Source organism: Mercenaria mercenaria, chromosome 9 (assembly GCF_021730395.1).
Source record: "Mercenaria mercenaria strain notata chromosome 9, MADL_Memer_1, whole genome shotgun sequence".
NCBI lineage: Eukaryota > Metazoa > Mollusca > Bivalvia > Venerida > Veneridae > Mercenaria > Mercenaria mercenaria.
In genome coordinates this window covers 53164012-53236100 of record NC_069369.1, presented here as the reverse complement: position 1 = coordinate 53236100, position 72089 = coordinate 53164012, and the positions used below count along the sequence as shown (strand labels likewise).

Here is a 72089-nt window from a genome sequence, read left to right as displayed (position 1 = left end):
CTGTGTAATTATATACAGCATCATTAGCATCGACTTCATTTCAGACTGCAAATCCCTTAACTTTTAGCCTGCTAAATTTCAAATATGGACTGGTCCGTTATTCAATTTGGGCATGCAGGCTGCACTGGTCGCAAAGGCAAAATCACTTGCCACCAGCAGGTTAAAGGTTAAATGAGATTTCTAGCATTTAGAAAAAAAAAATAGAAAGAAATGTGGGACATGGAGCTTAGTCCCAGTACATTTGAGGTATTGTCAATTTCTAAAAACCGTTCCCTGTAACATTTTAAGGACACTATAGCTATAGTACTGTCAGGTTGCTTTGCTTTAACATATTTTCTCTATATTTATGAAAGATAGCCATATTATATTGCATATCCAAATTGTATAAAATATCAGGTACTAACTTTGATCCTGGAGCAGACTTAATTTGTACAGAACATCGAGAACTGGAGAAAAGTCTTGCTTATTTGGCGTCTGCCTCAAAAGAGAGGATTTTATACAGAATCTTTGGGCAAATCCTGTGATTTTCATCAGTTACCAGCATGGCTTTTGAATAGAAGTCTTGATAAACTCTTGTTACTGAACACAAATATAGATACATCAATGGAATTATACCAAAAAGTTTAAGAAAGCGAGGGTAAGACAGTCCTGGAGTCATAAACTGTTAAACCAAGTATTCCTAACAACTACCGGCCCGTGTCAAATCTGCAGTTTATTCAAACAATTTTGGACAATTTGTAGATGAAAACAAACTTTCGAGGGTCTGTAGTGCACATACAGAAAGTTTCACTTTCATGCGTCGGCTTTGATAAAGGTACAAGATGATATCTTCCAGTTTCTCGAATAAAATTATATAACTGTCGAAGAGTTACTTGATCTGTCTGCAACTTTCGACACTGTTGACCATCAAACACTGTTATATGGTCTCCTCGAGCGCCATTTTGAAGATACAAACAAAACATATACTGGATGCTGTCATATTTAAGTGACCACTATCAAATGATGTACGTTGGTGATGAGTTATCAACGCCTGTGTTGACGAAATATACAGCATGCCTCAAAGATCAGCGCTAGGTCCACAGAGCTACACAATGTACACTTAACCTGGTTCCGTATGTTGAAGTCACTGGCTGATTCATTATTTCGACACTGGCGAGTCCTATAAGAACTAGAAGATGCTTAAAATTGTAGTAAAGCGCATGCCTCCCCCAATGCATTGTTACTGTAGTAATAGGCAAAGTCAATAGGGGACAGAAGCAAAAGTCCAAGAGACACCGATGGTTGGCTGCAATAGGGATCATCCACTTGGCATGTCCAATAATCCCAAGAAGTTTCAACAGTCTGGGCCTAGTGGTTCTCAAGTTATGAATTAGAAATGGTTATACATGTTCTGGCCCCTGTGAACTTAACCTTTGATCGAGTGACCCGAAATCAGTAGGGGTCATCTACTCTGCATGTCCAATCATCCTATGAAGTTTCAACATTCTGGGCCCGCCAAGTGGTTCTCAAGTTATTGATCGAAAAGTGTTTTCCATGTTCAGGCCCCTGTGACCTTGACCTTTGCTCAAGTGACCCCAAAATCAATAGGGATCATTCTCTCTATAAGTTCTATCATCCTATGAAGGTTGAAGGTTCTGGGTCAAATGGTTCTCAAGTTATTGATCAGAAACGGTTGTACAATTTCTGGCCCCTGTGACCTTGAACTTTGATCAAGTGACTAAAAAAATCAAAAGAAGCCATCTACTCTACATGTCCAATCATCCTGTGAAGTTTCAACATTCTGGGTCAAGTGGTTCTCAAGTTATTGATCAGAATCAGGCCCCTGTGACCTTGACATTTGATCGAGTAACCTGTGTCATCTACTTTGCAAGCCCTATCATCCAATGAACTTTGAATGTTCTAGGTCAAATGGTTCTCCAGTTATTGATCGATAATGAAGTGTGACAGGCAGACGGTCCCTGTGACCTTGACCTTTGATGGAGTTACCCCAAAATCAATAGGGGTCGTCTACTCTGCATGTCCAATCCTCCTATGAAGTTACATTCTGGGCCAAGTGGTTCTCAAGTTATTGTTCGGAAAAAGAGTTTTCCATGTTCAGGCCCCTGTGACCTTGACCTTTGCTCAAGTGACCCCAAAATCAATAGGGGTCATCCACTCTGTATCCTATGAAGCTTGAAGGTTCTGGGTCAAATGGTTCTCAAGTTATTGATCAGAAACGGTTTTACAATTTCTGGCCCCTGAGACCTTGAACTTTGATTAAATGACCCAAAAATCAATAGGTCATCTACTCTGCATGTCCAGTCATCCTATGAAGTTTCAACATTCTGGGTAAAGTGGTTCTCAAGTTATTGATCGGAAATGGATTTCCATATTCTGGCCCCTGTGACCTTGATATTCAACAGAGTAACCCCAACATCAATAGGGGTCATCTACTCTGCATGTCCAATCCTCCTATAAAGCTAGCAAACATAGAGCCACATATTGTAAAATAGCCACCTACAAATAGAGTCTGTCTTGCTATGTGACTTTATTGATTGATGAAAACAGACACTCCAACTATGTGAAATTTTTTTGGATGTTTGGTTGTTTTGTAGAAACATTTATGGTTACAACCATATGAATATACCTTATCAGAGAAGTTGAAGAAGAAGTTCATTAATGAATGTAAAGTTGATGGTCGATTATTAGTTTAAATTTACGCCATTTCAAGGTATACTGATGCAAGAGTTATGGACCTTGTGTCATTTGATGTTAGTGAAAATAAGGAACAACTATTTCAAGTTTAAATCATACTAGTAAGAGAGATAGTGAAGGTGCACCGAGACTCATCTAAATTTCTTATTAAAATGGGACATAATTCAAGCAACGTTGTTGCCAGAGTTAGCGATCCTTTGTCATATGATGTGAATATTGAATAAAGAGAAAATATTCCTCTAAGTATGAATCAAATCTATTTAGTAATAAGTGATAAAGTAAAAGTACATCAAAACTGTAACCAGGAATCTGGACGCAGACATGGACGCAAAGGCGAGTACGAGAGGTATCCATAAATATAGTATAGATTGATTAAATAAGATAAAAAATGGAAACAATTTGAAAACCATTAAAGTGACATTTTAGCTACTAGCATGTACTTTCTCTCATTGTCATCTTTCAACATATTAGGTTTCATTAAAGGGACTTAAAACCGTACATTTTAGACGAAAAATAATTTCTCTCAAAAATCCATAGAAAGTGAGTACACTCACTAGTGGTAAAAACTTACAGACATAAGATTTTTGCAAGACATTCTTATAAATAACCAAAAAGATTGTGCAGAAAGTAGTAAACCATTGCAACGCTTTTGAAATAACGCAGGAAATTTACATTCTTCTTGCATTTTTACTACAATTTAACTTTTATTTTCACCCACTGTATGATTTTTCCAGCATCTTACAGATATTTTATGCCAAACTTGGTGGAAATGAACATGTTCACCCAATCTATGGGCAAGTAGCTTTAAATTCCAAATCATCATTATCAAAGTGACAGACGAGCAGTACTAGCAATCGGAGACCAAAAATATATTGTGTTTGAATATAAAAAAAATCTGCTTAGCTTTGTAAAACTCAAAGAGCACATGGAAGAAAAACACTTGTAAAGCTTTACATTTTATTTTCATTATAATCAAATAACATGATACAGGGCCAGATAGAATGTAGAATACGGTTGCAAATAATTTATAGGTTTTGCAGGTACATATAATTATTTTTATTATTATTACATTTGTTGTTTTTGTAATATCTTAAGATATACTTAAAACTCACAGTTCAACTTTTTTCTTTCTTCTCTTTCCAGACAAAAAAAAACAAACCACTGACATCGAAACAACTTCCTAAGAAGAAAAATAATTCATAAAAACTTCAAAAAGCTGTATGACTATTTTGGAATTGTTAAGTATGATTATTTCACAGTGTAATCCCAAAATGTTTGTAAGTCAGATAATGTGTGAACATCAGTTCTGGGCAGCATATCAGTATGCAAGGGTGATAGGACAACCTATTTACCCAGTCTGCCTTTGTTTTCATACTGGTATTGACAAGTTCTCCACAAGCAACTGACAACTCAGGGTTTTTTTCCCCTTCATAACAGGGGCCGTTAATAGGCCCCTTCCCCTCAGAAAATTTCTTTTAAATCATGCAGTTTTTGGCTTTACATCAGGTTTTTTATTCCCCATTGCCCAAATACTGAGCTATTTTCCCCCCCAAATCACAGGCCTGGGCCCCTTCCCTTCCTGGTAAAACAAGAGCTGTCGGAGGACAGCAACGCTCGACTATTCAACAGCCTTGTCAATTGAATGAATACAAAAGTTGAAAAAGGGGCATAATTTTGTAAAATGCAAAGTAGAGGTATTGAACCTCTGTACTGCATGTCATATCACGACAGTGAACAAGTGTGTGAAGTTTCAATCCTTTCCAATTTGTGGATACTGAGATACCAGCTTACATACAAAAACTGAACAAAAAACTGCTAAGTCAAAGGGGCATAATTTTGTAAAAATGCCAAGTAGAGTTATGGGACCTTCACAGTGCATGTTAGATCATGACAGTGAACAAGTGTGTGAAGTTTCAATCCATTCCAATTAGTGGATACTGAGATATCAGATTACATACAAAAATTTAACCAAAAACTGCTAAGTCGAAAAAGGGGCATAATTTTGAAAAAAAAAGAGAGTAGAGTTATGGGACTTGCTTAGTGCATGTCAGATCATGATAGTGAACAAGTATGTGAAGTTTCAATCCATTCCCATCAGTAAGTACTGAGATACCAGCTTACATACAAAACCTTAACCAAAAATTTCTAAGTCGATAAGGGGCATAATTTTGTAAAAAAGCAAAATAGAGTTATGGAACCTGTGCAATGTAGATCAGTTCATCACAGTGAATAAGTGTGTGAAGTTTCAATCCATTCCCACAAGTGGTTACTGAGTTACCAGCTTACATACAAAACCTTAACCAAAAATTTCTAAGTCGAAAAAGGGGCATAATTTTGTAAAAAAGCAAAATAGAGTTATGGAACCTGTGCAATGTAAGTCAGTTTGTCACAGTGAATAAGTGTGTGAAGTTTCAATCCATTCCCACGAGTGGTTACTGAGATACCAGCTTACATACAAAACCTTAACCAAAATCGGGACGCGGACGCGGACGCCAACGCATGGGCGAGTGCAATAGCTCACTATTCTATAAATAGTCGAGCTAAAAAACCCTGCAACTTCCCCACATAAATAATAAATGTATCCTCTCAAACTGCCAGGCAACAATGGTCAGTATACATTTAAACTTCTCATGAAGAAAATGTATTTCAAAATACAGATGTTGCATTTTTTCACATGAAATTAACTTATGCTTATTACAGTATCTATGAAAGAAAAACTCCTCCCCCTATTATAATAAATAATGTATTTATAAATTAATAACTAGAATGTCAATAAGAATATAGAATAACCGTGTGTGAGTAACAAATTATAATAATTATGATAAACACAAGCTGCCGGACGGACAGCCTGCTCGACTATTCGAAATAGTTTACCGATATATTAATATAACAAGATGTATGTTTGTTTGTTTGCCGGGTTTAACATTGCACCCACAAAATTATAGGTCATATGTCGGCTTTCCTGCTTTCATGGTGGAGGAAGACCCCAGATGCACCTCTGTGCATTATTTCATCACGGGCGGGCATCTGGGTAGAACCACTGATCTTCCGTAAGACAGCTGGATGGCTTCCTCACATGAAGAATTCAACACTCCGAGTTGGGCTCGAATCCACATCGGTGAGGGGCAAGTGATTTGATATCAAGATGTATAAGTAAGTGTGAGAAATGCAAAAACAGATAGGAGTGCAGAAGTGAAGGGGTATAAGGGATACCAAGAAAACATAAGGCGTAAGAAAAAAATTATTTGTTTCCTGTATCCCGACCTACCCTAAATTTTTGGCCCAACCCTAAATGTTTTTATGGCCTTGGAGAATATTTTTTTCAACTTTTTAACAAAAAGTTGAAAAACTGCACTTTTTATGCTTTAAACATGGCCAGTGATGTTAGAAATCAACTTAGTGATGCTCTAAAGGCATAACCCCCTTATTTGTATTAATTTTTTGACACAAAAATAATTTTCGAAAAGTCTCCCTTAATAAAAAAAAAAACATTTTCCAACCTACCTACCCTATTTTTTTTTTTGAGCATGTTACCAGAAACAAAGAATTTTTTTTAGGCCTAATGAGATATAATCAGTATGCATAAGAAAAGTTTAGTTTTATTTCGGAGTGGGAGTGGGGGGCAGGTGATTTATTTATTTATTTATTTGGGTTTTACGGCACACCAACACAGTATAGGTTATATGGCGCCAAACAGGACTACAAATTTTGGTTCCACATCTCATTTACATCAAATAAGGGGGGGCAGGTGAAGGGCTGTAACAGTGAGACTGACTAGTAGTAGGGGTTTGAGCTAGGAGTATGGGTACGAGGGATGCTGGTACTTAGAAACGTTAAAAGATATAAATCAAATAGAGAAGCATGCCACACAACATTTACCAACACTGTTAAAAAATCTGACCCCAGTGACCTTGACCTTCAAGGTACCTGGCCCTTTATAAAAAGAAGTCTACTCCTCACTAAGATCAATCCTTAGATGCATGTTGGCGATGACAGGTGCAATAGTTAAGTGAAATTGAAAAAGCTTGCCATAAAATTTTAACCAGCACTACTATTAAACTTGACCTTCACCTTTAGAATATCTGACCCTAAACTACCAGACATCTGCCTTTATGAGAAGCTTGATGATAAAAGGGGCAGTAGTTAAGAAGGTATAGAGAAATTGAGTAGCTTGCCATACAAGTTTAACCTGAATGCACTGGTGACACCAGCACCAAGGTGAGTACAAAAGCCCCCCTCATTCTTCAAATAGTCAAGATAAAATAATGAAATCAATAATAATAAAATAATTAATAATAACTTTCATAAATTATACAACAAATTGACAATAATAATGAATGTTATAAAGCTATTTTTATATATACTTAACAATTTTTCTAACTCCACACATGGGTATTTTGTTTTTATCTGTAAGAATTTCAGTTTAAAAACAGGACTGCGATAGCAATTGGATATAAATTTATCAAGCAATAATACTTATAATGTTAGGTAGCACTAAAATCCAAATCACAGAATCTGTAAATCCCTAATCACCGAGATAAAATAGGAGAATGTGGAATTGATATGATGAAATGATTAGGTACTCAATTTTTCCACTCTGTTAATTTGAAGTGACACATCCATCAATATTTTAAATACCAACATGTAAGTTTTATACCCATATCACTAATGAAAACAAATTTTTGGATGTCATGGTGTTAAAAAATTACAAATGTAAATGCATAAACGTCAGTAGTTTTCAATTTTTTGCAGCCTAACAAATAAAATGGTATCATTTTATCAAAGTTAAAACATATATGCAACAAAAATATTTTTTAGCTTTGCATGGTGAAATATGCACTCACTCCTTTGTTGAGTAACAATGCTCCGAAAATTGCTTTATATCTTCCCTGCAGAACTCTCGCTTAATTCTTGGTACAAATTTACACTCGCAGAATAGTATAATGGAGTTTTCTACCTGTTTGCAAGTGCAAGATTGACTGCAAACTTGTTTAATTCTTCAGATGGATTGTTTGCCACATAGCTATCAGCACTCATTTTGTGACTTTTTTATTTTTGGTTTACCTGACTGTAAATGTCACTTATCAACGAAATTATAGCCAATCAGTACTGTTGCTATGTTTTATTTTCATAAAACAATCAATAAAAAGTGTTTCAAATTTTTCTTTGAAATATGTTAATACTACAAGAAATAAGGACAAAAAAAACAAGAATAGTGTTAGAACAGTTGTTAAAATATATAAATTTAGTACATAAAATGATATCAACATGAAGTTCATAGATATCACAATTTTGACGCATACTTGGAATATTAACCTTTAGCCTGCTGGCGGCAGGTGATTCTGCCTTTCCGACCTATGCAGACCAAGATCAGCATGCACACTGTTGCAGACTAATCATGGTATTCACTCAGTAAGTTTTCAGTGAATACCCCTCCAAATATAAAATGGTACTGCCCAAATTGAACGATAGACCTGTCCATTTTAGAAATTTTGCAGGCTAAAGGTAAAAAAAAAAAAATGAAAATTAACGTAAGGTAAATTATCTAATAATTTTGTAGTTGAACAAGTCCTGGATGTAATTTTACAAGTTCATCTAGATATAAATAAAAAGTAGATCTGTATTCCAGAAGAGGACATCATTTTTTTGTCACCTCAGCAAATAAAGTAGTGAAATGTTTTTTATGTCAATGCACTTCAATACCTTTTGCACTAAACTGATGACTAATTAGTCATTGTTTGTTCTGAAAACAACACAAAATATTCTAAATACAGAAATATCTTTTATTTCCGATCATTGAAATTGAATTTTATTCAAATGTAAATTAAAACGGGTGTTCTAGACAGTGAATAATGTTTTATGCCGATTATTTAGTTTTTAAAGTGTAGACATCTAGGAAACATTAAGTTCAAGCTACTTTCTGTCCTAGTCACAAGGCAAATACTTCATGTAAAATAAATCAATTAGAACTCCCTCATCAATTCAAGGGACTCACAAAATTTAATGCAAAATCTAAAAATGTCAAATCTAGAGGTAAAATCAAACACATTCCCAAGCTACTAAATCAATAAATTAAACTGATGCTTGTTTATCATTATTCTTGCAGTTTAATTAAACTGCATGAAATGCTAAATATTGCAAATAAAATATATATCACAAACAATTGATCCGTTACTAATGACTGAATAACTACCACATTTACAACAATAAACTTTGGTTCAAATGTCTGATAAAAAATCAACACGTTTTAAGGTAGTGGACCGGTAATGAGTTCTGCAATTTAAGTATTCTCCAGACGTGTTTTTTTTATTTCTCCAGTCTTTACAGAGAATTGTGGGCGTGTTCATCTACAATAGCCCTTACAATGCTAAATTTCTACAATGAACTTGTCCATCTTTCAATTTGGACAGTACCATTAACTGTTGAAAGGGATGCTTTCCAAAAAGATATCGACTGAACAGCGAACAGTGCAGATCTTGATCAGACTGCATGGATGTGCAGGCTGATCATGATCTGCACTGGTCGCAAAGGCAGAATCAATCGTGTCCAGCATGATAAGGGTTAACATACGACGAATACCAAACCTTCTTTTTGGGATAACGAAATTATACAAAAATTGCCAAGTGCCATGGTTTCAGGCTCACTACATTAAACAAAAATTATGTTACAAGATTGTTTTATAAGTTTACTGCAAGCATAAACATTTAATAGCAAACTCTTGTCAATTAGCACAAAATTGGTCGTGAATTTTTTCTAAATAAAAGTGAACACAATTAAGCAATTGTTTTCTTAAAAATAAAGACCTGTTCACAAAATAAATGTTACAAAATATGCATTAATTTTGTCAGAAGTATATAGTATATACCATACAGTAACTGACATAATCTTTAAGCAAAAAAGTTAGTTAGATCTTATAAATTATGCAGATACAATAAAGCTGCAAAATGAGCAGTTTTATTCACAAAACAACACAGAAAAGCTACACATCATTAAATACCCCTTAAAAGTAAAATGGTTTTGGATTGAAAAAAAATATCAAAATTTAATAATCACCCCTGGATATTTTATATACTACTAAAACATTCCTTCTTCAACTAGCACATAAAAGTATAAAGAGCAATGGCACAGATTTTTTAAAATTCAAGAGAAACTATGTTATCAAATTCATTTATACACAAAATCATATCACACTGCTGCATACTATCATCAGAAATAAAGTACAATTTGCTACAGTGAGCTGGCTGTACTCACTACGCAACAACAAATTCACTGGAAGCAAGTATACACTGGACTAAACCAAAATGCTATAATCATTCTTCAAAATGATTCACTTAACCCTTACCCTGCTGAATTTCTATAATGATCTTGCCCATCTTTCAATTTGGACAGAACCATTAGCTGTTAAAAGGGGTGCTTACCAGAAAGATACTGACTGAACGGCGCACAGTGCAGATCATGATCAGACTGCATGGATGTTCAGGCTGATCATGATCTACACTGGTTGAAAAGGCAGAATCAATCGTGTCCAGCATGATTGTGACAATCAAAATTTTGTTGATTTTGTGGTTTCACCAATTTATGAAATTAAACCCCAACAAACAGCTACAATTCCAATTCAATTTATCTGCAAAAGATGAAAACAATAAACAAACATCCCTATCAAAAAGATGGTTTGGCCAAAACCACAGCATTAACGGCCTAAGACATCAAAATGATTTCAACAAGAGAACTCCTGCAGGTGACAATGCTCATCTTCAAGTGCTTGGCATAAGGTGATATGCAAGAAAACAATAAGGGATCTTGGCTTTCTTACTCACCTGATGATGATGAAAAATTGTGTAAAGTTAAAAAGCTACAGTTATCAAGAAAAGTGGACCTAAACAAAACTTTTAACCACATAATTTCAATTTCTAAGTACATGTACAGGAAGGGCCATTACTGTTACAAAACACAACACAGAGTTATGGTTCTTAATTTACTTACTAAGCAAATGATAACAAGAGCTGTCACTATTGGTGACAATTGCCTCCAAGTAGGCCCAAGAATGCCACAGTTGTATGCACAAAAAAATCACATATCATTTTGTGACCTTGACCTAAGAGGCCTGGGTCATAAGCGTGAAACATCTTCTCAATATGGTTAACATTTGTGTCAAATTATTTTCAAATCCCTTGATAAATGGCAGAGTTATGGACCAGACAAGAAACACCTTTGACTTCCAAGTGTGACATTGACCTTGGAGCTAGGGGTCTGGGTCTCATCTTATTATACGGAACATTTATGCCAAGTAATTTCATAATCCCTTCTTTAAGGGTAGAGTTATGGACCAGACAAGAAACAGACCATGTTAATCTTTGACCTCTAAGTGTGACCTTGACCTTGGAGCTAGGGGTCTGAGTCTTGCTCATGACACGTCGTCTGATCATAAGAAATATTTATGCCAGGCAATTTAAAAATCCCTTAATGAATGGCAGAGTTATGGACCGGACACAAAACATACCCACTTAACCTTTAACTTCTGTGACCTTGACCTTGGAGCTAGGGGTCTGAGTGTTGTGCATGACACGTTAAAGTTGTTTCAAATTCCCTTCATGGATGGCAGAGTTATGGACCGAACACGAAACAGACTATGTTAACCTTTGACCTGTAAGTGTGACCTTGACCTTGGAGCCAGGGGTCTGGGTCTTGCGCACGCCACGTCGTCTCATTATGGGGAACATTTATGCCAAGTCATTTCAAAATCCCTTTATAAATGGAACAGTTACAGCCCAGACAAGAATTTACCAGAGGCACACACACACACACACACACGCACGCACAAGTGTACAATGTTTATAAGTTATTGATCCTTCAACATTCAAGAAATGTGGACCTTACCCAGAAATTCCAATTTTCTAGGTACATAAAGGCTCATAATTCTGACAAAACGCAAGTTAGAGTTATGGTCTTTGGCCTACACACTCAACTTATGATAAACAAATATTCTGTTTCAAATCTGTAACGCTTACAATGTTAAAGTAAAGTAGGCATATTAAAGGAAAAACTTTAATCTTCTAAGTACAACAAGGGACATAACTCTTAAAATGCAGGTGACAGTTATGATCTTTTGCCAATATACTCAACTAATGATGATAACAAAATCTGCAAAGTTTCAAAGTATTACTCTCATAATATTAAAGAAATGTGGATTTAACAAATGCTTAAACAAAAATTTAAATTTTCTAAGTAAAAAGGGCAGTAATTCTGATAAAAACAAGTGAAAACCATGGTTCTTGGCCTACTTACTGATCTAATAACAACAAACAAATGTTTCAAAACTATAGCCTTTACATACCTAATGAAAAAAGAGGACCTAAACAACAAGAGCTGTCCATAAGACAGCCAAGCTCGACTATTCAAAATATTGTCCCAGAAGCAGGAAAATATTACCCAAAAAGGTTAAATATCAAAAGATTTTTAAGTTCAAAAGGGGGAATAATTTGACCAAAATGCATATCAGTTATGGGACTTGCTGCTATCAACTAGTTTTATAACCCCGAAGGCACATGTGAAGTTTCAATTCAATATCTGCATTAGTTTTGGAGATAGAAACTTGCATGTAAAACTTTAACCAGAATTTTCAAAGTTAAAAAGGGGGCATAATTTGCCCAAAATACATGCCAGAGTTAAGGGACTTGATCCAGTGAGGTTAGTAATAGATCTAGAAAAAGAAAAAATAAGTTTCAAATCTATATGCCTTTTAGTAATAGCTGTACGTACTTGCACGCAAAACTTTAACCAGAATTTGCTAAGTCCAAAAGGGGAAATAATTTGGCCAAAATGAAGGTCAGAGTTATGGGACTTGCTGCTATCAACTAGTTTTATAACCCCGAAGACACATGTGAAGTTTCAAATCAATATCTGCATTAGTTTTGGAGATAATAACTTGCATGTAAAACTTTAACCATAATTTCAATCCTTAAAAGGGGGCATAATTTGCTCAAAAAACACATGTAACTTGATTAGGGACTTGACCATTGGAGGTTGGTATTGATCTGATGAACAGAAAAGAAATATTTATGCACAATTAAATCCTTTAATGAATGGAGAGTTATGACTGCACAAAACTATACCACTAACCAACTTAATTCTGGCCACACTTAGGTAGGTCTGGGTTGTGCATGAAAACGTAGTTTTAAATCCCCATGAGGCAAGTTATGGACGAAACAAACAGACTATGTTTTTGGACTGTAACTGTGCATGTAAACTTAACCAGAGTTTTTCCAACGTCTCTAATATGGGGAAATTTTGCATCATTAAAAAATCCATTTATATGGGACATTACGCCCAGGACGTTGAATTATCAAGAAAAACAAAAAGTAAGTTTAAATTATATCCTTAACATTAAAGCTGTGTACCTTGCACCAAAACTTTCCAAATTTGCTAAGGTCCAAAAGGCTATATTTGACAAAAGCAAGTCAGAGTTATGGTCTTTGGCTACACATCAACTTTATATAACAAATATTCGTTCAAATCTGAAGTTTACAAAACAGTAAATGCATATTATGGAAATTAATCTTCTAAGTAAACAGACATACTTTCAAATCAGGGACAGTATACTTTGCCAAATACTCAACTTATGGACATCTGCAAAGTTAAGTAATTGACCTCATAGAAAAAGAAAAAAAAGTTTACAAATTAAATTTTTAAGTAAATAGGCGTATGTTTTGAACAAATACATTAACCATGGTTCTGGCTACCGACTACACAAGAGAAATGTTCAAACTATACTTTGAATATGAAAGAACCTAAAAAATCTTATCTAACCCAGAATATCAAATAATGACAATACCTCGTAGATAAAAAAAACAAAACGACAAGCTTAAAATGGCAAAACCTAAGTCTTGTCCTTTTAAGTCTGACATAAAAATATGAACAATTTCAAATCAATTGAGTTTATGGAATTAGTTTGTAGAGTACATGTCAAACTGTCTTTGTGTCAAGACCAACATTTGTATAACACACAGCCCCTTCTTCTCTCTGAATCACGACCAGTATACATGTTCAAACTGTCCTCTTGTTCTGAAAAATATATCAATGGTACATTTAAAATGTCAAATCACATTAATTTTTGCAACATGTTAACCTACTTCTGGCGACTGGAAAACAGAGCTACCGAAGGTCAAGGTCACAGTGACCTTCAGACTGGAAATGAATTCTGAAGGCTTGGACATACAGTGGTCCGACTTCATAGTATGATCGTTTGTATTCAACAGATAGCCGCTATTGTTTCTGATATCATAAGATCAAGGATCAAGGTCATATTGACCTAAAAAAAAATCAATTTCCAACAAGCATTCTTAATAAAACACACATGCCCCCGTGATGGCATGTCTGAGGCAGCTAGGTATGTTTTGAATGCTGTGACATTTGACCAAATGATCCAAAAAAAGGTGGTCTAAAGGCAACCATCCCATGAAGTCTGACACCCATAGGTCCGAGCTCTCTTCAGTAATTGATCAGAAATAATTTTCAACCTTAGAATTCCTGTGATCTGACCCAAAAACAAGAAGAGTCAATACTTGACTATAAGCAATCATTCTATAGAAGTTTAAACCAAGATAGAGCTTCAGATATTGATCTGATACCATTTTCAGTTTCAATGTCACTATCACCTTCAACCTGTTGACCACCAAAACAATATATGTGTCAACTACTGAATATAAACAATTATCCTATGAAGTTTGGAGACTGTTGACAAAACTGTTCGGCTACACTGTCTTCCTTAGTTATCGAATGGGAACTGTTTTCAGTCTGAAGGTCACCATGACCTTGATCTCTGACCCCCAAATTTACAGGGGTCATCTACTGACTACAAGCAATCATCCTATGAAGTCTGGCGACTGTCAGCCAAACTGTTTCTGAGTTATTGAATGGAAACAGTTTTCAGTCCAAAGGTCACCATGACCTTGACCTGTGACCTACTGACCCCTAAAACAATAAGGCTCATCTACTGATCACAGGCAGTTTTCATATGAAGTTTGACCACTAGTTCCAAGCTTTATTAACTGGAAACCAATGTGTCAACAAACTAATTATAAAAATATGGTTTTCGCCTGTTTGATGCTTTTCATGACACTACAGAAATAAATGAATTGAGGGATGACATTAAGAAAGAGTTCTTTTTTTTCATTAAAGAGACACTTCATTGCTGCCTTCATATTTTGTATGTAATAATATGAATTACTTGCCCAGTGGCAATTTAATAACAAGAGTGCAATGGTCTACTTGATAATATGTATGCTTCATAACCCAGTGGTCTTACTATCCAACCCTTCGTGGGTCACAATCGTGCCACCTCATATGACAAAATTACTGGTCTGCACTGTGCAAGTTCAACTGACGTACATGTACTAGAGTTAATTCATATGACCTGTATTTTCTACTAGAGTTCAACCCTGCCTCTTTGCTGGCTTGGTACCATGGATACAGTCTTAAAATTCTTTCCAACATAGTTGCCTTGAATGAATCAAGAACAAAAATATAAATACTGATTGCAATTTCAAGTGATTTTGCCTTTGTGACCAGTGCAGACCAAGATCAGCCTGCACATGCACATCTGTGCAGGTTGATCATGTTCTGCACTGTTAGCTATTCTGTCAGGAAATTTTCAGTTAACACCCCTTTGAATAATATTAAGTGGTACTGCCCAAACTGAATGATAAACCAGTTCATTTTAGAAATAAAGTAGGGTAAAGGTTAATTTGTTGATAAACTCGACATGCCTGTAATCAAAGTTGTGTCTCATTATAACTGTGAAAGCTGATAAGCCTGCATAAATTTATCATTCATTTGTTTTTTTACATAAACCACAGCAACCATATTTGTTTTTCCAGAATCACTGCTCAAATAGGTTTTATAGGATAACTTCAACAGAGTTAACTCCAGTCAGGCAGATGAACTCGCTCACTCTAACAGATGATCGTTAACTCTAGTAAGTCAGCTGAACTTGCTCACTCTAACAGATGATCATTTACCTTTGTTTTCTCTAACTGCAGTCTCTCTTTTTTCTATAATATCTCTTGCTATTTGTTTAAATAGTTCATCTGTAATAAAAAGATAATACCTTCAAAAACAAGAAAGTAGGTCAGCAGGACATGATTAAGACTATTCAAAATGAATACTGAAATCTGTATCAAACATTATACTTGTGGTCCAAATTTCTTTTCTGTAAAACAAGGGACAACCCGGGTGTGGCCTTTATTGACCCCAGGGTCATGATTTGAACAATCTTGTTAGAGAACCACTAGCATGTCATATATCAAATATCTAAGATCTGGGCCTTATGGTTTCAGGAAATAATTTTTTAAAGGTTTTTGAAATTCCCTATATAAGCCAATGTAAAAACTGTTGACCCCGGGGAGCAGTCAATTTTGACCTCAGGCTCATGAATTTAACAAACTTGATAGTTGACCACTAGACAATACTAAATACCTTAGATATCTAAGGTCTGGGCTTTATAATTCTTGAAAAGAAAATTTTTAAAGCTTTATAAGTCAATGTAAAACAAGGGACACTCCGGGCGTGGCATATATTGACCCCAGGGTCATGATTTAAACAATATTGGTAGAGAATCACTAGAGCATGCCACATACTAAATATCTAAGCTCCAGGCCTTACAGTTTAAGACAAGATTTTTTTAAAGGTTTTTCCATGTACAAGTCTATTTAAACCATGTGCCCCCCAGGGCAGGGCCATTTTTAATCCCAGGGGAATAATTTGAACAATCTTAGTAAAGGCCTATTATATGATGCTACATACCATATATCAAAGCCCTAGGTCAGGTGGTTTTGCGCAAGAAGATTTTCAAAGCTTTTCCCTATATAAACAATGTGACCCCCAGGGATATAATGTGAACAATCTTGGTAATGGACTACTATATGATGCTACATACTAAATATCAAAGCCCTAGGCCATGTGGTTTTGTACAAAAAGATTTTCAAAGTTTTCCCTATACAAGTCTATATAAACAATGTGACCCCCAGGGCAGGGCCATATTTGACCCTAGGGAGATAACGTGAACAATATTGTTAGATGATGAAACATACCAAATATCAAAGCCCTAGGACCTGTGGTTTTGGACAAGAAGATTTTCAAAGTTTTTCCCTTTAGAAGTCTATAAAAACCATGTGACCCCCAGGGCGGTGTCATATTTGACCCTAGGGGGATAATTTGAACAATCTTGGTAGAGGACCACTAGATGATGCTACATACCGAATATAAAGGCCCTATGACTTGTGGTTTTGGACAAGAAGATTTTTAAAGTTTTTCCTTTCGGTTGCCATGGCAACCAGAGTTCAGTATGGAATTCAATTCTTTGAATATTTTTAAAGACCATCCAAGGAACATCCCAGGGAAGTTTCATCAAAATTGGCCAGCTGGTATAGGAGGAGATGTTGTTTAAAGGAAAGTGTGGACAGACGAACAACGACAGACGAACGGCCAGACACCGGAGGGTGAGCAATCACAATAGCTCACCCTGAGCACTTTGTGCTCAGGTGAGCTAAAAATCCATTCAAGATTTACAAATATATGGCAATAAGTAACTTTAGCACTTTAAAGCCCATGTCTAAGTTTCAGACTTGAAATGTTGATGAATACGTGTCCAGTATATTTACTGTATTTGAGGCAGAGCATATTTACCTATATTTTCTCCTGTTAGACTAGATGTTTCATACAGCTGACTTTGAAAATCTGAAGGAAAATAAAAATAAATGTAATCCATCATAGTCAAAACTTCAGTTTTTCAATACACTACAATCCTAATGTATTCTATCTGAAAATGCCTTCCATCATGAAATGTGTAAAAAGGAAAGGCCCCTACACTTGACTTTTTATTTGTTCTATTACTGTAAAATCTGGTAAATAAGCGTATATGCTTATAATAATTTTAGTGACACTTTTATGCGCCTATTTTTGATATGCGCTTATACTTAAGCCAAAACTATGCGCTTATATTTGATATGCGCTTATAGACAAGCCGTGTGCACCTATCTTTGATATATTAAGACTATTGACAGTGCTTACCTTGGTTGAGAAAACTAAAGTAAAACATGGTCATGGACATGCGCAGTGAACTACTTCCTTTTATTGCATTCATTATCAAGACATAATGAAAGCATAATGAATATATAATTTGCAAATAATGTTCAATCTCTCGGACCATTCAATAATTGTTCAACACTAAGATTGTAGCATTTTATCCATATTCTTTTCACAGATTTACAAAAGAATGACAACGCAAACAACTTATCTGTTATTCAAACTTTTACTTTCATTTACTGAAAACATTTTCTACTCAAAAAGCATGATTATCGTAAACAATTATCATTTTATCAGACAATAGACGTTAAAATCTTTTAACACCTATCGGCTATTCAACAGGTAAGAACACTTGTCGTCTGTATTTATGATAAACAATTATCACGGTATAATACCGTTAATTACGTCTTTGTGCTGCATCTGTTGTTTGTTTACCAGTAATCGGATATGCGCCTACTTTCGAGACAAAAATAATGCACTTATTATCCCATACGGAATAACGGTAAGGCCGTATGCGCTTACTTTTGATATGCGCTTATATTCGAATATGCGCTTAATTACCAGATTCTACAGTATGTATCATATCACCAATGACACATCCCAACTATTGTAAGTTTGTTATGGCTGTAATTCTACTGATGGAGTAATCATCTTTGTTGGAACTATATTCTGTAGTCAAATAAATTTATGAGGGACTAATTTTCGTAAATTTCAAGGATGCACCAATCCACAAAATTAAATCTCACCCCATTTATTTGATCTTCAGAAGGTGAAATCAATGAATTCATATACCCACAAAATAGCTATTTTGACCAAAACCACAAAAATTTCAAGGCAATAAAATGAATGTATGTTTTGTTTTGTTGGGTTTAATGTGACACAAACACAATTATCTGTCATATGGTAACTTTCCAGCTTTGATGATGGGAGGAAAACCCCAGGTGCCCCTCCCTGCATTATTTCATTACTGACAGGCACCTGGGAAGAACAACCGACCTTATATGCCAGCTTGATGGCTTCCTCACATGAAAAATTCAACGCCCCAAGTGAGGCTCCAACCCATTTTGGTGAGGGGCAAGTGATCCAAAGTAAAATACTTTACCCACTTGGCAACAGAGCCCTTCAATAAAATTAACCAATTCCTCAATACAACTCCTACTATGATAAAGAGTAAAACTGCTACAAGCTTTTGTAAATAAAACCTATTTCACTCTGTACTCAACTTATTCACATCTACATGTTAGAATTTTACCATAAAAAAGGTTTGCTAATTAAATCTCGTCTTATTCATGAATGTCCTACCTGCAGCTAATGGCTCTGCCATTCTTTTATCCACCTCCCTCTTATTTGGATTATCATCTGCAATATCTTTCTTTGTACCACACAAATATATTCTACAGTCCTGAAATCAATGTTACATATCTGTACTACACAAATATAATAAAAATTATTCTGCTGTCATGAAATCAATGCTTTCTGAGCCGATTAAGATCTTTAATTTGGCAAGGCTTACATATTAAGTGAGTTATTTATTCCAATTTTTTACAAATTACAATTTTTCAATGGTACTGATGACAACCTGCATGCAAAACTGCCACCATTTTTCTAAGTCAAATAAGGGCAGTAACTTGAATTAAATTCAAACAGGAAGTCAGAAGTTATTCTCTACCTTGATTATGCGTGTATGTTTAATGAGAAGATGTCTTGTTGTGCGAAGTTTCAATTCAATATAATATTATTTAGTTGCTACTGAAATACATCTTGATAGTTGTACAATAAACTTTAACCAAATTTTCTTAAGTCGAAAAAGGGCCATAATTTATGGTCATACAAATGTAATTTAAATTCAACAAAAATGATCTAAGGATTGTGTGAAGTTTCAATCCAATACATAATGCTGTTGCTGAGATACTGCCTGATAGTTAATTGCACAAAAAACTTTCACCAAATTTTCTATGTCAAAATGGGCCGTAATTAAACTAGCATTAAATTTGATCAAAAGTTATCTAAATTGTTTTTTTTCCCAGTAGATTTGATGACCAGGAAGTTTCTATTCAATACATGCAACTGCTATTGAGTTATAATCTTGCATGTAAAACTTAAACCACAGTGAAATATCAATGCTAATGCCAGGGAGAGTAGAAAAGCTCTCAATATTCTTCGAATAGTAAAGCTAATAAATACAACATACTTGTACCACAAAACTATATCCTACAGCCCTGAAATTAATGCAACATACTTGTACCTCAAAACACATCCTACATTCCTAAAACTAATGCACCATACTTGTACCTCAAAACATATCCTACATTCCAAAACTTCATGGAACATACTTGTACCTCAAAACATATCCTACATTTCTAAATTAATACAACATACTTTATCACACAAATATATCCTACAGTTTTGAAACTAATATAACATACTTGTACAATGTTGTAACAAACAAATGTATCGAAAGTGTTTAAGTAGACTGAAAAACAGTACATACCGGAATCCTGTCACTGACTACCAAGTGTTGAGCTAATGCAAACAAAATACAGCACCAGAACAGAGCATAAAGGATTTGAGAGTTACACAAAATAAATCAACTTCTGTTTTCAATTGTTGAGATGATCTGACTTTTTTTGCAGCTCTGTTTTCAAAGATTATTTTTGGTCAAAATCACACTCAATTCATTATGATGAATAGATCTGCTATAAAAATTCCACTTCTCGGGAGCCGATTTCTGCTTGTATTTAAAAGCGGATGTTACGACTTGTCAAGCCCTGTTAACAGAAAGGAATCGGGAGGTTGGGACTGTGAAACAAGTTCTACAATATGTATCAATTCTCTCAAGATTCCTGATGGTATCCATTGCCACTACACTTTGAGAGAACAGTTCTAAGCTAACTTCCCTTTTAAATCTGCGGGCCGAGCAAGGGGACTACCAGCACAAATTTTTAGTTTTTGGTATGACATGATCAGGGAGCAAACCCACAACCTCTCAATAACTAATAGTTTTGTAAAAAGCTACAATTTTATGGTGAAAATGGCGATACAACTATACCTCTTGTGTAGATTTCAATTCTCCTGCCCAAAACCTAGCCTTGTCAAAACTGCTTTTATCAGTTATATCATAGCAAAGAATACAGGCCACTGCCCCTCTGTAGTACATCCTCGTCATTGACTCATACCTCTCATGCCCAGCTGTGTCCTGAATAAAACACATGTGTATTAGTTTGTAATATATCTATACTCTGTGTTCATTCCTTTACTGATACTATGAAATCATTATACAATGGGAGACAAACTTTCATGGATTTTGTTATCAATCAAGAGAACAAATTATTTCATCTTTAAAATTTGAAATCTGGAAATTCCTGCTCCAATTAAAAAGTTAAAAAAGGGACATAACTCCAGACTTTATAATTATACAATAAAGTCCCAAAAAGCATGTGCATTTACATTTCATGTCTCTGAAGTAAAACTGTCAGTGAGTTTCAATGAAATTAGATGGAAACTGTAGAAAGAGGTGAATACACAATGTTTTAATGTAGGTGTAATATGTCAAGTCTAAAAAAGTGCCATAACTCCAGACAAAATAGTCTGAAATGAACGTCCCAATAATATGTGCAAGTCCGCTTCATTTTGATGATGTACATCAAGCTTCATTTCAAATGGATGGAATCTACAGGCGGAGTTGAGTAAAAACTGTTCTGATGTAGTTGTAATATTTCAAAGTCCAAAAAGTGCCATTACTGCGGGGGGGGGGGGGGGGGGGGGGGGGGGGTCATTGAAAGTTCAAACAAGAGCACCGCCTTGCGGGTGCTGACGCTCATCTGATTTTTTTTGTATAATAGAAATATTGTCCTACCCATGATTTTCTAAGTCTAAAAAGGGCCATCACTCTTGCAAAAAGCAGGATAGAGTTATGTTTCTTGATGTACAGTGTCCACTTATGATGGTGAAAAACTGTTGCAAGTTTTAAAGCATAGCTTTGATAGTTTATGAGAAAAGTTGACTTAAACATAATATTCAACCAAGAAAATGATTTTTCTAAGTCCAAAAGGGGCAATAATAATTGCAAAAAGCAGGATGGAGTAATGTTGCTTGCTGTACAGGGTCAGCTTATGATGGTGAACAAGAGTTGCAAGTTTTAAAGCAATAGCTTTGATAGTTTAAGAGAAAAAGTTGACCTAAACATAAAACTTAACCAAGAAATCTGATATTTTCTAAGTCCAAAAGGGGCCATAAATCTTGCAAAAAGCAGGATGGAGTTATGTTTCTTGCTGTACAGGGTCAGCTTATGATGGTGAACAAGTGTTGCAAGTTTTAAAGGAATAGCTTTGATAGTTTAGGATAAAAGCTGACCTAAACATAAAACTTAACCAAGAAAACTGATTTTCTAAGTCCAAAAGGGGCAATAATTCTTGCAAAAAGCAAGATGGAGTTATGTTTCTTGATGTACAGGGTCTGCTTATGATGGTGAACAAGTATTCCAAGTTTCAAAGCAAAAGCTTTGATAGTTTAGGAGAAAAGTTGACCTAAACATAAAACTTAACCAAGAAATCTGATATTTTCTAAGTACAAAAGGGGCCATAAATCTTGCAAAAAGCAAGATGGAGTTATGTTTCTTGCTATACAGGGTCAGCTTATGATGGTGAACAAGTATTCCAAGTTTCAAAGCAATAGCTTTGATAGTTTAGGAGAAAAGCTGACCTAAACATAAAACTTAACTAGGCAACGCCGACGCCGACGCCGACAACCGCTCAAGTGATGACAATAACTCATCATTTTTTTTCAAAAAATCAGATGAGCTAAAAATATACTAAAAATATACAAAAACTTCATATTGATGTATGTTTTATTGCAACTGCATAGAAACTGTACAAGTTGAGTACACAATGTTTGATGTAATATTCAAAGTTCCAAAAAGTATCACAACTGCAGAAAAAATATTGACCTGAAAGTCCCGCTGATATGTGTATGTCAACTTACTGTTGACAATGGATACCAAGTTTTATTCAAATGAGATAGAAACAGTTCAAACAATATGTCTCCCGTGCCTTTGACATAGGGGGCATCAAAGCCATATACAGAACTGTTTCTGTAAAATCACTTTCATTTATCAAACATCTGCACTAAATGTATGGGAGCTGGGATGTAATACCATGAGATAAAATAAACCTGAAGTTAAACAAGTTTCTACCGCAATGTACAGATTAAATTCTTTATGTTATTTATACTTTAATTGTACAAACAAACCAATTTTACTTCCACTGTTCACAAACAAAACCCTCTGTTCATCTGTTTTAAACATAAAATTAAAAGCATTATGGAACATTAATCTATTAAATGTATCTAAGATACATGTATTAAGGTGAAGTCTGTCTAGAATAAGACAGAATTTAGTTATACTTCAGCTTTTAATTTCAGAGATTAACTGGCTAGTAACATTTGCATTTACTTACCCATATACCTAACACTATAGACTTACCCATATACCTAACATTAAAGACTTTCCATTAACAGTCTCCTTCTTAGATCCAAACGCTGCACCTATAGTCTGAAAGGTAAGACATAGAAAATAGCTCTGGAACGTACAAATGTCACTGAACTGCTACATATGTAAATTTTTTTTACCAAACATGAACTCTTACTAAGCTTACACATACGCATACATGTACACTGTATTTATCATTTTGTTCTTTGAATTAATCAACTTAATAGGATAAAATGAGGAATTTGTACAATTATTTCATAGTATCTGTGTAAACATAAAATCAACATGTTTGTGTGTATAATGGACGGATCCAAAACTGTCAATCATTAATGTTTACATAAAACAGACCGTCCAACCGGGACTGTCAAATACGACTGACCTAGGTTACACAATAGACCATGTGCGTTTTGTTTGTGATACCATTTGTGAGCACTTGACCTTGGTATGAATAGAATAACAATAGAGGGAGGAGTAAGATGAAATTTATCAACAAAACTGGAACTGTCCACTGTGTTTTAAGTTTAAAATAGTTCACACAGTAGAACATTTGACCATTTAACAGCTTCAGTGTATCACAAAAGAAAGTTAACAGAAGTTTCAATCAATTCCCATTAGACAGTACTGAGATACCAACTTACATAAAAACTTAACCAAAAACTGCTAAGTCGAATAAACAAGAGCTGTCCGTAAGACAGCCAAGCTCGACTATTCGAAATATTGTCACAGAAGCAGGAAATTATTACCCAAAATGTTAAATATCAAAAGAGTTTTAAGTTCGAAAGGGGACATAATTTGACCAAAATACATATCAGAGTTATGGGACTTGATGCTATCAACTAGTTTTATAACCCCGAAGAAACATGTTAGGTTTCAATTCAATATCTGCATTAGTTTTGGAGATAGTAACTTGCATGTAAACTTTAACCAGAATTTTCTAAGTCCAAAAGGGGGCATAATTTGTTCAAAATACATGTTAAGAGTTATGGAACTTGACCTAGTGAGGCTGGTAATTGACCTAGAAAAGGAATAAATAAGATTCAAAGCTATATGCCTTTTGGTAATAGCTGTATGTACTTGCACGCAAAACTTTAACCAGAATTTTCTAAGTCCAAAAGGGGGCATAATTTGCCCAAAATACATGTCAGAGTTATGGGACTTGATTCTATCAACTAGTTTTATAACCCCGAAGACGCATGTGAAGTTTCAATTTAATATCTGTATTAGTCTTGGAGATAGTAACTTGCATGTTAAACTTTAACCAGGATTTTCTAAGTCCAAAAGGGGGCATAATTTGCCCAAAATACATGTCAGAGTTATGGGACTTGACCCAGTGAGGTAGGTAATTGATCTAGACAAAGAAAAAATAAGTTTCAAATCTATATGCCTTTTCGTAATAGCTGTATGTACTTGCACGCAAAACTTTAACCAGAATTTTCTAAGTCCAAAAGGGGGCATAATTTGGCCAAAATGAAGGTCAGAGTTATGGGACTTGGTGCTATAAACTAGTTTTATAACCCTGAAGACACATGTAAAGTTTCAATTCAATATCTGCATTAGTTTTGGAGATAGTAACTTGCATGTGAAACTTTAACCAGGATTTTCTAAGTCCAAAAGGGGGCATAATTTGCCCAAAATACATGTCAGAGTTATGGGACTTGACCCAGTGAGGTAGGTAATTGATCTAGAAAAAAAAAAAATTGGTTTCAAATCTATATGCCTTTTAGTAATAGCTGTATGTACTTGCACGCAAAACTTTAACCAGAATTTTCTAAGTCCAAAAGGGGGCATAATTTGGCCAAAATGAAGGTCAGAGTTATGGGACTTGGTGCTATCAACTAGTTTTATAACTCCGAAGACACATGTGAAGTTTCAATTCAATACCTGCATTAGTTTTGGAGATAGTAACTTGCATGTAAAACTTTAACCAAAATTTTCTAAGTCCAAAAGGGGGCATAATTTGCTCAAAATACATGTTAGAGTTATGGAACTTGACCCAGTGAGGTTGGTAATTGACCTTGAAAAAGAATAAATAAGTTTCAAAGCTATATGCCTTTAAATGATAGCTGTATGTACTTGCATGCAAAAACTTAACCAAGGTGTGACGCCGACGCCACGCCGACGCCAGGGTGAGTAGAATAGCTAGACTATTCTTCGAATAGTCGAGCTAAAAACAGGACATAATTTTATAAAAACCAATGGGTGAGTGCAAAAGCCCTACCTATTCTTCAAATAGTCGAGCTAAATTCCCAAATCTCTGTGTTCACAGAACTCTACCTCAGTGTTAAAATGTAAATTAATGCTGATACAAAGGCAGAAGTACTTGAACAAACGCTGAATGAAAAAAAAATAACCCTTACCCTACTAAATTTCTATAATGAACTTGTCCATCTTTCAATCTGGACAGTACCATTAACATTTAAAAGGGGTTCTTACCAAAATGATACTGACTGAATGGCGAACAATGCAGATCATGATCAGACTGCATGGATGTGCAGGCTGATCATGACGTACACTGGTCGCAAAGGCAGACTCAATCGTGTCCAGCATGCTAAGGGTTAAAACATCAATTTTATCTGATTTGATCTATCTAACACAAACAACTACACTCACGTTTTGGTACGGTAGATTAGGATCGAATCTATGATGAACGTATTTGTTGACGAGACATGTTTTCCCGACATAGGACTTGCCTAGCAACACAACCTTTGCGTCTACTCTACTCATTCCTCAAAACTTATTTGTCCAATGCAAGTAGCCTTTGGGATTACATTCTCTTCATTACTGCACTGTAAATAAAGATACAAAGAAGTTAAAAAAAATAGTTTGTTACATGGATCTAAAGATAATGAGTTTGGAACCGAAAACTTATGCTGTCTCTCACCTATCGTGAAAATCAACAAAATCTTTTCAGACAGTCAGATTAAAATGTAAAATGCAGAAAATTGTAACAAATTCATTAGGTTTGAATTAAACTGAAATTTACATCGAAATTCCATGAAAATCAGGTTTTCAGTCATGTACTTTGCATCAGGCCGACAGGTTTTGTTTAAACAAAAGGCCCAAATGGGCCTAAGTCGCTCACCTGAAGAAAATTGTAACCATCTCACTTTGCTTCTAACTAGATTTGGTGAAAATCATAAAAGGGGCAAAGTGCACCCAACAGATCAAATTTTGGAGAGGACCTTACAATGATGCTACGGACCAAGGTTGATGAAAATCCATAGAGGGGTTAATGAGAAGTAGCTTTTTAAAGAGTTTTTTATTTCTAGCCTTGGCGGCCCCAAAAAGGGGCCAACTGCCCCCACTGGTATAAAATTGGAAGAAGACCTTCTAATGATACTACAGGCCAAGTTTGTTGAAGATCCATCAAGCGGTTCATGAGAAAAAGTTAGTTATTTAAAAGGTATATCTATTTTTAGGACCTTTGACCTACGGAGCTGGGTCTTGCGCGCGACACATCGTCTTACTGTGTCACACATTCATGCATAGTTATTTTAAAATCCATGCATTAATGACAAAGATATGGACCGGACATGCCCATCAATGCACTATCATGAAAAATGATCTTTAACATCTAAGTGTGACCTTGACCTTTGAGCTACGGACCTGGGTCTTGCGCACTGCACGTCGTCTTACTGTGTACACATTCATGCAAGTTATTTAAAATCCATGCATTATGACAAAGATATGGACCGGACAGCCCATCAATGCACTATCTGAATGATTTTAACGTCTAAGTGTGACCTTGACCTTTGAGCTACGGACCTGGGTCTTGCGCACTGCACGTCGTCTTACTGTGGTACACATTCATGCCAAGTTATTTGAAAATCCATCCATCGATGACAAAGATATGGACCGGACACGCCCATCAATGCACTATCCTTTAACGTCTAAGTGTGACCTTGACCTTTGAGCTACGGACCTGGGTCTTGCGCACTGCACGTCGTCTTACTGTGGTACACATTCATGCCAAGTTATTTGAAAATCCATCCATCGATGACAAAGATATGGACCGGACACGCCCATCAATGCACTATCCTTTAACGTCTAAGTGTGACCTTGACCTTTGAGCTACGGACCTGGGTCTTGCGCACTGCACGTCGTCTTACTGTGGTACACATTCATGCCAAGTTATTTGAAAATCCATCCATTGATGACAAAGATATGGACCGGACACGAAAATTGCGGACAGACCGACAGACAGACAGACGGTTCAAAAACTATATGCCTCCCTTCGGGGGCATAAAAAAGCTACTTGCTAAAATTTGCAAGTGGTCAAAAAAGTTAAATCTGAGCCCTGAACTTGTCAGTTAATCCAATTATACAATTAATTTGACCCCAAAAATGTCACTAGCTACTCAAAACACTCATCTTAAGTGTCATACAGGTAAAATAAACAACACTCATGTATTTATAAACGATCATGCGTGACCTTTACCATGCATTGATTTCTTGTGCACAGTGTAAGAAATCTACGTCCGTGAGAAAGATCAGATCACTGATTTTTTCGTTGTACCTTTTTTGTTGGCACCACTGAAATTCGCAAATTCTAGATTTTTAGCGCCAGAATTCATTTTTTGTCGCATTTGGCACCATTGGCAGCTGACAGCGGGAATTCTGCTATACTAATAGCTCGCCCTGAACAAAGTTCAGGTGAGCTAAAAAAGGGTTTGTTCCTACATTACTCAACATCATTTTGTGTAATCTTTTAGTGCTAGTTCAATTCTGTGTGATTTACTTGGTGTTCCTCTGTTATTTGCAGACATGTACCCCTAGACACTTCCTAAATTTACCACACTCAGATTTTTACTAACTGAAATACAGTTAATTCAGGGCCTCCTCTGCCATTCGCCAATGTAGCCAAATGCTACAAATTCAAAGAACTGGCTACAGATTTTTTAAAATGGCTACATAAATTTTATCAAAATATGGCCAATTTCAGCAATTCAGCTTCAATTTGGCAATTTCTCTCAAAAAGTGGCTACAACTTTCTGAGGCCCTGGGGAGGCCTTATTAACTTATTAACCTATTGAGATTACTTTGGCCTAGTATTTGTATACAGGAAAATAGTCAAAATACTGCTATCTTAGGCAAAAAACACAAGATGGCAAATTTAATTAATTCATAATACTAGTTATATAATTATGAATTCATAAACAAAGGAAGTGTCTAGCCATCTGGTAGCCAGACGCCTAGCCTGAATTCTAGCTGTCCGGTAACAGGACGCCTAGTCTGTCCTCTAGATGTTTCCTAGCCGTCCGGTAATCGATTTGTTTATGACTGAAGTATTTTTCAATGGAAGTATTTCCCGCAATCACTGTATCTATTTTATCAAAAGTGTTTGCGGCATGTTCGCCTAATTTTCGTGGCATGATCACAACAGGTGTTCGCAGCAAACTATAATATATTTCCATAAGGGAAGGTTTGCATTCAGCCTAGGATTTGTTACAGCTACAAATGTAATTTTATTCATTATGCAATTCCTAAAAAACTGATAATTGTATGGCTAGAAAGCCCTAGAGGACAGGCTTGGGTTCCGGTTACCAGGCTGCTAGAAAGCATGCGAGGCATCCAATTACTGGTCCAGAGGCAGCTAGACACTTCCATAAATAAAGGAAGTGTCTAGCCATCTGGTAACTGGACGCCTAGCCTGCATTCTAGCCGTCCGGTAACAGATTTCCTAATGAACGAGTAATGATACCTAGATGTTATTTACTAAAGATATCGATACTTATCTGCAAACAAAATTCTGTGTGAATACATACTAAAGATTTACTTTTAATTGTCTTGAATAAATCACTACATTATTCAGCTGGTAAAACGAAAGTTTGCCGAAATCAATAGATCGCTGTGACGTCACTCATTAAAATCTGTTCATCTGATGGTTTTTATGGGGATCGGAATTTTTTATTTTTTAAAATTTTTCACTGGATTTATAAAATTAAAACTGTCCCTCAGCCCTCCTTAAGATAATAATGACAGTTTCCCCTACTACCGGTAACACCTATCCTGTAGGGCTGTCACTGATTGGGTCTTAGGCATATCGACAATACCGATATATCAGAAGACAAATATCGATGATACATCTATATACCGATTATTAAGTTAGATTGACAACCTTTTAGTTCATATGCATACTATATACCGTCCTGTAAATGCTATTTTTAGTTTTATTGCATACTTATCATATTACTGTTTGATTGTGTTGTATTTGTATTTATGAAATAAAAGAAATAAAAATTAATAAAATCTTTCATTTTTATTTTGCCTTCTCATCTCTCCTTTACATTTATCTAAATGTATAATTTTGTGAACTTAATTGTTTTTGAGGGTCTGGGTGTTTATCTGGATAGTTTTTTCTCTCTGTAAAATATCAATTTTTGAAAATGGGAATCGATAATCGATCGACAAAAATATATCGTTGATACATCGATATCGTTTCTATCGATGACAGCCCTACTATCCTGTTGTGACAAAATTATGTTCAACAGCCGCTGTTCTCCCCTTCAGCACTGCTGAGGTTGAGCGTGTATTCTCAAGTGTAAATAGAATTGTGACAGACTTAAGAAATAGGTTAAGTGTGGAAAACACAAATAAACTTCTGCATGTGATAAAAAATGACCAATACATCAATTACCAAGCAGTGGTTAAGAGATGGCTGAAGGCAAAGCCTCGCAGAATTTGAATATATATTAAACATGATGATAAACACAGGACTATTTTTTCAAGCCTGTTTTTAAGGAAATTAGTATATTGAAGTCATATTGAATTGGAAAATAAGTCCATAACTGTATTTTGTATTGAAGGTTTTGTGGTACATGTATAATACAGTATAAGTTTTGAAGTCTTTTTCAGTATAAATCTGTGTAACACTACTTCACTACAATGTAGCAAAGATTTTTGAGAAATAATAAGAAGTAATTCCAGATAAATATTTTTTTTTAATTAAAATGAAATTACTTTAAATTAACAAAATGTCACTAGATCTATTATTTCTGACTGAGTTATATTCTTTGAAGACAGTGTTTTGTTGTGTTTCTTGTGTATTTTACAATGTATTCAGTATTTTATTGTTTAACTTGAGAGATGGCTGAAGGCAAAGCCTTACAGATTTTGAAGATAAACACACAACTATTTTTTCAAGCCTGTTCTTTAAGGAAATTAGTACACTGAAGTCATATTAAATCGAAGTCAATAACTGTATTTTTGTACTGAAGGTTTCATGGTACATGTATAATACAGTATTTAGTAATTTATTGTTTTAGTTTTTCTGTTTGCCTTGATTGAAATGTACTGACAGTTTCCCATAGTCATAGAAGAAAATAATAAATAAAAACATATTGTGTTATATATTGTTTAATATTTCATTCACTGTGGTTTAAAACAGAAACTGGGTAAAAGAGTTATAAAATATCGCAAGAATACGCAATTTGAGGAATGTTATGTTTGCATGTGAGAACCATTAATTTCACTGAGATTCCAAGGACAACTTAGTCAACTGCCCGTGTAAAGAAAGACATAAGTAGATGTTTTCAAAATATGTTTTAATACAATAGATGCATAACTAAGCAATATCTGAGGGAAATACAATGGTACATCACCACACAAATACACACAGAATGCCTCCAAATTGCGCGAAATGACATGCATGATTTAAAAATTTTCCGGGGGAGCATGCCCCCGGACCCCCTAGCCCCATGCCCCTTTTCCACTGCCCCATGCCCTTCTTACATCCTGGATACAACACTAATTAACAGTTTTGAAATACTTACAATTTTCATATTTTAGTATTTAAATATTTTTTGAATGAATAACTGTTTTAAATGACATTTAATTTCAATAGCGGCAGTTTGTGATAGTTAAGCGTTCATAATTAATCCATTTTATTTTGAAATAATAGTCAAAATTAATTAATGAATTGCTCGTTTTATAAGCTTAGTAAATTCATTCATCAAAAAAAAAAAATTATAATTGTGTTTTAAGAATTAAAGTTTAGGCCGTTAGAAAAGCATCACTTTTTACAAAATAACATGGACGATTGGCGATCAATATTTTATCATTTCTAAAAATAGAATTTCAACGGAAATCAGTATAAATCTATTCGAGACGATGAAAAAAATATATACTTTGGTATGTTTTCACACATGTTGTTTGCAGATAAGCATTGATATCTTAAGTAAATAACAATATATAAACTATATAAAATCTTTACTTATTCACTAAGAAATCAATTACCGGACGCAGGGCTCCAGGTATTTTTTTTGGCCAATGAGTATTTACTCAACATATTTTTTGTGAATGAGTAAAATGGTAAAATCTGAAACTGACTAGAAGTAATTTTACTCCTGAAAATTTATTAATGTGAAAAAAAAACAGAAATCAGTTTTATAACATATTTATTGGTTGTAACACCCATGCATTTGTTTGCAGTTTAGTGTCAATTCATCATTTAAGTTTTTGCTTCTTTTTTCCCTTGGCTTGCTTTGGCTTCACACTCGCTACCGAATAAAATAGAATATTCAATATACCTTTAGCTATAATGTTTTGGGGATTAGTCTTGTTGGTTTAAGAATGCGTAGTGTTTGTTCACTTATACATGCATTCTTAGAAAGAGACATTTTTGTTTATTCCGCACTGGAAGTTGATATTTTAAATCGACACCACTTTAAAATACACTACCGTACCAACAATATTAATTCCCAACTATCTGATATACGCAGACATTGAGTGTAAAAAATAGTTTAACCTAGGTTTATAGAGTACCATTCAATGCGTGTGTACGTTCACTGTGGGAGAATTAATGCAGACTGTGCTCTGTTACATAAAGCATCCGGACGATTCAGATTTTCTTTACGCCAGTAAAAAGTCATTGCGTGCGTTTCTGTTATTTCGTATACATTTTTATACGCTTAAAAATTATCAGACATGCGTATATGCATTATTTCAAAGCGTAATTTACGCTAATACGCATCTTATCTAGAAAATCCCCGCACGGCTAGAACGCAGGCTAGGCATCCAGTTACCAGACGGCTAGACACTTCCATGAATATATAATGTGACCTAGAAATCCCTTACAGCTCTGACTAGGCGTCCATTTACCAGACAGACAGAGTCTGACGCTTCCTATAATTATGTATAAATAATATAGTCAATATCTTTTAACTGTAATTCCACTGGGTTTTATCCTTTCAATGAAGTCACTGGCTGCAATAAAACATGAAAGAGAAAGAAATCATATTCTTAAAGTTAAAACAGTGATATATATATATATCTGCAAAGAGCTATAAAAATAAATAGATCGGCAACTTGAAAGGCATATAGAGCAAATCTCGCCAACATCCCGTGGCAACTGAATGAGATCTCTTTGTAAGCATCTGTTGATCACGATTGATCAAGTCGGCAAACACTTTAAAATAAGATTACTTTAGGATCGTTTGTTTAAGAATTTATGATTGGAAGTCTGAGAAATAAACAGTAAGTTGTTGTCGTTTGAAAAATGGATTCAATTCGGTTTATTACGCGCTTGGCATACCGCCAGTTTTATACTTGACAGTAAGCATTTGTTGATTTGATTATGATTGATCAAGTCGGCAAACGCTTTGAAATAAGATAACGCGCTAACACGAGATGACGCGGAATTATCCCCAGTTGCCATTCTTTGTATTTTATAGTAGCAACAACCACAGGAAAGATTAGTCTTGCAAACACCTGATTCACAATTTCCAAAAAATGTGACCCCCAAAAAATTTAAACTTTTGAAAACACTTTTTATACCTAGCTTATTGTGTTGCATATAAGGTATTCTAAATACTGTATGATTTTTAAGACGGGAAAGTATGGATAAAAGGAAATTAAACACTGTTTTTAAAAGTGAAAGTAGTTTAAGTACCATGTATTTGAATGGGGCTAAAATTTCATTTTCATACTGAATGGCTGCATAAACACTCTAAAGAAACTAGGGAAATCTTCCTTTGTAATATATTAATAAGTCATATTAAAATAGATCAATTACATATATGACAAAGATATGGGAAAGATATGCAATTAGCAGAGGTCATTTGATTTGCCACAAAAACTGAAAAAGTATGTGTCAAAATCTAGGACATGACTTTTAACACCAAATAAAACTTCAACAGTAAATTTTATGTTTAAAAATACAATTGATTTGTCGTTCATACACATACAAGAGTCCAAAAAAATAATTTTCATCTTGTAATCAAAACCAACAAAAAATGTTGGTTGTTGCTATAAAATTTTTAGTTCTTTTATATTTGTCACAAAATTGTGAACATTACATTTTGTCATAATTCAAAACTCTTGTTATCTCTTGGGATACACATGATAGATCTATTTCTTTCTATTGATATTTGACTTTCTTTATTTTGGGGATAAAATCCTACCCCTGTGTGATTCAAACAGTCACAAGTTTTGTCCGAAAATTGATTGTCCGACATTAATATACTCACATAAATACTCGGGCTAATTCCTTCTCACGTAAAAATGATGTTTCTTTACCAATACCAAATTTTACAGCAGTAACAACATATTTACAGACAATGAATAATATTATAACTTCTTGAAGCAGAATGTATATATTAATTCGTTTTTTTTTTTCAGTTTCAATTTCCAGATTTTTTTATTTTGAGTTACTTCCCTTGTTAAGGTGAAAACCAGTCAACTCGTCCTCTATTCAACTCGTCCTATTTCGTCCCACAAAATTGGTCATTACGTCCCTCTCTTGTAAAAATTTGGTCATGTCTTCTTTGAGTCATTTTGTCCCTCTTTATATATGAGGTTTTTCCCCCCTTTCTATTCATTACTGAAAACGTAATTTGGTCATGTCTTCTTTGAGTCATTTTGTCCCTCTTTATATACAGGAATAATGTAACCCCCTTTCTATTCATTACCGAAAACGTAAGTTGTATTGGAAATGGTTTTTGTATCTAAGTCAATGATTTAATTAAAATAGTAAAATAATTTTACTGAAATTATTAGAATCTAGTGTTTCTAATAAAGACAAATTAACTTTTTAACTGAAATAAGTTTTTAAAAAATACACACAATGCCTGTAGCAAATATACAAACATAATATAAAAATTAACTTTTTAATTAAGATAAGTCTTGAAGAATACAAGATACATTTTTTTTATTTTAATAGTTAGGTGTCAACATTACAATACTAGCTATGACTAGCTATTGGGCGACTCATAGCGAGAAAGGAGAGAGCAATAATATAAAAATAGTATATAATTGACTTTTCATGGTATTAATATTCTTGTCAGAAACCATCAATCCGATTTTTGAAATAATTTCACACAGTTAAATGTTCATTTGGTGACCTTTTACAAGGGTTGTTCAAAATGATCAGATTTCTCAAAGAATGGACCCTAGACAAAGAGCGTGATCACTTTTCCCTTTATGTATGTATGTAGTACGTGGAAATTTTGAAAAGCTTTTGTCATAGTGTGTTGATTTTAAAATAATTTCAGACTAATATTTCTTTGGTTACTCATTACTCAAGACCGTTCCATTTCCGATTCGTCAAAAACGTGGCGACCAGAGCTTTAACCCTTAGCTTGCTAAATTTCTAAAATTGGTGTAGTCCATCATTCATTTTGGGCCATACAACTTCTTATTCGAAGGGGTGTTCACTGAAAATTTACAGACTGCATGAATAGGAGAACAGTGCAGACCATGATGTCAGGCTGAACTTGGTCTGCACTGGTCGCAAAGGCAGAATCACTTGCCGCTAGCAGGCTAAATCTTCTTTTAAATCGTAGGCTAATTGCTCCGTGGGCGACCATCTACCATCAGTATTCATATTATTCTGACTTATCAAAAACATGGCATTGGGTAACCGTCTAAAATGTCTGTCGGGTTTCCTAGTACTGGCTCTGCGGAAACCAACTTTTTAAATTATTTTGACAAAAACGTTTCTTGTTATGTACCTGTATGTGTTGTGTAACTCTGGTGAGCATCATGATCCTCTTTGACTTTGTCAACCTTTACCCTGCTAAATTTCTAAAATGGACTGGTCCATCATTCAATTTGGGCAGTTACCACACATTATTCAAAGGGGCGTTAACTGAAAATTTACTGACTGAATGGTGAACAGCGCAGACCAAGATCAGCATGCATGCTAAAGGTTAAAGAAAATACACACGTAAAAACTGACCATTTTGTACAGGATATGCTAGCTTCGTTCGGTTTAAATGCGTGTGTACAATTATCTTTCCAATATGTCCAACGCAAATATCTATTAAACGATATATCAACTGTTCTCATAGACACCCATATTCTACAATAGAGAGCTGAGCTCGATAGAGTTTCGAGCATTAGCGGCCATGGCGGCATGGGCCGTAAAAACTAAGATTTTACAAACTAAATACGAAGTTGACCTATACTGCAAAATACATCAACCATATTCTCATTGATCTGCTTTGGCAAAGTTCATGTGTGGTGTTGCACCGCAGTGGCTTGAAACTTGGCGATCATGAGGGCTTGTCCTTTCTGCAAAACCACGTTTTCACGTTGACGTCATTTCCATTTGAATTATCCATTTTGCGGCCGTAAGACGTTTACGCTTTGCCACGGAACGTGCATATATAAAAAGGTGTTATAACAGCACGCGAGCGCGAGAATCTCTCTGTTTAACACACATTTTCTCTCCTGTTAAAACACACCAGAAAAGTGACAAGAACAGCAGTTTTATGCTAGAATTTTTGTTTAACCACCCCTAATATGAATATAATGTCATCAAAAACCTGTTGCAATATACTGGAGATCCGAAATAACACTTTGTACAGTAGAAACATTATTGGGGCATAGTCTTTTGTTTCTATTTCTAGCTTGATATTATTCTGTAGCTGAAACATAGATCTGCACTATTAAGTAAGTAAGTAAGTAAGTATAAGTAAATTTTATTATAGTGACATCGTGTTATGTACAATACCAATACATATAAATATACATTTTACAACACCCGGCCACGCTGGGCCTATAAGTCACTTTTAATTTTAAAACTTTCGAAAATCAATGTACATGATGAAAAATACCGGTAGATAATTAACATGCGAAAAAGTGGAAATTTATCAACAGGAAAACTTGCATTATGTCATTATGTGATAAATGTTTTAATAGTATTCACAACTACATAGCTACTCAATATGAACATTTAATTTAATTATTTTTGTAGTAATATAATTTCAAATAATTGTCTGTTTCTTAACTACTTAAGAAAATGAACTTGCTAACATATCTGCCGTCTTAAATAACAGATTCGAAATATTTGAAACACAAGAATAATGTTAATTTAATACTAATGTTAATTTCAAACACAAAAATGTTTACATGTACATATTTCATATACACAAATTCAGAACATTAGATTTAAATATATAACGAGTTGCTATACATATTCACAATTTAAATAGTTCATTTTTTTTGCTTTTTATTAGTTTCTATAAAGATACAATCTCCGTCTATTCATGCTTTCGACTAAGAATTTTGAAACATAAACAAAATGATTTTGTACTACATAATAAGCTTTTCTAGGTCTGACAAGTTATCGAAATTTCTGTTCGATTCTCTGGATTTACACAGCAACTTTATTCTTAAATCATTGTATCTTGGACAATTTAGTAGGAAATGAGTTTCATCCTCAACAACATTTTCAGTGCAAAGAGTACATAATCTGTCACTGGCCTTAAGGCTAACATATCGTCCTGTTTCAATTCTAAGAGGTAGAATGCCACACTTAAACTGCGCTAAATGAGAACGTTCAGTCTTTGTTACAGAAGATAGCATGTATTTTTCAGTTTCATAATCGTGTTTAAAATTGATATATGTTCGAAGTTTTGAAACATTTCTAACATTTTCACACCAGTTTCTTTTATGTAATAAAAGTAATGAATCTTCAACATCTTTCAAATTCACATAAAGTTTGTTGTCATAACAATTAGACATATTCACCTGTTGTAAGATATTTTACTATATTACTAGTAGCTAAGTATTTTTATTTCAAGGACTCTTTTGTAATCTTTTAATTGTCAGTCTGTATTGGCTTCTTTTATTATATTGTAGATAATTTCTGATAATCTGTACACTCTTACTCAAATAAGAGGTGATATATCTTTTCTGTAATATCTAGTACTTTTAACTAAACGTAAATATTCCACAGCAATATGATTAGCAGATTTGGCCTTTATTTTAGTGGTACTTTTAAATTACGGAAGAGGGGTTCGTTTAAAGGACTCTAATATCACAGTGCACCTTTGTCAGACATGTTGGTGGATATTTCGACCATCTAACCGACATTAATCCAGTATGGGTATACCTACTGAGAAGGTACTCTATGAATAGGCTCGCAAAGCAGTGCCATACAGATCGTTTCATTCAAGAGTGCTGCACTTTTTCAATGACGTGGAGAGGTGTTTATTGTTTATTCCCCCGAATGTGTCAGCTGCACTATTGCAACATTGTCTTGCACTTTAAAAAGAAAAGAAAAAACGTCTTTCAATATATTGTTTGAAATCAGTCCAATAAAATATCACTCAACAATTTTTTTTTTTTTCTTAATTTGTAGTAGAAAATTTTTAGCATATAGTCTGCCTATAATCCCAAAAAGAGGCCTAAAAATTTGGGCTTTGAGGGCATTTTTTGTTAATGCCCGACAGCCATGTTCATTGTTAACTTTATAAAAATTGGAAACTTTTCAGGGGGGCTGTCGCCTTCTAAGGGTCATAGTAGGTCACAGCAAAAGGGTTCAAAGGTCATAAGTGCATTTTTGTTATAAACTTCAGATACTTGCAATTTTTGCTACATTTTAATACTAACTTGTAATTTTTGGGTGATAGTTATGAATCTCAGAGGTAAAATAGATTACTTCAAATAAATTTATTGCAGACGGGCAAAATTTTCAAAACGACAAAGGTATTTGTATAGAATGAGCTTAAATTTTCGTACGCCCCTTTTATTTTGTTCATTTAAGGAAGTTATTTTTTCCCCATGCTTCTAAAATTTCCGTTTTCTGCTAACAGTTTCCATAATGCAAGTTGGTTACCTGTATGATTGTCGTATGAACAGTACAGATAGAAAAATTCTATGTTGCGTACAGTCAACCTGTGCTAAAGACCACCTCTGAACAGAGACTACCCGGGCTCTAAAGACTACTGGTTTTGTTTCCTATTTTAACATTTTATACTATATTTTACCTGTGAACAAAGACCACCTGTCAATTAAGACCATTTTTTGTTTCTCTTAAGGGTGGTCTTTATAGACAGGTTTGACTGTATTTTAAAAGACTAGTACAGTCAAACTCGTTTGCTCAAATCGGATTTTCCAATTACTACTTTTGCTCGCCCGAACTCGATGTAAGGTCTATATAATGTATACTTCACGTTAGCTTGTACTACGATATCTCGAACACATGTTGCTTGTCCTATCAAACTCTAGCGAAAACCGTTTTACTGTACTAAATGTTGACAGATCTAAAGATTCCTTCGGAGGCATAGAACTCCAGAACGTAAATATAGCAAACTCGGTGTGATTAAGTCTGTTGTGAGATAAAAGAAATGTGAAAATTCTCTCAAGCATTATCTAAAACTGTCCATGCGTCAATCAAAACTCTATTCCATTGGTTTACGCATGTGCATCAGCATGAAAAATGTACTTTTCATATTTTTTTAATCAGCTAAGAAATTATTCCTTGCACACTTTGGGATTTGGCTATTTTATTATTAAGAACTTGTAACCGCTTTTCAAGTGTTTTCAGTATCTACAATTTTGTAAATATTGTTTATGTTGGTTCTTAGATGTCAAACTTCAAAACGGCTTGATAAATTTTCAGTGAATTCGATAGTATATCGAATGTTATTATATGATCTTTATGACCGTGAATATAGGGTAAAGAATGTATTTTTCCTGTTTCAACACCTTTAATTTCCAATTAATTGGTTGGTGATAGAACCGTGTGGAGCAAACTTACCAATGTATCATGAAGGAAACTACTGATGTTATAATATAAACAATTGTTAGCTAATGATATTGTAGCCTTAAACGTGAAAAAAAATATTGTCAATTAAATTCCCGTGCGGAATGTTTTGGAAAGAATTTCCCTTATATAGAAATAACTTGTACCCTTATATAAAAAAAAATAAATTTTAAATCCATAACACTTCACAAGCTTAGGACGGGTTAGCCTGACATAAATTTATCAATCGGCATTATTTGTTTATTAAAATCCATCATTCTGAATTTCAAATCTCTTCCCTTTATGCTCTTCTCATCCTAAAGGAAGCTAATTTTACGCTTTTTATCTCTTGGCAACTATCGAACCACCATATTTCATCATTTTTATTAGCTGAAACCATCATATGTCAGTAATCAGAAAATATCGGAAGGTATAACTTCAATGTATCACTGAACGAGCCTGAATTTACTGTTAATAAAAAATTCTAAAGCAACATTCTGATGTTTTTTATACTTTTATTTTTCATTTTATTTATAAAACATCTGAATGACTAATGTTTCAGTGTCGAGACCCCAAGCTTTGTTTCCACAATGTCTGAAACCATATGTCCGATCTGAAAATTGTAACGATCTGATTCGTTTTTCAACTTTTTTTTGAATGGAAGTGAGAGTGTAGAAGCAAAGCTGAAGATAAAAAAAGATCGAAACAAAAATAGCGTCGTGAATTGTTAAAAAAAAATGGTGCAAATACGCATTAAGAGCTTCGGTGATAGAAAATCTAGTTCTTTAAATGAGCTACCTTAATTGGAAATACCTAAAATATGATGAAAAAGCCTGACTTATTGTAAAAAAAAACTATATCACAATAGCGCGTTCACTTTTCGTGTTGCGTCTTGGCCCCCCCCAACGCGCCAACACGCCAACACGCCAAGACGACAAATGAACCGCCAAAACGACAAATATGGAATTTTTTCGTCTTGGCGCGTATAATTTGTCGCCCTGGCGTGTTGGCGTCCCTTTGGGGCCCTGCAACGCGCTAAGACGCCAGAACGCCAGACGACAACTTCCCAATTTAGCGTGTTGGCGCCCCCGCCAGAACGACAAATGCCTTGTTTGTCGTCTTGGAGCGTATAATTTTTCGTCCTGGCGTTTCTGGCGCCCTGCAAACGCGCCAACACGCCAGAACGAGATGGCAGAAATCAGCCACCATAGATATCAATTGTTCGTACACTCGTTGTGCCATGTCTGTTTAAATAAGGTACCCCCCACGTCCCGCTATCAAAAAAAAAGAGTCACTGAATGAATGCAACTTTGGGGCTGGTTTGTATCGGCAAGTACTGTCATCTGCGGGATAAACAATTTTATCATTATTTGGTGCATTAATGACCTCACAAAGCTGATAAAAATTAATTATGTACATACTGAAAATATTTAAAAGATGTTCCATTACAACTAAAGAGAGTTGAACATTCAGAATATAATAATTTTAAAAATCATTGAATTAATAGGGTCAATATGTACTACGTGATTTGGAATTTACCAATATGACTTTTAATTTAAGGTTACATTATTGTTACCCTTACAGTTAAATGAATTTACATCAGGCTATGATCGTTTTTTTTGTTATATTATAATAGAATAATCAATTAACATTGTGTAAAACATTCATTCAAATCTGTCAAAATTGGGCGATAAAGGAAAAACAGGTATGAGTCAGAAAAGTTGTCCCTGTATATTGTTAATATACGCACCATTTTGCTACTGTTAATAACTAGAAGTCATTTTTAAAAGTTCAGTTTTGACCTTGAAATGTCTGTGACCTTGAAATAACATTGAAATAACCATATGATACAACATTTTCAAAAATATTTCACTATTTTCATTCACATATAAAGATTAGCAAACATATCAAGTAAAACATACTTTGCCATCATATGCCACTTTCCCCAGATATATATTATTCTATATAATATTATATATAATATTATATATATTAGATACATATTTTATATATTATCATCAGTTTTGTTTACAAAATATAAAAGGCATTGAGACACAGTATTTAAACCAATTCAGATGGTATATGAAAAAAAACGAGTGCACAGCGGCATAGTTTATTTGTAAATGCATTATTGGGACCTTTGACCCCCATTGTACTGTAATGAGGAACACTAAAGGCGACAGCCCCTTCTAAATTTCATGTTCGATTCTAAGGAACACTTTAATACTAATATCCGAGCATTAACAAAAAATGCCATCAGAAGTCACATTTTCCCAAGATATTGGCAGACTAATAAGAGTTTTGAAGATACACGTCAGAACAGTAATTTTTCTAATTAATTTTTAATTTTTACATTAAACTGACACGCAGAAAATATTGCCTTTGGGCAATTTGAAATAGAAACTAAATAACTAATTAACTTTGAGAAAAAAGAAAACACTTCATTTAAATTTCTGATTTCATAAATGTTTTAGAGGAAACATGAAGAACACTTGTAAATTACTTTTAGCTACCTGTATGTTAGCTTTTCTTCTTTTCATAGAAGCTAAACCTCAGAAGCAGACGACAGAGAAGTTGCTAAAAAAACAGAAATGTGAGTTTCTATTTTCATTCTTCTTGCATTCTTCTCATAACAGGGACACATCCTTGGGTGTATGTAATTATTTTCTTAACATTGTTTAAATTCTTGTGCTAGAGTATTCATAATTATTATTTGTAAACATATAGAAAAAAACGTATATAGGTAGTCATGGATTAAAAGTTTAAATTGAGAATTGGTGTTAAGAAGGTTTCCAAGGCGAAGTATCAACTAAGTTTTCATGGTGACTGATTTCACTTGCCTTACTTTCGGCCTTTTTTCCGCCCTTTGGCCGAAGCTCGTTTTCGCTTTTCGCGCGACCAAAGGCGCCGAAAAGTGAACGCGATTTTCTGTTTGTATGGCGCGGGCGACAAAGAGAAAAGGCTTTAAAATAAGAGCAAACTCTAAGTCGGACAGAGGAATGAGATTGCACTCTTGGCACTCTTAAGCGATAAGAAACGAACAGAGAGGAAGTAGGTATTAAATATCGTGATTGAAATACACCATATATACGTGCAAATCTTTTCAATTCTCCTAGCACATTGAAGTAACTTTTTTTTCCGAAATAACGCCATTCACTCGGTAATTACGAACAATAATGGTCAATTCTCCTTACCGAATTGAAATAACTATAATTACAATTTACCATACGTTTATACTTTAAACTAGTTCTAATAATTAATAAAATCAAGAATTCTTCGTGTATACAGTTTGATACCAAATAATACCACAAATTATATATTTGAGTCAATTGATCAGCTCAAATTTCTCTATGAATAAATAGCAGCCATCCCATAGGGACAAACTAAAAACGCATGATTTCTCAATGGGAAATTATGTTGGCATATTTCCCCCAAAACCACATATCCACTTATTTATGTAGACAGTTTTCTCTAAAATTGTCACATATCCAGTTATTATCTGACAAGTGGCAAAATTGCGTGTTATCCAGATAATTATGTTAACAGGACAAAACTGACTGTTAGTGCCCACTTCTGCCATCCACATATTCACATAAATAAGGGGTTATTGTGAAAGTTTGCTTGATATCCAGTTAAAATATTCTTACCCAAATTGGCGATTAACGTTAGACTTTTCGTCCCCTATACGGAATTGTCACGGCATAGAACTTAAATATTAAAAAAGGAGAAAATGTGTAGGCGACCGCGTAGCTTAGTCGGTACAACATTGGAACGGTATTCCGAGGCCTCGGGTTCAAAGTCCCGGTCTGGCTGCACTTTTTTTCTCATCCTGTGACAGAATGAATGAATGGTACATTTGGCGCCCAACGTGGGGCCTTGACGGCATTACACTGGTTAGTCTCCGACGCCTGTAATTGCTTGATTTATAAAGTACCCGCTGAAATTATAGGACGAATTTCAAAATGGTGGGAAAATATGTCACGGCATAAAACGGAATATTGAAACGGGAAAAATGTGTAGGCGGTCGGGTAGTTTCAGTCCGTAGATTATCGGAACGGAATTCCCCGGGTTCGAGTCTTGGTCTGGCTTCACATTTTTCTCATCTTCTGACAGAATGAATGAGCGTATATCCACCTCATCCCTACCACCACCCCCACTTATGGTTTGTGCCTATAGATAGGATTTGGGAAAGATAAATTTGCATAATTGTTATGCCCATTTATATGTTTTCATTTATTTCCGTAATGATAGGGGACGGTTACGGATATTGCCAATCATAACTGACTAACTAATAAAATCAAGATACCTAGTTAATTATATCTGAATAAGTGACATTTTTACGAAAAATTTCGAGATAAATAAGTGGATATGTGGTTGGCAGAAATATGCCACCATAGAAAATGAAATATTTTGTGATGACAAATATGCATGCATTCTAACATTAAACTTATCGTATGGTGTCAAATATCACACTCGGTTATAAGTAAGCATACCAACGCACAAAAAGTATAATTGACATATATTTAAAAGACTATTACTTGAAAATTTTATCTTCTGTAAAACGATGTTTGAGGAAGAGAATCTCATAGTTTCGTATCGAATGGGGCAGAAAAAATGTCATAGAAGTTAAATGATTATTTTTAAGATTATGTGAACAATGTATCATCAAGTGCATTGTATGATATGGTATGAATTATTAATGATGAAGACTAATAAAATATGTTTTATATATTAACCTTTAGCATGCTAGATAAATTGTCGTCTGCTGGAAATGTCGTCTGCTAAAATTGTAAAGTTCATTCAATTTGCTCCAAAACTGGAAGAAATATTGTCAGAGTAGCAAACAGCTTGGAACCTGATCAGACGCCGATTTAATCGGCGTCTGATCTGGTTCCAAGCTGTTTGCAAAGGCTGTTAAATTCGCCTGCAGCAGGCTAAGGGTTAAAGACATTTGAAAGCTTTCATGTGAAGCTCTAATGACAATTTAACTGACAATTGTATTACTAATATTTGAAAATTTGAATTCCAATGCAATAAGAATGTATAATAAACCTTTATACTTTTCTATACAGAGGACTGAAGGGCACCATATTCTAACATATTTTTTTACAATTAACAGAATCAGTAGTTTCGAGCAATGAAATACAGATGCAGTTGAGAAATCAGTGACTTACCTAACAGATTGTCACCAGAACTGATACGTCAGTGATAAAAGTGCAGGAGAAAAATTAATGTTATATGAATGAAAGATAACATTATGTCAACCATGGACTATTGCAGTACTGTATGGGGGCTAGCCTGTAAATCAGATACTGAAAAAATATATAATATAAAAAAAGAGGGCAATTCGTGTAATAACGAAAAATGTATCCGCAAGTAGCGTGTTCAAAAATCTGAATCTGCTCACTTTTGAAAAAAAGATGCATTATCACATGGCTGTACTGGTTTTTAAATGTGACCATAACCTTGTACCAAAATATATGCCTGAATTATTATCTTTTGCTCACAACGATAGTATAATCTTCGTTCCTCGTCACATAAAGATCTTTCTTTGCTGAAGCCCCGAAAAACTACTTGAAACAAACATTCTCATACAAAGCCACACATTAATGGAATTCAATTCCATCAAACATCAAACTGCAAGATAATCTATTAACATTTTAACGAAAAATTAAGGATTTATTACAGGAACAACGTTACTAATACTGAGATTTATTTATTTTATTTTCTTTTTTAATCTTCATCAATAATCATGCATTTTTATGACATAGGGTAGCTTTTAAATTTTATGAAATTGATGGATGAATGTACATGTATGAAAATGAATTACACTGATTTATTCTCCTCGTAAAATCATTTCAAATCGAGTTTGTTTTTTAAAGTGTGTTTGTCGTTAAAATTGTGCTACTGATACTCTTATTATTGTAGATACTGCGTTTTACATTTATATAGAAGGCCATATTGGAAATAAGTTGTATGTATACTATATACTCTTAATATGTCACTTCTTAAAATAAAGTTATTATTATTTTTTATTATTATTATTCTTACAACATTTAAATACAAAGCGAAAATCTTATGTTTGTGTTATTTTGTGGCACTTTGTTTAGCTATACTAACGTATGTCATTTTGAGAACACTTTTGACGATATCCTATATACGCTGACATATTACTTTATTTTAATACTTGGAAATGCATATGCTTCTTTTAGGAAAAAATATGTTTTATGAAGTTACATTATGGCACGTTATAGCAGTAGCAAATATAAAGGCGAGAAAACGAAAGATGGCTATTGGCATCATCGTATCGTCTTAGCTATATATTGTAACCTAATGTTACAGGCAGCAGCTTAGTAGCATCGTATACTGATACACGGGCGGTAAACGCGCAATCCAGTTCCAGCTTTCCCCCAAACGGAACATTTCATTCAAGTGTATGTAATTTTCATGACTGTTTTACACGTGTTTGATCATTAGAAACGTCATACTTCCAGAAAAAAAGGCACACGAGTTAGAAAATTTGCATTTTTCATGATTCCAAACTTTTTTGACAGTTCGAGCCAGCAGAGTTTTCGTGATAACATGGCTGATTCTTAGATTAATAAGTTGGTATTTCACACATAATAATAAATTATGATCTTTATTCATTTTTATGTCGAATAGCATTTTGCTTTTTTTCGAAAACACTCGTAAATATGTCATTAATTACAAAAGCAAAAACCCACCTACCTCGATTTTGTATAATTTGACGCGCAACACCAGCACCGGAAGTCGAGCAACCCATTTTAAGCGTATTCCCAGCTGGAATTGGATTGCGCGTTTACCACCCGTGTGACAGTCTCCGACACCCGACCGAACTAGCTTTTAACCAGCGGAACTAATTCTTAACTATTTTAATGCTATTTTCTTAATTGAAAGGAAGAATTATCATCGTTTTCAAAATATATCACACAAACGTATTTCTTTGTTTATCGGAGAAAGTTACATTTATTCCACCTAAATTTCAACGATATGCTTTTCAGAAATATATTTGTATTTTTATTAAGCATACTTTTCCTGTTGTACTCAAACCTCACTCTCTTACTTCAGTAAAGTCGACATGGTTCAGGCAAGGTTTCAAAGATATCGAAGAGGAAATAAACAAAAAGAAGAACACCAACATAGCCAAGAATATAATTATTTTCATTGGAGATGGAATGGGCGTTTCAACGGTGACAGCTGCCAGAATACTAGATGGTCAGAATAACGGTAGACCTGGAGAGGAAAATGTTCTGTCTTTTGAAGAGTTCGACAACGTAGCTTTATCCAAGGTAATAATTATTGTATACAAGTTATGCTGGAGAACAGATTTTAAATGAAGGTCTATACGTTAATCGCTTTGCTTCATTTGCGCGTGGTTTTCCTGATGCCATGAGCTAACGAAATAGAAAAGTCTTTGTCATTCCTTCTACAATAAGATATCTAAAACAATTTATTCATATATATTCAGCAAAAATGTATTGCGCGTTAATGTGTTAAATTGTAGGTGTGTGATGACTTGAATTGTAGAAGTAGCAGTAGTAGCATTTCCACTGTTACAGCCACTGCCATCACTCCTACCATCACACCACCATCACCACCGCCACTACTACTACCAATATTATCATTATTATTATTATTATTAGACATACAACGTCGACTTTATGACACCAGACTCTGCTGGTACGGCTACAGCTATGCTATGCGGTGTGAAAACAAATGTTGCAACTCTAGGACTCGATGGACGAGCAGTATATTCAGACTGTGCTGCATCGGAAAATGCTGGACAGTTAGACTCTTTGCTTCATTGGGCCCAGGCTGCAGGTAAAATTCTTAAATTACAGAAATACTAGATCTCTTGATGCATAGGTCACAGCATCTCTAAATACATCAATGACAGTAGAACATTTCATACATTTGGCCATGGGGCTGAGTAAAAATAAGCTAGTTTCTTTGATCAATTGGACCCACATGTAAGAAGTAAAGTACATATATATAGCACTGAACCAAGACAGCGGATGAATTGATGTCCTGCTTTCAAAAGAAAATTCGGTATAAAGTTCATCTTGTATCAGGAGACATCCTTAGGGAAGAGCAAATGAGCTGCACCATGAGAAAACCAACATAGTGCATTTGCGACCAGCCGCGCAGTCTGGTCAGGATCCATGCTGTTCGCTAACGGTTTCTGTAATTGCAATAGGCTTTGAAAATGAACAGTATGGATCCTTACCAGACTGCGCGGATGCGCAAGCTGGTCTGGATCCATGCTGGTCGCAAATGCACTATGTTGGTTTTCTCATGGTGCGGCTCAGGTGGTCTCTTTATATGACATAATGTGTTATTCGACAACACTACAAGGAAATAATAAAAGTAGTGATTTCTTCATGCAAGTGGTATCTTAACAGACATGGACTCTCTAGCAAATATGAACATTTGACAAGACGTGTTTTATTTCAGTTGCGTAATTTAGCGTCAATTAAAACTCGTTACCACTCTGGGGAGGAGCTCGTGATGTTATTGTTGTAACTGTTTATGCATTCTCATTTTCAAGGTCACTAGAATAGCAATATTGCATTTATTTTAAAAGCAACACCCGATTTTTTCCATCTTTTTCGATCAGCAGGTAAAAGAACTTGGATTTTGAAAACAGAGAAAGCATCGCGGCGCATGTCAAGTGCTACTTGTAATTATAGCAATAAGCGATCATTCATTTGACAGCACCAGGCTCTACTTTATTTTGTCGTTACATAGGTAAACGAACCGGAATTGTAACTACAGCTAGAGTTACACATGCCACACCAGCCGCCGCTTATGCTAAAACACCAAACCGAGACTGGGAGGGCGACACTGAAATGACGAAGGACGATGCACCATGTAAAGATATTGCTAGGCAGCTCATCGAAGACAATCCAGATATAAATGTTAGTAGTAAGAAGCACCCACTAAATAATTCAACTCTATATTTTTCTCGCCCGCTTGTCCGAAAGCCTGTTGGTCAGAAGGCGAAACAGTCCGATGGCCAACTAGTCATTATTTACTTCAGATCTATCCAGCTGTCTGTCGGAAAACCTGCTAGCCTGTAGGCATGCTGGTCCTTACGTCAACATGTGTAGCAAACCCTTCAAATAATGCAAATGTTAATCTATCTGAAGGTCTGCTAGTCAGAAACGGAACGCAACGTTATAGGGAAAGGGTTAGTTCATTCCTTAGATCAGAGTATGGTAGGGAAAGTAATCAAATAATTTTAACAAAAAGCTGTGTTAATATTAGTTTGCCTAATTGTAGGTTAGGTATTTAGAGTCCTTAGTTTCTGCAATACTACCATTAATTGTTAAATATTTCTCTTAGGAAAACTTTTTATCTCAGCCTATGAAAGTTGTAAGATCCATCTGTATGTATCTGTTCTTATTGTTCTTAGAAGCGAAGTCATTGACATTGGAGCGTCTACTGTGTACAGAACCTAAATGTTTTATAAGTGTTAAGTATGTCAGAGCACACACTGTTGAATCACAGACCGATAAAATATCTTGAGAAAGTATACGTGTATGTACAACAATTATCTTGATTCTCCACTTATTTATTTGTTTCTTCTGTGACTGGTCAGGTAATTCTAGGTGGAGGAAGAAAATTCTTTCTCCCTGACAGCAAAGAAGATCCAGAAACAAACAGTGTTGATCCAGCCCAGAGACAAGATGGAAGGGATCTCATAGAGGTATCATTATTAGACTTACACATAACTAACAGTATTGATTGTTGGAATGACAGACATGCACACATAATGACTCACATAGTTAACAGTCTTGATTGATGGAATGACAGACATGCACACATAATGATTCACATAGTTAACAGTCTTGATTGTTGAAATGACAGGCACGCGCACATAATGATTCACATAGTTAACAGTTTTGATTGTTGGAATGACATGCACGCACACATAATGACTCACATAGTTAACAGTCTTGATTGTTGGAATGTCAAACACGCACACATAATGATTCACATAGCTAACAGTGATTGTTGGAATGAGAGGCACGCACACATAATGATTCACATAGGTAACAGTCTTGATTGTTGGAATGACAGACACGCACACATAATGATTCACATAGGCAACAGTCTTGATTGTTGGAATGACAGACACGCACACATAATGACTCACATAGTTAACAGTCTTGATTGTTGGAATGAATGACAGACATGCACACAAAATGATTTGTATAGTTAACAGTATTGACTGTTAGAGTGACAGACATGTACACATACTTAACACTTTTGGATGTTGGTATGCACACAGGGGTAAATGATTTAAAAAAAAAAAAACGTTGGAAATGCCTTGTAACTTTAATTGGTAATAACTTAATGCTTTTTCCATTTTTTTTTTTGCGTATTTATAGGTGCCAATTTCTCTTACGTAAGTATTAATTGAAATTACGTGATGTCCAAGTTTCCAGCAGTACATTTAAAAGTTTAACTATTTTTAATATTTCAAAAAGCAGAGGATTTAAGGAAGTTTGCATCCAGGTAGACAATGAACAAATAACTTTAACTAACAAATCCATGAACCAGTATGACATGTATTTAGGTTTATATGATATGAGCATGACAAAAAAAAATAGAGTTTAGTTCCCACTAACGCTGTATAATTTTTCTGCATACTTCTGCAATTATAAATCAATTGAATTTCAATTAATTAATTGAATCAATTGATTAATTAATTAATTGAATCAGTTAATTATTTGAATTAATTCAAGGAAATAAATCTGGCCACACATCCATTTATTTATAAAATTTATTAAGATAAAAAAAGATCGAAACAAAAATAGCGTCGTGAATTGTTAGATTAAAAATGATGCAAATATCGCATTAAGAGCTTCGGTGATAGAAAATCTAGTTCTTGAAATGTGCTACTTAATTGGAAATACCTAAAATATGATGATAAAAGCCTGACTTATTGTAAAAAAAGAACTATATCACAATAGGCGCGTTCACTTGTCGTGTTGGCGTCTTGGCGCCCCCGCCAACGCGCCAACACGCCAAGACGACAAGTGAACGCGCCAAAACGACAAATATGGAATTTGTCGTCTTGGCGCGTATAATTGTCGCCCTGGCGTGTTGGCGTCTTGGCGCCCTGCAAACGCGCTAAGACGCCAGAACGCCAGGACGACAACTTCCCAATTTAGCGTGTTGGCGCCCCCGCCAGAACGACAAATGCCTTGTTTGTCGTCTTGGCGCGCATAATTGTCGTCCTGGCGTTCTGGCGCCCTGCAAACGCGCCAACACGCCAGAACGAGATGGCAGAAATCAGCCACCATAGATATCAATTGTTCGTACACTCGTTGTGCCATGTCTGTTTAAATAAGGTACCCCCACGTCCCGCTATCAAAAAAAAAGAGTCACTGAATGAATGCAACTTGGTGCTGGTTTGTATGCGGCAAGTACTGTCACCTGCGGGATTAAACAATTTTATCATTAATTTGGTGTCATTAATGACCTCACAAAGCTGATAAAAATTAATATGTACATACTGAAAATATTAACAGATGTTCCATTACAACTAAAGAGAGTTGAACATTCAGAATATAATAATTTTAATATCATTGAATTAATAGGATCAATATGTACTACTGTGATTTAGAATTTACCAATATGACTTTTAATTTAAGGGTTACATTATTGTTACCCTTACAGTTAAATGAATTTACATCAGGCTATGATCGTTTTTATTTTATATTATAATAGAATAATCATTTAACATTGTGTAAAACATTCATTCAAATCTGTCAAAATTGGGCGATAAAGGGAAAAACAGGTATGGAGTCAGAAAAGTTGTCGTGTATATTGTTAATATACGCACCATTTTGCTACTGTTAATAACTTAGAAGTCATTTTTAAAAGTTCAGTTTTGACCTTGAAATGTCTGTGACCTTGAAATAACATTGAAATAACCATATGATACAACATTTTCAAAAATATTTCACTAGTTCATTCACATATAAAGATTAGCAAACATATCAAGTAAAACATACTTTGCCATCATATGCCACTTTCCCCAGATATATATTATTCTATATAATATTATATATAATATTATATATATTAGATACATATTTTATATATTATCATCAGTTTTGTTTACAAAATAGTAAAAGGCATTGAGACACAGTATTTAAACCAATTCAGATGGTATATGAAAATAAAACGAGTGCACAGCGGCATAGTTTATTTGTAAATGCACTTATTTGACCTTTGACCCCATTGTACTGTAATGAGGAACACTAGAAGGCGACAGCCCCTTCTAAATTTCATGTTCGATTCTAAGGAACACTTTAATACTAATATCCGAGCATTAACAAAAAATGCCATCAGAAGTCACATTTTCCCAAGATATTGGCAGACTAATAAGAGTTTTGAAGATACACGTCAGAAGAGTAATTTTTCTAATTAATTTTTAATTTTTACATTAAACTGACACGCAGAAAATATTGCCTTTGGGCAATTTGAAATAGAAACTAAATAACTAATTAACTTTGAGAAAAAAGAAAACACTTCATTTAAATTTCTGATTTCATAAATGTTTTAGAGGAAACATGAAGAACACTTGTAAATTACTTTTAGCTACCTGTATGTTAGCTTTTCTTCTTTTAATAGAAGCTAAACCTCAGAAGCAGACGACAGAGAAGTTGCTAAAAAAACAGAAATGTGAGTTTCTATTTTCATTCTTCTTGCATTCTTCTAATAACAGGGACACATCCTTGGGTGTATGTAATTATTTTCTTAACATTGTTTAAATTCTTGTGCTAGAGTATTCATAATTATTATTTGTAAACATATAGAAAAAAAACGTATATAGGTAGTCATGGATTAAAAGTTAAATTGAGAATTGGTGTTAAGAAGGTTTCCAAGGCGAAGTATCAACTAAGTTTTCATGGTGACTGATTTCTGTCAACTTCGCCTTTTCGCTTTGTCGCCCGCGACAAAGCGAAAAGGCGAGATTTTTGGTATTGGCGCGTTGTCGCCTTTTCGCTTTTCACTTTGCCGCCGAAGGCTCGTTAAAAATCTCGCTTTTTCGCCTTTTCGCGTTGTGGTTTTTCGCTTATAGTGTTCTCAATCTCGCCTTTTCGCTCTGGCGCCCGCGACAAAGTGAAACGGCGCCAATACCAAATATCTCGCCTTTTCGCTTTGTCGCGGGCGACAAAGAGAAAAGGCTTTAAAATAAGAGCAAACTCTAAGTCGGACAGAGGAATGAGATTGCACTCTTGGCACTCTTAAGCGATAAGAAACGAACAGAGAGGAAGTAGGTATTAAATATCGTGATTGAAATACACCATATATACGTGCAAATCTTTTCAATTCTCCTAGCACATTGAAGTAACTTTTTTTCCGAAATAACGCTCATTCACTCGGTAATTACGAACAATAATGGTCAATTCTCCTTACCGAATTGAAATAACTATAATTACAACTACCATACGTTTATACTTTAAACTAGTTCTAATAATTAATAAAATCAAGAATTCTTCGTGTATACAGTTTGATACCAAATAATACCACAAATTATATATTTGAGGTCAATTGATCAGCTCAAATTTCTCTATGAATAAATAGCAGCCATCCCATATGGACAAACTAAAAACGCATGATTTCTCAATGGGAAATTATGTTGGCATATTTCCGCCAACCACATATCCACTTATTTATGTAGACAGTTTTCTCTAAAATTGTCACATATCCAGTTATTATCTGACAAGTGGCAAAATTGCGTGTTATCCAGATAATTATGTTAACAGGACAAAACTGACTGTTAGTGCCCACTTCTGCCATCCACATATTCACATAAATAAGTGGTTATTGTGAAAGTTTGCTTGATATCCAGTTAAAATATTCTTACCCAAATTGGCGATTAACGGTTAGACTTTTCGTCCCCTATACGGAATTGTCACGGCATAGAACTTAAATATTGAAAAAAGGAGAAAATGTGTAGGCGACCGCGTAGCTTAGTCGGTACAACATTGGAACGGTATTCCGAGGCCTCGGGTTCGAGTCCCGGTCTGGCTGCACATTTTTCTCATCCTGTGACAGAATGAATGAATGGTACATTTGGCGCCCAACGTGGGGCCTTGACGGCATTACACTGGTTAGTCTCCGACGCCTGTAATTGCTTGATTTATAAAGTACCCGCTGAAATTATAGGACGAATTTCAAAATGGTGGGAAAATATGTCACGGCATAAAACTGGAATATTGAAACGGGGAGAAAATGTGTAGGCGGTCGGGTAGTTCAGTCCGTAGATTATCGGAACGGAATTCCCCGGGTTCGAGTCTTGGTCTGGCTTCACATTTTTCTCATCTTCTGACAGAATGAATGAGCGTATATCCACCTCATCCCCTACCACCACCCCCCACTTATGGTTTGTGCCTATAGATAGGATTTGGAATGATAAATTTGCATAATTGTTATGCCCATTTATATGTTTTCATTTATTCCGTAATGATAGGGGACGGTTACGGGATATTGCCAATCATAACTGACTAACTAACAAAATCAAGATACCTAGTTAATTATATCTGAATAAGTGACATTTTTACGAAAAATTTCGAGATAAATAAGTGGATATGTGGTTGGCAGAAATATGCCACCATAGAAAATGAAATATTTTGTGATGACAAATATGCATGCATTCTAACATTAAACTTATCGTATGGTGTCAAATATCACACTCGGTTATAAGTAAGCATACCAACGCACAAAAAGTATAATTGACATATATTTAAAAGACTATTACTTGAAAATTTTACCTTCTGTAAAACGATGTTTGAGGAAGAGAATCTCATAGTTTCGTATCGAATGGGGCAGAAAAAATGTCATAGAAGTTAAATGATTATTTTTAAGATTATGTGAACAATGTTATCATCAAGTGCAGTTGTACGGATATGGTATGAATTATTAATGATGAAGACTAATAAAATATGTTTTATATATTAACCTTTAGCATGCTAGATAAATTGTCGTCTGCTGGAAATGTCGTCTGCTAAAATTGTAAAGTTCATTCAATTTGCTCCAAAACTGGAAGAAATATTGTCAGAGTAGCAAACAGCTTGGAACCTGATCAGACGCCGATTTAATCGGCGTCTGATCTGGTTCCAAGCTGTTTGCAAAGGCTGTTAAATTCGCCTGCAGCAGGCTAAGGGTTAAAGACATTTGAAAGCTTTCATGTGAAGCTCTAATGACAATTTAACTGACAATTGTATTACTAATATTTGAAAATTTGAATTCCAATGCAATAAGAATGTATAATAAACCTTTATACTTTTCTATACAGAGGACTGAAGGGCACCATATTCTAACATATTTTTTTACAATTAACAGAATCAGTAGTTTCGAGCAATGAAATACAGATGCAGTTGAGAAATCAGTGACTTACCTAACAGATTGTCACCAGAACTGATACGTCAGTGATAAAAGTGCAGGAGAAAAATTAATGTTATATGAATGAAAGATAACATTATGTCAACCATGGACTATTGCAGTACTGTATGGGGGCTAGCCTGTAAATCAGATACTGATAAAATATATAATATACAAAAGAGGGCAATTCGTGTAATAACGAAAAAATGTATCCGCAAGTAGCGTGTTCAAAAATCTGAATCTGCTCACTTTTGAAAACAGATGCAATTATCACATGGCTGTACTGGTTTTTAAATGTGACCATAACCTTGTACCAAAATATATGCCTGAATTATTATCTTTTGCTCACAACGATAGATATAATCTTCGTTCCTCGTCACATAAAGATCTTTCTTTGCTGAAGCCCCGAACAAACTACTTGAAACAAACATTCTCATACAAAGCCACACATTAATGGAATTCAATTCCATCAAACATCAAACTGCAAGATAATCTATTAACATTTTAACGAAAAATTAAGGATTGTTTATTACAGGAACAACGTTACTAATACTGAGATTTATTTATTTTATTTTCTTTTTTAATCTTCATCAATAATCATGCATTTTTATGACATAGGGTAGCTTTTAAATTTTATGAAATTGATGGATGAATGTACATGTATGAAAATGAATTACACTGATTTATTCTCCTCGTAAAATCATTTCAAATCGAGTTTGTTTTTTAAAGTGTGTTTGTCGTTAAAATTGTGCTACTGATACTCTTATTATTGTAGATACTGCGTTTTACATTTATATAGAAGGCCATATTGGAAATAAGTTGTATGTATACTATATACTCTTAATATGTCACCTTCTTAAAATAAAGTTATTATTATTATTTATTATTATTATTCTTACAACATTTAAATACAAAGGCGAAAATCTTATGTTTGTGTTATTTTGTGGCACTTTGTTTTAGCTATACTAAGCGTATGTCATTTTGAGAACACTTTTGACGATATCCTATATACGCTGACATATTACTTTATTTTAATACTTGGAAATGCATATGCTTCTTTCAGGAAAAAATATGTTTTATGAAGTTACATTATGGCACGTTATAGCAGTAGCAAATATAAAGGCGAGAAAACGAAAGATGGCTATTGGCATCATCGTATCGTCTTAGCTATATATTGTAACCTAATGTTACAGGCAGCAGCTTAGTAGCATCGTATACTGATACACGGGCGGTAAACGCGCAATCCAGTTCCAGCTTTCCCCCAAACGGAACATTTCATTCAAGTGTATGTAATTTTCATGACTGTTTTACACGTGTTTGATCATTAGAAACGTCATACTTCCAGAAAAAAAGGCACACGAGTTAGAAAATTTGCATTTTTCATGATTCCAAACTTTTTTGACAGTTCGAGCCAGCAGAGTTTTCGTGATAACATGGCTGATTCTTAGATTAATAAGTTGGTATTTCACACATAATAATAAATTATGATCTTTATTCATTTTTATGTCGAATAGCATTTTGCTTTTTTTCGAAAACACTCGTAAATATGTCATTAATTACAAAAGCAAAAACCCACCTACCTCGATTTTGTATAATTTGACGCGCAACACCAGCACCGGAAGTCGAGCAACCCATTTTAAGCGTATTCCCAGCAGGAATTGGATTGCGCGTTTACCACCCGTGTGACAGTCTCCGACACCCGACCGAACTAGCTTTTAACCAGCGGAACTGATTCTTAACTATTTTAATGCTATTTTCTTAATTGCAAGGAAGAATTATCATCGTTTTCAAAATATATCACACAAACGTATTTCTTTGTTTATCGGAGAAAGTTACATTGATTCCACCTAAATTTCGACGATATGCTTTTCAGAAATATATTTGTATTTTTATTAAGCATACTTAATTAATGCCACGTGAATTGTATGTAATTTCAGTGGACTTTTAATAACTTGGCACGTCTGTGTCGTTTACGCATACTTTTCTACATGTTTGTTTTCCTGTTGTACTCAAACCTCACTCACTTACTTCAGTGAAGTCGACATGGTTCAGGCAAGGTTTCAAAGATATCGAAGAGGAAATAAACAAAAAGAAGAACACCAACATAGCCAAGAATATAATTATTTTCATTGGAGATGGAATGGGCGTATCCACGGTGACAGCTGCCAGAATACTAGATGGGCAGAATAACGGTAGACCTGGAGAGGAAAATGTTCTTACTTTTGAAGAGTTCGACAACGTAGCTTTATCCAAGGTAATAATTATTGTATACAAGTTATGCTGGAGAACAGATTTTAAATGAAGGTCTATACGTTAATCGCTTTGCTTTATTTGCCCGTGTTTTTCCTGATGCCATGAGCTAACGAAATAGAAAAGTCTATGTCATTCCTTCTACAATACGATATCTAAAACAATATATTCATATATAATCAGCAAAAATATATTGCGTAAATGTGTTAAATTGTATGTGTGTGTTGACTTGAATTGTACATGTAGTAGTAGCAGTAGTAGTAGCATTTCCACTGTTACAGCCACTGCCATCACTCCTACCATCACACCACCATCACCACCGCCACTACTACTACCAATATTATCATTATTATTATTATTATTAGACATACAACGTCGACTTTATGACACCAGACTCTGCTGGTACGGCTACAGCTATGCTATGCGGTGTGAAAACAAATGTTGCAACTCTAGGACTCGATGGACGAGCAGTATATTCAGACTGTGCTGCATCGGAAAATGCTGGACAGCTAGACTCATTGCTTCATTGGGCCCAGGCTGCAGGTAAAATTCTTAAATTACAGAAATACTAGATCTCTTGATGCATAGGTCACATCATCTCTAAATACATCAATGACAGTAGAACATTTCATACATTTGGCCATGGGGCTGAGTAAAAATAAGCTAGTTTCTTTGATGAATTGGACCCATGTAAGAAGTAAAGTACATATATATAACACTGAACCAAGACAGCGGATGAATTAATGTCCTGCTTTCAAAAGAAAATTCGGTATAAAGTTCATCTTGTATCAGGAGACATCCTTAGGGAAGAGCAAATGAGCTGCACCATGAGAAAACCAACATAGTGCATTTGCGACCAGCCGCGCAGTCTGGTCAGGATCCATGCTGTTCGCTAACGGTTTCTGTAATTGCAATAGGCTTTGAAAATGAACAGCATGGATCCTTACCAGACTGCGCGGATGCGCAAGCTGGTCTGGATCCATGCTGGTCGCAAATGCACTATGTTGGTTTTCTCATGGTGCGGCTCAGGTGGTCTCTTTATATGACATAATGTGTTATTCGACAACACTACAAGGAAATAAAGTAGTGATTTCTTCATGCAAGTGGTATCTTAACAGACATGGACTCTCTAGCAAATATGACCATATGACAAGACGTGTTTTATTTCAGTTGCGTAATTTAGCGTCAATTAAAACTCGTTACCACTCTGGGGAGGAGCTCGTGATGTTATTGTTGTCACTGTTTATGCATTCTCATTTTCAAGGTCACTAGAATAGCAATATTGCATTTATTTTAAAAGCAACACCCGATTTTTTCCATCTTTTTCGATCAGCAGGTAAAAGAACTTGGATTTTGAAAACAGAGAAAGCATCGCGGCGCATGTCAAGTGCTACTTGTAATTATAGCAATAAGCGATCATTCATTTGACAGCACCAGGCTCTACTTTATTTTGTCGTTACATAGGTAAACGAACCGGAATTGTAACTACAGCTAGAGTTACACATGCCACACCAGCCGCCGCTTATGCTAAAACACCAAACCGAGACTGGGAGGGCGACACTGAAATGACGAAGGACGATGCACCATGTAAAGATATTGCTAGGCAGCTCATCGAAGACAATCCAGATATAAATGTTAGCAGTAAGAAGCACCCACTAAATAATTTAACTCTATATTTTTCTCGCCCGCTTGTCCGAAAGCCTGTTGGTCAGAAGGCGAAACAGTCCGATGGCCAACTAGTCATTATTTACTTCAGATCTATCCAGCTGTCTGTCGGAAAACCTGCTAGCCTGTAGGCATGCTGGTCCTTACGTCAACATGTGTAGCAAACCCTTCAAATAATGCAAATGTTAATCTATCTGAAGGTCTGCTAGTCAGAAACGGAACGCAACGTTATAGGGAAAGGGTTAGTTCATTCCTTAGATCAGAGTATGGTAGGGAAAGTAATCAAATAATTTTAACAAAAAGCTGTGTTAATATTAGTTTGCCTAATTGTAGGTTAGGTATTTAGAGTCCTTAGTATCTGCAATACTACCATTAATTGTTAAATATTTCTCTTAGGAAAACTTTTTATCTCAGCCTATGAAAGTTGTAAGATCCGTCTGTATGTAGCTGTTCTTATTGTTCTTAGAAGCGAAGTCATTGACATTGGAGCGTCTACTGTGTACAGAACCTAAATGTTTTATAAGTGTTAAGTATGTCAGAGCAAACACTGTTGAATCACAGACCAATAAAATATCTTGAGAAAGTATACGTGTATGTACAACAATTATCTTGATTCTCCACTTATTAGTCCCCTACTGGTTGAAAACCAGTTTCGGGGACTATAGGAATGCACTTTTCCGTCATTCCGTCTTTCCGTCATTCCGTCATTCTGTCATTCCGTCATTCCGTCCGTCCGCAATTTCGTGTCCGGTCCATAACTCTGTCATCCATGAAGGGATTTTAATATTACTTGGCACAAATGTTCCCCATGATGAGACGACGTGTCATGCGCAAAACCCGGACCCCTAGCTCAAAGGTCAAGGTCACAATTGGAGGTCAAAGGTCAACAGGGCTTTTTTCCTGTCCGGTCCACAACTCTCCCATCCTTGAAGGGATTTTAGTATTACTTGGCACAAATGTTCCCCATGATGAGATGATGTGTCATGCGCAAATCCCGGACCCCTAGCTCAAAGGTCAAGGTCACAATTGGAGGTCAAAGGTCAACAGGGCTTTTTTCCTGTCCGGTCAATAACTCTCCCATCCATGAAGAGATTTTAATATTACTTGGCACAAATGTTCCCCATGAGGAGACGACGTGTCCTGCGCAAAACCTGGACCCCTAGCTTAAAGGTCAAGGTCACAGTTGGAGGTCAAATGTCAACAAGGCTTTTTTCCTGTCCGGTCCATAACTCTCCCATCTATGAAGGGATTTTAATATTACTTGGCACAAATGTACCTCATAATAAGACGATGTGTCATGTACAACTTTCAGACCCCTAGCTCAAAGGTCAAGGTCACACTTAGCAGTCAAATGTTAACATAGCATGAACAGGGTCTGTTTCGTGTCCGGTCCATAACTCTGACATTCATTAAGGGATTTTAATTTCACTTAGCACAAGTGTTCCCCATGATGAGACGACGTGTCATGCGCAAATCCCGGACCCCTAGCTCAAAGGTCAAGGTCACAGTTGGGGGTCAGAGGTCAACAGAGTTTTTTTCCTGTCCTGTCCATAACTCTGCCATCCATGAAGGGATTTTAATATTACTTGGCACAGATGTTTCCCATGATGAGACGACACCCAGTACCCTAGCTTAAAGGTCAAGGTCACACTTTGAGATCAAAGGTCAAGAGGATTTTTTTCCTGTCCGGTCTATAACTTTGTCATGCAAAGCAGGATTTAGATATCAGTTGGCACAAATATTCCCCTGGATGAGACAACATGTCATGCGCAAGAACCAGGTCCCTAGGTCTAAGGTCAAGGTCATATTTAGAGGTCAAAGGTCAAATTCAAGAATGACTTTGTATGGAACATTTCTTCTTCATGCATGGAGGGATTTTGATGTAACTTGGACCAAATGTTCACCACCATGAGGCACCCTTGTTTTTAGAATTACGTCCCTTTGTTTTACTATAAATAGATTTTAATGTAACTTTTTTATTACTGGCGGTAGAGAAAAATCGAGACCACTTTTCTGTGGTACAGCATGCATGTTACATCCAATTTTTAGGTGTACTTTGGCCAATCTCTACCTGGTAAAGAGTTTCTTGTGGACTTATATTATTTTTTTTTTTTTTTTTTTTTTTTTAAAGATTAATTTCCCTTTGTTGTTACTATAAATAACTTACATGATAACATTTTTATAATCAGCCAAAAAAATTCAATATGAAAACAACTGTGGGTTTTTATATATATATGCACATTTTAATCCAAGTGTGTTGTTATAACATATTGTATATGTAGTACAATATTGTTTATACATCATTGACAGATATCAGTTCATTATGTTATACTGCAGTAGAGAAAATTAGGTGCCTTCCAGTAGGGGACTTTGTATTGCATGGCAATACTTCATTCACTTGTTTATTTGTTTCTTCTGTGACTGGTCAGGTAATTCTAGGTGGAGGAAGAAAATTCTTTCTCCCTGACAGCAAAGCAGATCCAGAAACAAACAGTGTTGATCCAGCCCAGAGACAAGATGGAAGGGATCTCATAGAGGTATCATTATTAGACTTACACATAACTAACAGTATTGATTGTTGGAATGACAGACATGCACACATAATGACTCACATAGTTAACAGTCTTGATTGATGGAATGACAGACATGCACACATAATGATTCACATAGTTAACAGTCTTGATTGTTGAAATGACAGGCACGCACACATAATGATTCACATAGTTAACAGTTTTGATTGTTGGAATGACATGCACGCACACATAATGACTCACATAGTTAACAGTCTTGATTGTTGGAATGTCAAACACGCACACATAATGATTCACATAGTTAACAGTGATTGTTGGAATGAGAGGCACGCACACATAATGATTCACATAGGTAACAGTCTTGATTGTTGGAATGACAGACACGCACACATAATGATTCACATAGGTAACAGTCTTGATTGTTGGAATGACAGACACGCACACATAATGACTCACATAGTTAACAGTCTTGATTGTTGGAATGAATGACAGACATGCACACATAATGATTTATATAGTTAACAGTATTGACTGTTAGAGTGACAGACATGTACACATACTTAACACTTTTGGATGTTGTAATGCACACAGGGGTAAATGATTTAAAAAAAAAACCGTTGGAAATGCCTTGTAACTTTAATTGGTAATAACTTAATGCTTTTTCCATTTTTTTACGTATTTATAGGTGCCAATTTCTCTTACGTAAGTATTAATTGAAATTACGTGATTTCCAAGTTTCCAGCAGTACATTTAAAAGTTTAACTATTTTTAATATTTCAAAAAGCAGAGGATTTAAGGAAGTTTGCATCCAGGTAGACAATGAACAAATAACTTTAACTAACAAATCCATGAACCAGTATGACATGTATTTAGGTTTATATGATATGAGCATGACAAAAAAAATAGAGTTTAGTTCCCACTAACGCTGTATAATTTTTCTGCATACTTCTGCAATTATAAATCAATTGAATTTCAATTAATTAATTGAATCAATTGATTAATTAATTAATTGAATCAGTTAATTATTTGAATTAATTCAAGGAAATAAATCTGGCCACACATCCATTTATTTATAAGAGCTTTATTTGTAAAGCATGTGGTTGTTCGTATATGCTATTTTTACTCTATATAGGAGTGGGAAAACGACAAGAAAAGTCGAGGAAAGAAGCACAAATATGTATGGAACAGGGATGACTTTATGAAAGTAACGGATAAATCTGAGTTTCTGTTGGGTAAGAAAACTAGGACTACAGAAAATCTATTTTGCACTGTAAACTGACCTTTAATGAAACACGTTGAAAAAGACTATTTTTGTTATTTAAAGACACTGGTGATGTTAACGCAGCATAATCCTGTCATTGTTAGCTAATTTTGTTTTTAAATACAATACAATACAATACAATACAATACAATACAATACACAATACAATACAATGCAGTACAATACAGAATACAGTGCAGTGCAGTGAAATGAAGTGAAGTGAAGTGCAGTTCAGTACTGTACACTAAAATTGTTTGCACAAACAATGTTTAAAGCAATAGAAATTACAATGTAGGGTAAATGTTTTGGTATCTACATATATTGGCGACGTAGAAGATCAATCTGGCTTAATTTCCTTTTAGTTTATACTAATTTGTTTTAGCTCGATTGTGATGAAAGCTTCAAGCTTATTGGAACCACTCTCGAGTCCGCTTCCTGGAAAAACCAGTACTGGTGTCATATGAGAAGTCATGGTCGTGACCCCAATGGGGCTCGAACCCACGACCCCTGGATTGAGCGGCCGACACCTTATCCACTAGACCACCGCTCCCCTTAAATTTCCTTTTAGTGTTCTTGAGTTTTTCCGAAATTAGATTTGTTTGTAGTGTATTGTATAATTGGCAACATGTAATACTAGCTTTTTAAATATGTATGTCTATGGCATTGCATATACGAAAAGAAAATGATAATTATTTTGCATAATATCTGTTCTGCAAGTCTTACATTTTTTGTTTCATACATTCCGCTTTCCAAAGCGTAACTCATGTGAGAAGGTTCAGAATTTTGTCAAGGTTATGTCATATAAAGGGTTTCGGCTTAATAAATTATTTTAGCCGTTAATGTAAAGAAAATATAATTTAAACCATTTATTCCGTGTCAATACGTGCGCTTTGTAAGGGGGCGATCGATCTCAGAGAGTGAAAGCCTTTGACCTATTTGCTGTCACTTTCGATGACTTGTAGCATATCTTTGATACGAGCGTTTAAACATGCATTTAGTCAAAATTATTAGACACATTTATTGTTTGTTTGTTTGAAAGCATAAAAATTATAAAAGCACCACCTTTCAAACAACGATGTTGTATGTGTACTACTTATATTGTAGCCGATATAAATGAAATATACAAAAAACTCAAAGAAATTATCATTTAATATGTTGTATAATTTATATCTGCACAGGCCTCTTTGAACCAAGTCATATGAATTTTGATTTGCTACGGACAGACTCAGGGCCCTCGGGTGAACCATCCCTTGCAGAAATGGTTGAAAAGGCTATCGATATTTTGGAGGAAGCAGATAATGGATTTGTCCTTGTTGTAGAAGGTATAAAGTTTGTCTTGCATACCTGTCTGGGTTTAATGTGTTGTCATCAGTTCGGGAAAACTCTGTCTTAGACCCGGAGTGTAAAATTACTCTTGTGCAATACATGACGTAAAACAAACAATATTTAAGGTCGTGCAGTTTGTGATTTCTGCATTAACCGGCTGGTACGAAAATTTACGTGACGGTGACAGCCGTTGAATGCCGAAGTAGGATACGGAGAATATGCAATCGCACGAAATTTGCCGAGTGTCGTTACAGATCAACTATCTTATTAATAAATTATACGGTAAAGTTTATTCTTTTGTACGTAAAATTGGACCAGAAGCAAATATCTTGATTGTTCCTCGTTATTCTTTTATTATAACATTCCAATCATAAAGAATTATTTAAAACATCAACAACATTATTTAACAAAAAATCATGACGCTGCAGGTCATAAAACAACCCCGGGACTAAATATAGTAACATCTCTTACGAACTTTGAATCAAATGTATGAAATTGTAAGAAAATATTGGTATAAAGAAAGTCATTTATTCGATTGTATTTCTACTACTATTATTTGTTGAAGAAAAGATTAAACTCACTAGCTGTAGTTGCAGATGGGAATATCAGGCTCGGACCTCGTCACTGCCTAAAAAGTTGCCATCAAACCGGAAATTCTCATCTACTACTAAACCAGTGGAATAATATTATACTTTTGATGAGTTTCACGATATTTGCAATGTTTATAATTATTTGAGACAGTCATTTACTTGTAATTTCATTCCTGAATTCTTTATTGATTGCTACTTTGGTACCGCATAGACACTGACAAATTCTCTTAATATGTTGCTTAAAATGATAAGTCTTTAGTCGTCTTTCTGTCTGACAGTGTTTAGATACTCAGATTATAATTTGCCTCCATTAGGAACTGAACTGTTTTTGACAGCACAGTTGTTTTGTCATTTTTTAAGACTGTTAAAGTCACAAGTACCCTAAACATTTTATTTCTGAATGGAATTTCCTTTCCTGTACTATTTATTTAATCGCATCAATATCGTATAGTCGTCCTTAAACGTAGGTTGTTGGTATAATTTCGGTGCGAACTATGTCAGCATTATTGAAAGAGTTTTACAATTGTAGGTGCACGTATTGACCATGGCCACCATGGAAATCTGCCAAAGCTGTCACTCTACGATACTCTGGCCTTCGATAAAGCGGTCAAAGTCGCGAGAAGAAATACAGAGTTAAAGGATACTCTGATGATTGTTACGGCCGACCACTCACACACATTCACCATCTCTGGATATCCAACCAGAGGTGCAAATATACTTGGTAAGTTTTGTACACAGTACAACTTTGTTACGGCCGATCACTCACACGCATTCACCATCTCTGGATATCCAAACAGAGGTGCAAATATATTTGGTAAGCTTTGTACACATTACAACTTTGATATGGCCGATCACTCGCACGCATTAACCATCTCTGGATATCCAAACAGATGTGCAAATATACTTGATAAGTTTTGTACACAGTACAACTTTGTTACGGCCTATCACTCACACACATTCACCATTGTTGGATATCCAAACAGAGGTGCAAATATACTTGGTAAGTTTTGTACACAGTACAACTTTGTTACGGCCGATCACTCACACATATTCACCATCTCTGGATGTCCAAACAGAGGTGCAAATATATTTGGTAAATTTTGTACACATTACAACTTTGGTATGGCCGATCACTCACACATATTCATCATCTCTGGATGTCCAAACAGAGGTGCAAATATACTTGGTAAGTTTTGTACACATTACAACTTTGTTATGGCCGATCACTCACACGCATTCACCATCTCTGGATATCCAAACAGAGATGCAAATATACTTGGTAAGTTTTGTAGATAGTACAACTTTGTTACGGCCGATCACTCACACATATTAACCATCTCTGGATATCCAAACAGATGTGCAAATATACTTGGAAAGTTTTGTACACAGTACAACTTTATTACAGCCGATCACTCACACACATTCGCCATCTCTGGATATCCAAACAGATGTGCAAATATACTTGGTAAGTTTTGTACACAGTACAACTTTGTTACGGCCGATCACTCACACACATTCACCATTGCTGGATATCCAAACAGATGTGCAAATATACTTGGTAAGTTTTGTACACAGTACAACTTTATTACAGCCGATCACTCACACACATTCACCATCTCTGGATATCCAAACAGAGGTGCAAATATACTTGATAAGTTTTGTACACAGTATAACTTTGATATGGCCGATCACTCACACATATTCACCATTGCTGGATATCCAAACAGATGTGCAAATATACTTGGTAATTTTTGTACACATTATGTAGAACTTTGTTACGGCCGATCACTCACACACATTCACCATTGCTGGATATCCAAACAGATGTGCAAATATACTTGATAAGTTTTGTACACATTACAACTTTGTTCCGGCCGATCACTCACACGCATTCACCATTGATGGATATCCAAACAGAGGTGCAAATATACTTGGATTCAGTGTTGTTATATTTTCTTGTCCTTTGGGATCGCGGAGTCCATTCAATTGATGTGTAATAGAGTTCCGCTTAAGCCGGTGCTAGGGGGCATTTTTCATGCATTCTTTGCTTCCAAAGGATCGTTTTTACAGAATTTATTAGTAAGTTTCATACACAGTTCAACTTTGCATAAGCATGCCGTTCTTTACAAACATTCTCTAGATCCTAGAGCACTCTAAATACTTTCGCTTCCCTACACGACACAGTTTTGGCAAGGACCAATGCTATAAAGAGGATAATGATTTAATTATTTTGAACTACAAGCAACTAAATACAGTACTGTAAACTTATAAACTGACCGTTCCCTGCTGATTGTTTACCAGAATATTGGATTACTACAAAGAAAAATCATTTAAGACTTGGGTACACAACCTTAAGTGCTACTTGGACACACTACTGCTACAGTAATACTTGTGGTCATTTTCAGCCATGAAATACATTCACCATAATGTAAGCGGGCGCTCTACCATTAGGCTACCGAGGCGGTGCAAGGACTTTTTAGGAGCTTAGTATCTATTATACCCATAATATCCATGATCTCTTAATGCATACTATACTTCTACTCAAAACTTGAGGAACCAGTTGTGGATGTTTTTACCTAACACTCATAAACTGATTTAAATAGGATTAGTGGATCGTGGAAACGCAGCACTGGACGGAAAACCCAGGACGATTTTACAGTACAGTAATGGACCAGGTTACGCTGAGCCAAGAGCAGATCTAACGGGAGTGGATACAAGTAAGAGAAAAAAATTGAGTATATTTCTGAAATGTCTTTGTATCAAAATGTATTTTTTGTTGTAAAATATGTAAAGGATCGTACAACAAATGCAACAAATCTAACTAGCTGTGGTGGATTCATAAGAACTTATATCCTACTTATTTGTATTTTCATACGTGTTAAGTGACGGAGCAGATCATCTGTACGTACATTTGTACGTCAGTGTCTCTGTTAGCATTTTCATTTCCGTCCAACAACTTAAGAATGCTTTGACCCTTGATCCTCAGTTTTTATACATAAGGTCATCATGAGCGGAGCATAATCCCTACAGATTTTGAGGTCAGTAGATCAAAGGTCAAGGTCACAGTGACTGATTATACAAAAAAACATGTTCTGCTCAATATTTTGAGAATGACCATCAAACCTGACAGGCACATTGCTCATGGGGAATGAATGTCTGATTTTGAAAACAGTGGGTATAAGGTTAACATCACAGTGACTGTTAGTGATAAAAGAACATACACCATGGACTCTTGTAACTGAGGTTTCTTAGTCAAAGGTCATGGTTTGTGCCAAAACAAAAACAAAAAAAAACCATATTTTATTCACATTTTTTTCAACAATTAATTTAATAAACAATTTTTTTTCATATTATATATGTTAAATAAACCAAGCCGAGATTCAACGAGTTGTTCCTTAACTTCATTGTCTATGTGTATTGAAAAAGGAAGCGAATCAATAACGGAGTGGTTAGATGAATGTATAATGTGATGGCGCTGATCATCTATACGTCTATTTGCCATGGGTTTTTTCCCCGCTCAGTTAACTTCAGATTGTTTGACTCATAATTCTCAACCTTGATAAGCACATTGATTCGGGTGTATTATACTCTTAAGTGTGACCAGTAGTGAAATTTAGTATGTACCTATATAAATTCTGTTAAAAATACGGCTCGTATTACATAAGTAAATATGAACAGGCAGAAAAAGATCTGTATTGTATCTTTTGTATTGTATGTTGCCGGGACTATTTTCATTCCATATGTATGACTTAACACAGTTCTATAAAACCTCACTCAGTTATATTTTAGCATTGATAAACATGAAAGGTTTAGTTCGATAATAAAACACCGAAAAAAAAGGTGGAGGTATATAACAACTGTAGCTAGATCTTGGATTTCGTATTCGGCTCGCGTGGTTTGCCAGGTCAGATCACACTCGCTGCTTACACGCCTCGTGAGAACCGATCTGGCAAAATCCACTCAAGCCGAATACAGCATCCAAGATCGAGTTACGATTATAATAATTGTATACTGTTGTATATGACTTTAATGGTAAGAGTAAACGCCTAGATACACATAAAATATTGATATAGTGCAACTTTTAAACTGATGGTAGTTACCAAAGTTATTGCTTACTTTCATTTCAGCTGCGACGGGTTTCATGTTCTCTTCTGGAGTACCGCTACCAACTGAGACACACGCTGGCGAGGATGTGGCTATCTATGCCAGCGGCCCAATGTCGCACCTGATAAATGGCGTCAAAGAACAGAGTTATATTGCCCATGTTATGGCGTATGCAAGTTGCCTTGGGCCGTATTCAAGTGGCAATAAACTTCGAAAATGCATGACAGGTCGCAAGAAAGTATAACAAAAACTTTTTAAAACACATAAATGTAGTCACAAAAAAAATGGAATTTTCTTTTTAAAACAAAGTATTAAAATATTGAGCTCATCATTATGTGGACAATATATAATTTTAAACTAAACTGTACCTGATTCAAGAGTAGTTACTTCACCTTCAAAATTCTAAGCCTGTTAAGCATTCCTATTAGTAATGTATTTATCACATCTTTTATTGTGATATGAACTTACGGTTAAGAATCTGTTTTCAGTTTAGATGAAAAATAAATTTTACTATCAGTATGTCTTTAGTATGCATTTGTTCCTACAGAAATGTTATGATCCTGAAAATTCACCCAATATGTTTTTTCTTTCTGATACTAACCCTTACCCTGCTAAATTTCTTTAATGAACTTTTGTCCATCCTCCAATTTAGACAGTGCCTTGACTGTTAAAAGGGGCGCTTACCTAAAAGATACTGGCTGAATAACGAAAATTGCAGATTATGATCAGACTGCACGGATGTGCAGTCTGATCATGATCTACACTGGTCGCAAAGGCAGAACCAATCGTGTCCAGCATTATAAGGGCTAAGGTCTCATAATTTTTCACATATCTCAGCCGTGGCAACATATAGATCGTGTAAAGCACCGGCGAATCGTGTACGTCACCGTAACTCCAATATTAAATAACAAACATTTACATGCTCTTAAGAGAGCGTTCTTTATCATCAGTAACATATCTGAATTCGATAAGGGAACTAGTTTTATAAATGTATGTCATTGACATAAAACATTGCCTTTTAATGATATTATGTCTACAAATGTATTTTTATTCACATCTTTTTATCTTGTTCAACACGTGTAAAGTATAATTCTAATATGACTAACAATGCTTTAATCATCACAACGATGATATGTTGACGTCACGTCAACGTGATATTTAGCGCCATTTACGCATCAAGAAATAGCGCTTTCAAATTTCATGCAATAGTTTACTTACTAACATGTTTTAAACGAAATGTCACATTGCACAAATGTGTTGATTAATTTACACACATACTGAGTTAGTAATTCGCTTTACTGAATAATTCGCAATAATTTTCGCCCGAACTGAACTCTGCCGCAAGACGTATTACCATTTCCGGCCCTGGCGTTTATAAACAAAGACCTACTATTGGCGCCATGCTTGCGCGAAGAAACAGTTCCATCATATTTGATATAAATTTTACAATAAAGAACATATTAGAATCGAAATAATTTATAGCAAAACAGTGCTTTATCACTATTTATACACCATAGGCGGTTATACGTCGGGCCTAATAATTTCACAGAGGCGCAAGTAAAAAGAAAAGTAAAACTAAAAGCAACTTTCATTTATTGGTAAAACGAAAACAAAACAGAGAACATGTTATTGTGTTTTACGGACTTCTTCATTCAAGTAACGTTTACAATTAGTAGGAAATTTGTACTGCAAAGCAAAGACAAATATCCACATGAATAACAACGTTTCAAGAACGCAGCTAAAATGAGTCCCTACAGACGTGTATGCATCGATGTGCAGAAAAACAACAAGGAAAAATTAAACAAAGGAACAAAATGGGACATGGTCTAGGAACGATCGACAGCAAATCGCTACTTTAAAGCTGTTGATGACCCTTTCACTTGACAGCGATGGCCGTTACATCAAACTATGTATGGAGTGGGTCCGTGATTCAAGAAATTAGTAATCATTTTACCTTTTCAACCCTTGTCATGCTGGAAACGATTGATTTGGCCTTTGCGACCAGTGTAGATCATGATCAGTCTGCACATCCGTGCACTGTTCTGCACTGTTCGCCATTCAGTCAGTATCGTTTTGGTAAGCACCCCTTTTAACAGTTAATGGTCCTGTCCAAAATCCTAGAAGATGGAATTAACATCAAAACAACATTGCCTTTCCCTTTAAGAACGAAACTGTTGTTTAAGTACGAATAACAACAAATTAATGAAACGAAGTGTCACAAAATGGTTTCGGATCGCAACTTACAGTTGCTTGGAAACTCAACTATAAAACCACAAGCAACTGTTCTGTGCGACCATTGTCTCATCGCCTTTTAGGATACTAGTACACTTATTAAACGGCGTGCCTCGAATGATTATTTGCCCGACTAGGCCTATATTTAAACGAGGACGTAACCTGAGTGTCAGTAATACCCCAGTCACACATACGGCGCGGATAACTACGTCTAGCCACGGATAGAAATGTAGTAATCCGTATCGATCCGTACCTGAGCCGTACCTAAACGTAGTAATACGTATCAATCCGTACCAATTCGTACGGCTCAGGTACGGATCGATACGGGTTACTACGTTTATATCCGTAGCTAGTCGTAGCTATCCGCGCCGTATGTGTGACTGTGGTATAAAGGAATACTAGTACATACTTGTATATAGTATATACCTAAATAAAAAATGAATATTCAGTGATTTAAACTTTTTGTCAAATATTGACATGAACTACACAAAGTAAGGGCAGCTGTCAGTTGCATCTATGACAAAGCTAATGTAAACATTTAGCAGTTTTTAATAAAAATTAAACCTGTCAGGAAAATAGTTGATGTGTATAAATCAATGTGTTGCTATATGAATATAAATTTCACATAAAATAATGTCATATCTATAAATGATGAGCAATTTTAGTTTATTAGCATCCCGGTTATTACTGTTATATAACGACAATCAAATACATGCTAGTGACAAATAGTTGACTGTTTGTATCCGTCTATAAACATTAAAAAGCAATTTATTAAAATCAATGCAAATATCATTAGTACAAAAAGGACAAGTGCTTAGATTGAGCGGATCAGGTCTCCAGCATTTTGTGTTTTTTTATGTCTTATATTTAGCTATTTTTATAAGTTATCATTATAAGTAGCTGTATTTTGGATAGGATACAAATGTTGTTATGTTTTAAAGTTTTTTTTAGATTACGAGTAGCATACCAATCATTCAAGAATAAATACCTATTTATTAAACAGACTTCAATTTTAATTACATCTTGATTTATCCAAAAACGCTACATGCTTGCTTTGAGGGTTTACGTCCCTTGCTATTAAATTGACACCTAGAGGGCGCAACACGAAAGTAGTACATGTATATATGCTTACTATATTTAATGCATACTTGTAGTCTGTGAGTCAATAGCGATTTAGTAAGTCTAAATACATTCTTTATCCAGACAATAAAAGAAATCGCTAGAAAATGTGTCATTGTATAAATTTGTCTTTGTCAAAATTACTAACTTTCTGTATAAATTGTCAAAATGATGTAACAGTGTTTGATACTTGGATGTCTTCAATAAAAATTACAATACCTAAGTAACACTGAGTAATTCTTAACCCTTACCCTGCTAAATTTCTATAATGAACTCGTCCATCTTTCAATTTGGACGGTACCATTAACTGTAAAAAGGAGGGGTGCTTACAAAAAAGATATTGACTCAATGGCGA

At 35.1% G+C, this 72089-nt stretch overlaps 3 protein-coding genes across 3 annotated transcripts; 2 read left to right on the top strand and 1 right to left on the bottom strand.

Moving 5' to 3' along the window:
* Positions 1-13490: 13490 nt before the first annotated feature.
* LOC123547175 (ras-related protein Rab-24-like) lies at positions 13491-33931 on the bottom strand. The gene is made up of 8 exons (XM_045334080.2): positions 33727-33931; positions 25871-26046; positions 23255-23323; positions 20825-20971; positions 19078-19177; positions 17377-17427; positions 15711-15779; positions 13491-13755 (listed from the first exon to the last, which is right to left on the bottom strand). Exons 2-8 carry the CDS (start codon positions 25982-25984, stop codon positions 13673-13675), a joined length of 633 nt encoding a protein of 210 aa, XP_045190015.2. The 5' UTR covers positions 25985-26046; positions 33727-33931; the 3' UTR covers positions 13491-13672.
* A 9413-nt stretch (positions 33932-43344) lies between these two features.
* On the top strand, positions 43345-49056 carry LOC128559284 (alkaline phosphatase, tissue-nonspecific isozyme-like). The gene is made up of 5 exons (XM_053550566.1): positions 43345-43392; positions 46277-46540; positions 46895-47072; positions 48000-48169; positions 48853-49056. The coding sequence occupies exons 1-5, from the start codon at positions 43345-43347 to the stop codon at positions 49054-49056; spliced, it is 864 nt and encodes a 287-aa protein (XP_053406541.1).
* A 7691-nt stretch (positions 49057-56747) lies between these two features.
* On the top strand, positions 56748-68765 carry LOC123546207 (alkaline phosphatase, tissue-nonspecific isozyme-like). Its single transcript, XM_053551417.1, has 9 exons — positions 56748-56910; positions 57272-57449; positions 58371-58540; positions 61001-61108; positions 62235-62334; positions 63542-63685; positions 64809-65000; positions 66883-66996; positions 68407-68765. The coding sequence occupies exons 1-9, from the start codon at positions 56797-56799 to the stop codon at positions 68625-68627; spliced, it is 1341 nt and encodes a 446-aa protein (XP_053407392.1). The 5' UTR covers positions 56748-56796; the 3' UTR covers positions 68628-68765.
* The last annotated feature ends 3324 nt before the right edge of the window (positions 68766-72089 follow it).

What these genes read in the sequence shown, in the direction of transcription:
- LOC123547175 (XM_045334080.2), bottom strand. Translation starts at nt 25,984, where the DNA reads ATGAGTAGAGTAGACGCAAAGGTTGTGTTGCTAGGCAAGTCCTATGTC. An exon ending in CTAATCTACCGTACCAAAAC is followed by an intron (nt 23,324 to 25,870) that starts GTGAGTGTAGTT and finishes CTTACCTTTCAG; the next exon opens with ACTATAGGTGCAGCGTTTGG. An exon ending in GGCAGAGCCATTAGCTGCAG is followed by an intron (nt 17,428 to 19,077) that starts GTAGGACATTCA and finishes ATTTTCCTTCAG; the next exon opens with ATTTTCAAAGTCAGCTGTAT.
- LOC128559284 (XM_053550566.1), top strand. Translation starts at nt 43,345, where the DNA reads ATGAATGAGCGTATATCCACCTCATCCCTACCACCACCCCCACTTATG. An exon ending in TACCACCACCCCCACTTATG is followed by an intron (nt 43,393 to 46,276) that starts GTTTGTGCCTAT and finishes ATTTTTATTAAG; the next exon opens with CATACTTTTCCTGTTGTACT. An exon ending in ACAACGTAGCTTTATCCAAG is followed by an intron (nt 46,541 to 46,894) that starts GTAATAATTATT and finishes TATTATTATTAG; the next exon opens with ACATACAACGTCGACTTTAT.
- LOC123546207 (XM_053551417.1), top strand. Translation starts at nt 56,797, where the DNA reads ATGGGCGTATCCACGGTGACAGCTGCCAGAATACTAGATGGGCAGAAT. An exon ending in ATGGAAGGGATCTCATAGAG is followed by an intron (nt 61,109 to 62,234) that starts GTATCATTATTA and finishes TACTCTATATAG; the next exon opens with GAGTGGGAAAACGACAAGAA. An exon ending in CAGAGGTGCAAATATACTTG is followed by an intron (nt 65,001 to 66,882) that starts GTAAGTTTTGTA and finishes TGATTTAAATAG; the next exon opens with GATTAGTGGATCGTGGAAAC.